The sequence below is a fragment of the Leopardus geoffroyi genome, chromosome C1 (genome assembly GCF_018350155.1).
Source record: "Leopardus geoffroyi isolate Oge1 chromosome C1, O.geoffroyi_Oge1_pat1.0, whole genome shotgun sequence".
In the NCBI taxonomy this organism is placed as follows: domain Eukaryota; kingdom Metazoa; phylum Chordata; class Mammalia; order Carnivora; family Felidae; genus Leopardus; species Leopardus geoffroyi.
The window spans coordinates 195,752,006-195,824,094 of record NC_059328.1 but is presented as its reverse complement, the minus strand read 5'-3'; the positions used below and the strand labels follow the sequence as shown (position 1 = coordinate 195,824,094).

The window sequence follows — 72,089 nt, the reverse complement described above, 5'->3', positions numbered from 1 at the left end:
TGCACAGAAGGAACAAAGAATGAGGCCTTTGGAACCAACAAGAATTAGTCAAGCTCTGAGGTTCTAGGTAACAGAAATCAACGGCATTTGTCAGAGTGCTGTCTTTGAGCTGAATTCACTCCAATAATTTTCAATCCTTTTGTTACCTAATCTGACAGAGTATCTGATTGGTACAGAATGGTCATGTGCCCACAAACTGGCTAAGGGAGATTGAAGTAATTAGAGCAACAGTCCCATTAAGATTCCAATCAATGGAGGATAGTTTCCCATAGAAATATTGGGGTGTAGCTACCCAGAAATAAGAAAATAGATAAATGGAATTTGGAACAGCAAAAATAACATACCCACTATTGATTCATATCCCTACTTTTCCCTATTTAGAATGTAAGCTCCATGGAGACAAGAACTTTTATTTGTGTTGTTCCACAGTATACCTTCATCACTAGAATATTACCTTGCATACAGTAAGCATTCAATAAACATGAGCTAAAATAATTTAATACTCTAAACTCTTTGGTTGTAGTTATCTAATAGGTCCTTACAAGTAAGTGAATGTTCAAAAAGCAAAAATTTGAAAAAGGATCAAAGCCTGAGGCATAATATAATGGAACCCTGGATGAACAGAGAACCATACGAAGTTTCCAGAGCCTTATAAAAGATAAATACCATAGTACATGTTGGAGGGCAAGGCATAGGGAGAATGAGGAAAGGGAAATAATACCCATTAAGTGTCTACTTTCTGACAGCTTTTATATATGCTCTCTCACTAAATATGGTGCACCAAAATTTCAGGGAATACATAAATTGTAACTAACGACTCCTGCAGAAATGCAATTTTATTTACTTCGTAATTGCGTGTGTGTTTGGCCCTTGACCTGAGGTACTAAGCACACATTTGTTTTGCACAATGGAGCCATTGGCTCTGATAAAGTGCAAAGGGTCAACAGAGAAACAGCAATCTTTCCAGCCCATCTCTGCCCCACTCTCAACCACACCCACTACAAGAAATCATGTCAACCACTTTATAAGTGCCAACATGAGCATTCTTTCTTTAAACATGTTTTCAGACAAGGCAATCAGGCATGATATTTTTAAGAGTTTCCTTCTCCCCAGCCACTAAAGTGGAAAGAATCTAGCTCACTCAGTCCTAAAATAAAGACTGTTAGCTTAAAGTAGAAAGGAAGGTGTTTCCAGATCATTATCTATACAGTTAGATCTAGAAAAGGCCAAAGGAACTTTGCAATATCTAGTCCATGCTTAATTTACAGATGACAAAACAGAGGCTCAGATAAGGAAAATAAGATGCTCAATATCTCAGAGCTGGTTAGTTTTAGGAAGACGACTTCATTCTGACACTCCCATCTCCAAATTCACCTGTCCTTTTATTTCATCAGTTTGTTTAGATATTGAGATTCCATGGTTGCTTTAAGTTGTTTACAATAAGAAATATTCCATTAACTATCTTAATTATTGATTAATTATATTTCCCCTTGATTTAGTTATTTGCCTCTTTCAGAATTGTTTTTCTCAATCCATATGATGCCCAATGAAACAGTGTACCAGCTTCTCATAATAAGCTTAGAACCCAAAGAAGAATCCCAAATCATGGGTTTGTGATAAGAGGTTTTAAATTTGAGTTGCCCTTTCTCTATCTGAAGCCACACCCACATAATGATATGCTTGTTCTTTCTATTTACTATGATTGTGTTGAGATCCAATGTCCATAATGATCTCTGGAGTGTTTTAGATCAAAATAACATCAACCATCCAGATGAGGAAGTCCCTTGATAGACAAGCCAAGAGCACCCTCTGGTTGACAGCTGTAAAGGCAAGCAACAAAAATTTTAACAATCCAAACATTATATCATAACTGTCCAAAATGAAGTTTTAGGATTCCAGAGTAGCTTGCTCCCATTTTGGATTCAAAAGTTCTGGAATGAAATACAGTTTTTTGGTCTCCTTTCTTAATTACCATGTCAGTTACATTTCTTAGTTCTAAATAACAAAATCCACTCTGGCTAGTATAAATAGAAAAAAAGAATTTATTAAAATGACAACACCTTTAGCTATACCAAAACATGATCCATAAAATTTAAGAATAATAAATTGGACTTCATCAAAATCAAACACATTCACACTTTCACTTACTTTTAAGAAAGTAAAAGGATAAGACATGCATGGACTGGAAGAAAATTTGTAAATAATATAATGAATAAAAGGCTTGTACCCAGAATTTATTAACAACTGTCATAGCTCAATAAGAAGACAAATAACGTGATTTAAAATGGATAACAATATTTGTATAGATATTTCACCAAAGAAGATATACGAATGACTAATATGCACAAGATGCTCAACATCAGTGGTCACTAGGGAAATGTAAAAACCACAGGGAGATACCCACTTGATACCTACTAGGTGAACTATAATCAAAAAGACAGATAATAGTAAGTGTTGATGAGGATGCAGAGAAACTGGAATCTTCATTCATTCCTGGTAGAAATGTAAAATAGTACAGCTGCGTGGAAATCAGCTTACCAATTTCTTTTTTTTTTTTTAATTTTTTTTTTTTAACATTTATTTATTTTTGAGACAGAGAGAGACAGAGCATGAACGGGGGAGGGGCAGAGAGAGAGGGAGACACAGAATCGGAAGCAGGCTCCAGGCTCTGAGCCATCAGCCCAGAGCCTGACGTGGGGCTTGAACTCACGGACCGCGAGATCGTGACCTGAGCCGAAGTCGGACGCTCAACCGACTGAGCCACCCAGGCGCCCCAGCTTACCAATTTCTTAAAAATGTAAGCATAAATTTAGTATAAGACCCAACAATTCCACTACTAGATATCTACTCAAAAGACATGAAATGAAAACATATGTCCAGGCATTCCTCGGTGGCTCAGTCAGTCGGTTGAGCGTTCGACTTTGGCTCAAGTCATGATCTCATGGTTCATGGGTTCGAGCCCCTCATTGGGCTCTGTGCTGACAGCTCCGAGCCTGGAGCCTGTTTCAGGTTCTGTGTCTTTTTCAGTCTCTCTGCCCCTCCCCCACTCATACTCTGTCTCTCTCAAAAATTAGCCTTAAAAAATCTAAAAAAAAAAAAAAAAGAAAACATATGTCCAAAGACTTATATGCAGATATTCATAGAGGCATTATTCATAACAGTCAAAAAATGTAAACAATCCAAATGTCCATCACTTGGCCAATGGATAAACAAAATGTGATATACCCATACAAAAAGCTACTATCGTGGTAAAAAGGAACAAACTCCTGATAAATGGCTACTGTGTAGATAAACCTCAAAAGCCTCATTGTAACTAAAAGAAGATGATGCAGAGAAACCTGGGTGACTCAGTCCCTGCAGCGTCTGACTTCAACTCACGTCATGATCTCACAGTTTGGTTCCTGAGTCCAAGCCCCACATTGGGCTCCACACTGACAGTGCAGAGCCTGCTTGGGATTCTGGCTCTCTCCTCTCTCTCTGCCCGTCCCTCGTTTATGGTTTCTCTCCCTCTCAAAATAAATAAATAAACTTTTTAAAAAAAAATAAAAGAAGCCGATGCAAATATTGTCTGATTGCATTTAGATAAAATGTCTAGAAAAGGCAATTCTATGAGACAGAACATAGTAGTTGTCTGGACGGGGGATGGGAACAAAGATAATTGATTGCAAATGAGTATGAGATCTTCCTGAATTGTTGGAAATGTTCCAAAATTAAAATGATGTGATGATAATTGTATAATTCTGAGAATTTATTGAAAATCATTGAAATGTACTCTTAAAATGGGTGAACTTTATGGTATATAAATTAGAACTTAAAAATTCTCTTTGAAGACTTTTCTTTTTAGCTAAGATGGAGTAAAAAGGACTGGATACACCCTCCCACATGAAGGAATGACAGCAATAACAACAACCAGTGTACAGAAACAACTGCTTTTCAAGACTAAGGCAGCAGGCAGTCAGGATGAGGGGTGCCTGACACACTGACTACAAATGAGGCGAGCCCTGTGATCGCCCCAGCTTACTGTCTTGACGACCTTTCAGGCTTTGGCTCAGGGGAAAGGAGACCAAGGCAGAGTCCATTGTGTCCCCTGACTTTAGGAACATGAGGCTGAGTCTGGGGAGACAACAGCAGCCAGAGTTCTCAGTATGGTGTACCAGCGAGGAGTGGAGATCTGCAAAGGGTCCCCCTCAAGTATTCAGCATTTACATCTGATGAAATTACCCAGGAGTCCACAGAGCCACATCAATGACAATTAAACTCTCATAGTGTAACCACCTGAGGTTACCAATCGCTAACCACTTTTTGGAGGAGCAAGTGAACAAATCCCAGTAATATGGATAAAGTGTATAATGTCCTGCATTCTGATACAGAATCGTGACAGGAAATTATTAAAAATGGCTTGTAGTTCTGAAAAGCACGAAACTCTCATTTTGGACAACCACTTGGCTGATTGGTTCACAATACAGCATAGTCAGAATGAGTTTCCAAAAATAAAATTCTTTAAGATATCCTTCTAAGAACCATAATCTGTTTTGTATCATATATTCCTCTAAGAACAACTCAAAAGCTTTATTAATCTATTAGTCAGAATCAAAAAAAAAAAAAAGAGGGAGAGAGAGAAAGAGAGAGAGTTGGAGGAAATAGCAATGAAAAAGAAAAGAGGCTAACCTGTGTAAATGGAATAACTGCCATCATTTTTCTTTGTCATTACCTTGACAATAAAAGGTTCTCGTATGGGAAGCTCCTGATTTATGGTCCTTTCCGGCAGTCACTGCTGAACAAAGCCACACTGCTTTCCCAGGATCCAAGGTGGGGCAGTTCAAGGCCACTAACAATTGCAACTTACACTTCTGTTAGTTGAATATCTATGAATTGGATCTGACCCAGACCAAATTTATGAATGGGGCTGCTCTTGGCCCACCACCTTATCGCTGACAAATAGAAACCTTTACCTTGCCATAAGTCACACGCATGAGTGCACCCTGGACTTCTGACCCATCCTGGTGCTAGCTCTCTCGTCGGGAGAACTTATGACTCTCTTTGAAGATTATGCACCAATAAAGCATATTAATCTTTGATACAGCCGAAACTTTACCCGCTGAGAACAGTATTTTTACAGCAAGAAGACTAACTTACAGAATTAGGTGGAAAAGTTCAATGCGTTTGTTCTTGGGTTTCCCTTAGGTGGTCATCATAGTACCATTAATAAAGTGGGATTAAAAATTCATTGATGAAATATTTCCTCCTTTAGAAACCATTATAGGGCAAATATGCAGAGAAATAAAGTAGGGACATAGAAAAGAATAGATCAAAACTTAGTATAATGGATGTAGATTAATCTATGCATAGAGGTAAAGAAGAGAGAGATTAATAAAAGAATGACAGAAAGAAACCTAGTATTTTAATAAATAACTATTAAAGAAGAAGAAACCCTGACACCAAAGAAATGGTAAATAAAGCCATTTGGAAAATATTGGATAAACAAAGAAAAGTCAAAGTCTGAACTATACAATTGAGTGTATCATTTAAAGGCTTTCTGGAGAAGATGGTGTGAGCTGAATTTTGAGGGCCAAGAAGCAGTTACGAGAGACAAAACAGCACGTGTGAAGATAGAAAGATGTGTTGAATCTAAAGAAGTCAGGGTGTGACTAATGGGGAAAGCTCCCAAACGCCATCTGTTAGTCCTACCTCTTTCCCCTTCTCAAGTAACACAAAAGTGAGTCAGAAAAAACAAACAAACAAACAAACAGACAAACAAACAACAGGGATCATCCTCTCAGTTGTCTCCTTCCTAAACTGAAGACTGTGTATACATCCACATGATGCCAATCACAATTAAGAAGTGTGCCTCCTCTTGATTGCCTAACCAATGAGAAATGGGTATATACCAGAATGCACTTGGGTCCTCCCGAATGGGGAAAAACTGGGTTTGGTGCATCTATTCAAGCCTATGCCAAAGGAAATACAGCTACACGAACAGGAAATACACACTTTCTTAATGACTGTCCAGTTGGAGAATCTATCCTTTTTTTATGTGGGACTCCAATACGCAACTTTTTACCACCTGAATGTAGGGGAAAGAGAGTATTGTCTCTGGTATCACATTGCCTCAGTTCAAAGCATGTCTCAGCTACTTATCAGCTTTGTGGCATCGAGCAATTGACTTACCCCTGCTTTTACCTAGTGTTCTCATATGTAAAATGGGGATAATGACAGAACCTGGGTCATGACCTTGATGTGGGGATTAAAGGATAGAAGAAGATGTCAAGTGTTTGAAACAGTATCTAACAAACAATAAGCCCTCAATAAATGTTAACTCTTAATTTAATGAAAGAACTTTTTCTTGTATTTTTCTTTGTTTTTGCGTTTTTTTTTTTTTTTTTTTTTTGGTTGGTTGGTTGGTTTTTTAATGAAGATTGGTATCCGATGCTGCCAGATGGGAAACCAGAGAAGAGTAAACAACAAGGGATCTTCATGGATGGACACACACCATGCTTTGCTCGGCTGTTCCAGGCAGTGACCCATCAGTGTATGTCACTCAGAGAAGAAGAGAGCACAGTAGTAAATCCTGGCACCAACAGCACAGCATCTCCCTGAACGACAAGCAGCTGGGCTGGAACAAAGCCAGGGAAGCAATGCAATCTCTTTGGGAAAAAAAAAAAAAAAAAAAAAAAAAAATCACAACGCGTCTTCGTATTTTGACAGCCCGGGGGAAAAGAGGCAGCTCTATAGAATAAAGCAGCAAGCATGCTCTGAGATCTTCCAATGAGAAGCAGTGGAGAAGCACACCCTATTTACTGTGCAAAACCCCTACTTACATGTACACCCAGAGCTTTGGCCCTCACCCGAACTGCGTCGTTAAAAGGAGAGGAGTTTGACTGTTTTTCCCTGATAGGCACATAAAATTCTTTCTTTCTTCCTGGGTTTGGCTGGTGCTGCTACAGTGGCTGCGGAAGAAATCCCCAGCATAAGAATTTCTCCCAGTAACCTGAGTGTGTTCACCTTGCTAAGAATACTGTGTCTGAATCATTTTTAGATTCATGAAATGTATCAGCCACAAAGGTAACAGGATAAAATATAATCCATTTTTAGCTATAACCAGATTATAAATAGTGGTTAGAGGCAGAAACCAAGAAAAGAGGAGAAAGAAGGGAACGGAGAGAACAATGACAGAGAAAAAGAAAGAAAACTGTGGAGAAGAGAGGAGCACACACCTGCTGGAAATAAGAAAAATGGGAGCTAATATTTATGCAGAGGTTCACATTCTCTCTCCCTTCAGACAATAGGACGTTTATTTAATGAGTCTCTCTCTATCAAATTGTCAAGCAAAGCAGCTGCACCTTCTGGGTCTCTAGCTCAGGGAAAGGGACTAAAGTGTCATGTCCCCAGAAAGCTTCCTAAGCTAGGCGTCTCTAAGTACATTGCCCAGGGAAAGCAAAAGTTCCAAATAACCAGAATCTCCTCCATCCCAAGAATTGTCTATGCCATCTAGTGGCAGCATGTAATATAACCTCCCAAAGGTACGGACGCAATCCTTAGAGCTTCTGACTTCATTATCTATAGAGTTAGAGACCAATGCTGAAGAGGAGGTGGCTGAGGGATGGGCTAGATGGGTGATGGGTACTAAGGGGGGGCACTTGTTGTAATGAGCACCGGGTATTGTATGTAAGTGATGAGTCACTAAATCCTGCTCCTGAAACCAATATTATGCTAGACGTTAATTAACTGGAATTTAAATAAAAACTTGAAGAAAAAAAGAAAAAGAAAAAGAAAGACTTAAATTACCACACAATCACAGGATGTCAGTGCTGGGAGAGAATGTAGTGAGACCAATGGTCCTGACTCTGACTGCACAAAGGAATCACATGAAGCATCCTTTAAAAATATATTAGTACATGGGTCTCGTGCTCAAATACTTATGACAATAAAAAATAATTTTTAATGAAACAATTGAATTTGCTCAAATAAAAGGAATTAGAAGTCCAGGGTTCCTGGAAATGGCAATTTTTAAAAGCTCTTCAGCCTCCTTAAGCTGAATCTACCCTTCAGAACCACCGAACTATCCCAACCCCCCACTTCTCGTTCTAAAGTGTGGAGAGGAAGAATGAATTACCGTGAGTCACGTCGCCAGAGGGGCGCGGATGGAAATGGAAGCGCTACCCCAGATCGCGAGGTCTTGATAGATCAAGGTCAAAGTCATGAGACTGTGAAAGTGCAGGGCAAGAGGGGTGCAAGAATCACCATCCGGACTAGAACTATATGACTTCCTTTATTTGTTAACTGTTATTTGTTTTTACGCTTACTAGTTTACTAAAGGATATGATAAGGGATATGAATCAGTAGGCAGACGAAGCAACATTGAAGATTCAGGTCTGGGGAAAGGGCAGGGAGCTTCCATGCCCTCTCAGGTTCACCTCTCTCCTTAATTCCCCAGTGACTTCCTCTTAGAATGGGCTTGTTTTGCTCTTTTCTTTTTTCTCTCCCTTCTCCTGAAATAGTTCCAAACACATCCAAACTAAATCAATATATGTTGACCTAAATCAACCTTGCATTCATTTGAAAAGTTGATTTTGACAAAAAAAAGTATAAATCTCCCCAAGTAAACAGAATGTAGATTTTTAAAAATATTTTTATTGCATTTATTAAAATTCTCTTTAACAAATTTTCCTGGTATTAGGAGGTATAAAGATAAATTCTTCTTTATCTATAATCTGCCTCAATTCCAAAAATATTAAGGATAAAAGTAGATAGAAAACAGTATTTTTTTAAATTTTAAATCAGGGGGAAAGGTAATGAAGACCAAATAGTAAGACAAAATCAGGAAGAGTTAGTACCCAGTTCCTTAATTAGATCTTACACAAATTCTGCTGTGTTTAGCAGGACTAATTTCTTTTAAAGGGAGATATGATCAGTTACAAGATTCCCATTCCTTATTTGATAAAAAATAGACCAGTTGTTCAGAATAAGAGTACTTCCCTTAGACAGAAAACAAATGAAATAAATCTCCACATAGTACTAGATGGTCTTAAGTGCTATAAAGAAAAAATAGAGCAGAGAAGGACAGGAGTTGAATATTGAATGGGGTGACCAAGAAAAATGGGAGGGGGAGGCACCGAGCCATGCAGCTCTCTGCATAGTAAGCTTATTTCTTACTCACATGAAGTCCAGTGCAGGTCAGCGTGATGATTCTAATCCATACAATAATTCAGGACCCCAGGACTTTGCCATCTTGTGTCCCTGCTTTCCCACAGGGCCTCAGGGTCTTTCTCTCCACTCAGCAGGGGAACATGGAAAGAGGAGTTTGGGGTGGGTGGCACTTCTCCACCTAAGGAGCCAGGCATCACCCTCTCTCATTCTAAAGGTGAGAACCGGTCCTACGGCTCCACATGGGTGCCGCAGCTCTGGGAAATGTAGGCAAGTGGTGTGCCCAAGAAGAAGGGAAGAATATGCATGTAGATGAGCATCCGCGGTTCCTACCCACAACCAGTTAGGAAGCTACTGCAGTTATCCAGAGGGAAGATCGTGTTGATTGGGACCAGGGTGATGACGGTGGAGCTAGTGAAAACTGAAAAGATTCGGGATTTATTCTGAGTCAGCTGACAAGGTTTACTTAGGAATCAGATGTTGAGTGTGAGAAAATGAGGGGAGACAAGCTGAAAGCCAAGAGAGAACTGTTGAAGTTCACATGGTCCTCACAGAGGCATCTTGAGAGGATTCCATTTGCCTGAGTTAATTCCTACATGGCTCCTATTTGTGGCCAGAGGAGGGAGTTTGTTTTGTTTTCGTTTTTTATGTTTACTAATTTATTTCGAGAGAGACGGTGCGGGGGAGGGGCAGAGAGAGGGAGAGACAGAGTCCCAAGCAGACTCTGCACTGTCAGCATAGAGCCTGACGTGGTGCTCCAACTCACGAACCTTGAGATCATGACCTGAGACAAGATAAATAATGGGACAGTTAACCCACTGAGCCACCTGAGCACACTAGAGGAGGAAGATTTTATTCTAGAACACCCAGGGAAGTGAAGCAGGAAATATTAATATGGTGGCTCTTCCTAGACCGTGAAGATCGTCTGAGAGATGGATAAAGAGCTTGTTTCCACAAATGGCTCTGGAGACAGAGACATACACAGTTTGTTTGTTTATCAATTCTTCAAATAGCAAAATGTGTAATGGGAAGCAGCAGATGCCATGGACACTTCTGGTGCATCAGAGCTGACCTGCTGTCTTGAACTTTCTGGTGCAAAACCTATATAAGACATATTCCAAGAAATACTTGGTATAGGGGACAAGGCATTTCAGTGACAACCAAGATCTGAATTTTTAAGAAATAATGAAATATTTTATATTCCCTACCAATTTGTCTTTATTTAGAAAAGAAAAAGGAAAGAAATAGAGGGAAGGAGGGAGAGGGGGAAAGAAGGGAACAAGGGAGAGAGAGAAAACCTATGGTACCTTCTTCCTCCATATACACACTCTCTCTCTCTCTCTCTCACACACACACACACGCGCGCGCGCGCGCGCACATACCTCAAGTAATAAATTCTGTGCTCAGTGACAAAAAAGAGAGATGTGGCAAAGTGGAAAAAAAAGGAAGTTGCTCACTAAAAACTTTTCTTCATATTTTTTGCTTCCAAAAGTCTAAGCCCATTTGGGGGACGAGGATAAGAGAAAATGGTCCTAAGAGATCAGATATGCAAGTAAAATATGAAAACATGAAGGCAAAAGGATTTTTCTTGGATTAAATGAGATTTTCCTCACCTGGAAGGGACAGGAAGGAAGAAAGTGTACTCTTGCTAGAGAGACTGTATTTCCCACAAGGAAAGAGGCTGCTGATGGAAGGTGTACAGATCTCGTCTTTCTTTAAAATTCTGCTCTATTCTTCAACAAGGATTTTTTTTTTTTTTTGCATTAATTCAAATTTTTTCTTTTTTTGCGTTGGAATGTGATTTGTGCTCTGCTGACTTTTGTGGCCCCCCCTTAGTCGTACCTAGTTCTGGTGTCTGAATGCAGCACATCACAGAAAGATGCCAAGGTTCCAAGCATGCCACACCGCTAGACCCAGAATATCATGCCAGTGTGATGACAGGCACCCAAAGGTAACCTCAGTGGACAGATGACCTACAAATAGAAGCTCCTCTGTTCCCTCCAATTTTGCACTCTGTAAGAACTTGGAACTGTGAGGTTACATAAACCTTAAGGGAAAAAGTGAGGTTAATAGCAAAATCAAGGTTAGGAATAAAAAATAATTTGAGTTATGTTTCTTGTCCATTGAATTCATAGGCTGATGTTCACACCCATTTTGTCAATAATTCTCAACACTGACTGCACATTAGAATCACCTAGAGTGCGTTTAATACGTACCAAAGATACAGCACCCTCCACCCCGAGATTCTGATTTAATTGGTATGTTTTAAAAGCTCTCCAAGTTATTCTAACATGAAGCCAGGACCAGAAGCCATTGACTTATGGTAACAAGCACCATGGTGCATGCCACGTACATTCTGACAGTTGAGCCTAGCAGAGGTCCAGCAAAACAGCACCCCCCCCCATCTTCCCTATCTTCCCTTCTTATATGGCTTCAAAACAAATTTCAGTGCATACTGCAGTGAAGCATGAAACAAAACCAAGCTCGCTACAAAAAGTAAGAGAGCTTGGAAACACAATTCAAACAACGAATTTAAAAGAATCCCGGGGCACCTGGGTGGCTGAGTCGGTTAAGCCTCTGATTTTGGCTCAGATCATGATCTTGCAGTTTGTGAGTTCGAGCCCCACATGGGGCTCTGTGCTGACAGCTCAGAGCCTGGAGCCTGCTTCAGATTCTGTCTCCCTTTCTCTCTGCTCCTTCCCTGATCACACACACTCTCTCTCTCTCTCTCTCTCTCTCAAAAATAAATAAATATTTAAAAAGAAAAAAGAATCCCTTCCCCTAAAGCTCATACAATATTGATTCTTTAAAAAGAATCAATGTAAATGTGTTTGCATTTACATGAGCATTTCTTTCAAGATGGCAAAGCCATTTTATAATAAGTGTTAGGAAGTAAAGAAAACACATGCAGAATAAAATAGCACAAAACTGATTTTAATTCTTTTTTATGAAACTAATTTATTTTAAATATTTTCCTCTATGATGCATGACAGCAACATACTCTACACCACCTTTATTTATTAAAGCCTAGAGGTAAAGCATACTTCTCTACTTTGTGTTAATATGGACTTGCTTTAGATGAGGTTTAACCCTGGTTTTCAAGGTGCTTATAATCTAATAGACTATTGGTAGTTCAGCATCCAGCATCATGACACCATGATGGATGTCCCTGAAATAGCTTGTGAACCAGATTACAACTTCAGACAGCTTTATTAACCCATCTGTTCACTCATATGAATGAAATCATTCCTCTACAAACTACAAATGACTATCACTTCAAATGACAGCACTGCAAATGAGATGTTCAACTTGAAAGACTATTTGCCTGCCCCTAGGGAAATGTTACTGCCAGGATAAATAGAACCAAGAGCAAACTGAAAAAAGAACTACTTCCCCTGTTTGCCCAATAAAACCTACAACTAGCTTATGAGTACGTGTGAAAGCAGCCAACCACAAGGTGAATGAAAGGTATCAGTAACTAACAAAAATATCCCTTTACCCATTATCCAAGTGCCCAAAAAGAACCCACAGATCCATGATTGGCAATAGATTCCTTTGGATTTAATAGTGCTGTCTCCCTGTAGACTCTATGTAAATGTACATACTTAATATCCAGGTAAAGTCTAAAGCATTGTCACTAACAATTAAATCTAATTTAATTGTTAATATCACTCAAAAGCACTTAGCACCTCACTTGGAGAAAGGTTATGGAGAAAAAAAATGATCAATGAGACAAAACAAACAAACAAACAAACAAAAAAACCCCACAACTTTATTACTTTATTATTTGATCTAGGATTCACCTGGCCTGTGTTCTTACTGCAATCATCTGTACTCCTCCAATGAAGTTCTCCTCCAATGAAGCCACCAGTTTGCCCCCTATTGGAAAACCTATTTGAACACCATCTCAGACAAGCATGTGATGGAAGATGATTTCATCTTCTATCAGAGAAGGAGTTCAGAGAAGGAATTCTTCACCTTGAACCCACAGACAGGGGTCTGGGAATAGAATTCAAAGGAATTTACTTATGTTTTTTTATTTCTTTTTTTTAATGTTTATTTATTTATTTTGAGAGAGAGAGAGAGAAGGAGAGCATGAGTGGGGGAGGGACAGAGAGAGAGGGAGAGAGAGAATCCCAAGCGGGTTCCATGCTCATGGCGGAGCCTAACACAGAGCTTAATCTCACAACTGTGAGATCATGACCTGAGCTGACATCAAGAGTTGGACGCTTAACCAACTGAGCTACCCAGGCACCCCTGATGTTTATTTCTTATTGCAGTTTTTCCACATATATTGAAATAAAGTATATACTGTTACTTTGAATTTGTGATGATTATTAGGCCAGCCACTAGATTGTGTTACTTAGGGGTGCCTGGGTGGCTTGGTTGGTTGAGTGTCCAAATCTTGGTTTCAGCTCAGGTCACAATCCCATGGTGCATGAGTTGGAGCCCCGAGGTGGGCTCCACACTGACAGCATGGAGCCTGCTTGGGATTCTCTCTCTCCCTCTCTCTGCCCCTCCCCCACTCATGCTTGCTCTCTCCCTCTCTCCCTCTCTTCTTCTCTCTCTCTCAAAATAAGTAAAACTTAAAAAAAAATTAATGTGTAAATAAGAAGCACATACATTACTGTATCACGATTTTTAGTTTATTTTGATAACTATATTTCAATGCGATTGTTTTCTTTGAATCCTTTATATTTTATTTAAAAATGTTTTCTTTTTTTGAGGAGGAGTAACAAGCCAAAGCAGTCAAAACACAAAATATTCAAGAACCTTGAAATAGAGAAATTTCTCTTTTCATTGTAATTATTGGAAATTAGATTTCCATATTCTCTTACTAGCTATCCTGAGTATGTAATCCTAAATTCATATCAAGGAAGGCAAGAAACAAAATACACTCTACTAGACTCTTTGCTACCAGTGGCCCTCTGGGCTTTATGGTGGGGGTGAAGAAAGCAGGTATCCTCTACACTTCATCCAAAGAACACATGAAAAGTTATTTTCTGCAGATGATCACTTCAATGCTATGAAAGGCTTTCGCCTGCATTTCTCAACGAAGAAAAGAAATTGTCCACTACCCATTCATGGTAGCTATCCTATTTCTGACTTCTATAGTGACTTGCGAGAGGATTATGGCAATGAACTTAACCTTTTGGAACTTCTACTTCTCTATGTGTAAAAAGCATAAAGGTGTGGGTCATTAAACTGTACAACTACACTTAAAGGTTTTCTAGTGAGCAAACGCTGCTATTGCTTACAATATATTTTGAGACTTCCGAGATGAATGTTATATAATCATAAAATGGTACAGCACAGAAGAATAATTCTGGAAGGATAGTGAAGCCTTGTCAACTCTTGTTGACCAACTCTTGTCAGTTGGTATATTGGGTTGGCCTCAACCTCAATTCATAACAGCCAACTGTGTTGGCTTTGGCTGTGCCACCAGGTTTTTGATTACCAGCAACTCCCCCATCATAGTGGCGGCGGCTGCCAGTGGATCAGCTGATTCTCACCAGCTTTGATGCCACCCATGCTTAAATCTCTACTGAGGCCCCTGCTAAGTTAAGGAGATAGAACTGAGACTCGGAGAGACTGAGATGTGACTATTCTTCAGGCTAACAGGAGGGAGGGAAAGCTTGGTCCTTTAACTGGAATAGGGCCCCCAGGAAAAGATTCCTCTAGGAGAGAGGCATCTTCCATCCCTAGTGCCAACAGATCTGCTGAAGGTGATCCTACGTATTTTTTTTTATGGGGTAACTGGTGGAGACTTGGTTCCCTAATGGTGATAGCAAGATGGTAACGCCCACTGTCACAGGACACACAGAGCACCAGGGAGAGCTAAACAAATCCACAGGCATCAGATGCACACTAGTACAACCAATGCAATTCAGATACATCATCCAACTTTTAAATCATTCCTGCAGGAACTGAGTACAGGCAGTAATTACATCAGCCAAAGAAACAAAGCACTCCCTTATAACCAATTAAACTCATTCAAGTCAATTATTCAAACAATTCCTGCCAATATACAATTCAAACCTTCGTGTCAAAGAATGTGTTTATAAACTGATTAATGGCTTTCAGAAATTAGCTCCCTGGAAATATTATAAAGTGTCCCAGTCCAGAGCATCACAGCTTTGGGGGATTTTCCAGCTTTGCCCCCACAACCTTCTGCATCTTATTATACATGAGGAATCCAGAGACCATGGAGCTTTGAGAGACTGAGATAAGAGACTTCTGAGATAAGAGACTTCTGAGGAAGAAACAGGACTAGACTCCCATGCTAGAGCTCTATAGACAATATTCTTATTTCACACACACAGGAAAAGTATAAACTAAGCTTTTCAAGAATTACATTAACAGGCCAACAAATACACTGTAAACACATGTGTTGCATGGCTCAAATTGTAGATGATACTTTGTGGGTCCAAAAATTAAACAATCCCACTTCAGTTTTCCAAGGAATTGACTTCGGTTAATTATGGTCATGGCCACCATGGGAAAAAGAGAGCCTCTCTTCTAACACTTGATACACACTATCACAATTTATTATGCCACTAAAGGTCCTTCCCCATATCCCCACTATCTCCTGCAAGTATCCCAAGTATCCCATAGCTGTCTGCAAATGCAATACAATACAAATGCAAAAGTCACCTCCACAAGTGGAACAGGAGTTCAAGTTGCAGTGGATACATTTAGATGTTAATATGCATCATTTTTAAATCTTCAATTCTGCATTTAAAATGCTATTGTAAAATCACTTAAGATTTTAAGATTTTTTTAAAGATTTTCTGTACTTACTTATAAAAGTCAATGCATGTATTAGATACAAAATTGTCTCATACAACCAATGCTGACATTGATCAACTAAAGTGACATAAACCCACATAGAGAAACTCACCCTGGCTGTGCAGGAGGGAAAAGAAGGAATTATGAACAATTACAATCTAGAGCGGGGACAGTTTGTGGGGTGAGTGGTAGGTCTATAAACGTACAAATACCTCCATAACCTTTGAGAGTATTAAGGTTAGCAACTGGGCTCCAGCTCTAAGAAATTTCCCAACTGGTGTGCTGAGAGGCAGAACAATGCTGGTAACTTAAATGCTAACATAACACAGAATGTTGTTCACAGTTGAATCGCCCTCCAACTGAAGCAAGACTATATATAAAGTGAAATTTCTTTTTCTCTTTCTCCCTCCTTCCTGCTTTCCTTTCTCTCTTCCCTCCTTCCTTCTTCTTTTCATTCTTATGATAGCATGGGGAAAGGCAAGTATAACTGAGATCCTGTGACTAGTTTATGGCTCCGTCTCCCCATTTTATGATTTTTGGCTTACACTACATTTCCATATCTTTGATTGCTCCTTACATAATATTTATTTACTTGCTCCTATGACCTCCAAATTGGAAATGTCAAAGTTCTAGCCAATAAATGCACCAGGGAACATTTTTCCCTCATGCACACATGAAAATAGCGTAGCCGTGTTTCTAGGTCGCTCCACTTTACTCCTGGTAGTCAACATGCAGAGAGGAAAGCATTCATTCCTGAGATTTGTCAGGGAGTGAACCAGTGCCAACACACCTCCACCCATATTGCACCAAGAGATTTCATCTGTCCTCTAAAAAGCTCTCTGGCCAGAAATTCAAGACAAAGTCAGCAGCAGTTGAATACCTCACTCTTCAAGTCAAATTAACCCTAGTGGCAAATAGTAACATCTGAGAGAGAAAGGGGAAAACCCCTTTCCTTTTATTCATTTTTTTTTTAATTTTTAAGTTTATTTATTATTTTGAGAAAGAGAGTGCAAGTAGGGGAGGGGCAGGGAGAGAGAGGAAGAGAGAGAGAGAATCCCAGGTAGTCTCTGCATCGTCTGCATGGATCCCGATATGGGGCTCGAACTCACAAACCATGAGATCGTGACCTGAGTCAAACTTGGGTGCTTACCCGACTGAGCCACCCAGGTGTCCCAAAACCCCTTTCCTTTTAAACTGTGGGATATATATTCTTCAGTCCTAAAAGGTAATCAAACTAAAGTCCTTCTTGAAGGCTGTTTGCCCTGATCCAAGCCTTAGAGATAAGCTTTCCCATCATCTATAAATCTGCAGTGGAGACAAAATAATTTTTCAAATATTAAAATAATAAGTAATTTTCTTACTAAGATCTCCAATGGACAAATTGCAATAATCCTTAATCATCTGCTGCAACTTTAATTTCCCAGATGTGTATGAAAGTAAAGTATTCACGAAAGGTATGAATCTGCAGTCCACTAAGACCTCTCTTAGATTTGCTAGAAAAATCTCAGTAAACTTGAGAAATAATTTTTACTTTTTATCTATAAATATAAAAGTAAACCTTTCTACCATTTTTCTGGTTATTGCATGCAATTACAAACTAAAAAGTAAAGGAGATATGGGAGTGGGAAAGGGGATATAGGTGCAGTGGTAAACACAAGTTTTTAACCCAGAATTCCCAAAGAGAAACATTACTTTCACAAGACAGATGTTTCCGTTACTGTTCAAAAGATGGGCGGAATTTATACCCTGATAAATCCATTGGTTTAGCCCTGCTCACAATGCGCCCTTAATCTCTCAAGGCAATGGTACCTATATACACAATCACTACCACAGCAGGTGCAGCAGGAGTAGATAGAGAGAACAGGCAGCATGCTAATAAGGAGACGGTTAGAAAACTGCAATCTGTCGAGCCCTGGAAAAGAAATGTGGTCATGAGCAAATTCAGCCTGCAATCAGAGACAGAGTTTTCTTGGTATGGGTCTGAATGATAATGATGAGCCCAGACATATGCTGCCCTCCTTCCTCACTTTTCAAATAGAAAGGATGTTTTTGCTCCTCCTATAGCGCTGGAAACATTATAATAATACTTTACACTGACAACTGGCTCATCTCCCCTCTAAATCAGAGGAGGTGTGTCCTTTCCTCTAACACAAAGGGGAAAGTTATACTCATGATCTAACAAACAGTATAATTCAGTCCTGATCTTTTTTCTTTTTCTTTCTTCTCTTTCAACCTTGGAGAATAGCCAACATGTGCAGCTAAAAAAGAATAATGCAAGCAAGCCAAAGAAAAAGGTTGTAAAGCAAATCAGATATTTAATAAAGAAAGGAAAAGGCCATTTCAATGCAGATTCAATTAGTTTCAAGTCCAAAGGTTTCCCACAGGTCCCCAGCAAAGACCTGTGAGTTATACTGAGTGAGGTTCAGATGCCCCTTTTTAAAAAGAACTAGGACATATCCCTGTGGTCCCTGACATAGGCAGGAAAACTGATTTAGTGGCCTAATTCCATTCTCAAAATTCGAAACTCCAGTATTGCATTGGTGCCTTCTGGGCATTTTCCTGACATTTCACTGATGCTAAACTGTTCTCCATTTGGCTTTTTACAAATTGATACATATAGCTGGGAGCACAAACATGTGTAAAGGTAAATTTACTATCCAAACTCTTGAATGAAGAAAGACAAACTGTGGAGGAAAGAAAACTAAAAAAGAGAAATCAGACTTAGCTTTAAAGGGGGCATGGGGGCATCATGATGTACTAACTAACACCTAAGATGATCTTAAACACAAAGACAGCAGGTCATTCAAAGAATGCAGCTGCCAGGAAGTGGCTTGGAGGAACATGGTGTAATTTCCATCCACTTCCTCATCCCTTGTAACTTAAATCTCACAGTTGATGCTCTTCTGTTTTATGTGAAGCACTTTGCACATGCGTATCCAAACAGTCCTGTTCTGTGTCCCGCCCCATGGGACAGCTGCCTCAGCCACTCCCATGTATAAATTATGGAGCTGCCACAAAATTCAGATGATTCAAATTCAATCTGTTATATACCAGGATCCACCTATGATTTGTAAGCTACTTGTAAGTCACCAGAGTGCAAACCCTCCTGCCGAATATCTAAATGGCTAAGGGCAGAGGGCAAGGGAGAGATGACCATAAACTCGAAGCAGCAAAGAGGTGGTGGTTTGGAGTATCGCTACAGCTAGGGCCACACGAAAGGCAAGCAGAGTGACATGTTATTCAGTAGATTCTTCTGAGAAAGCAATGTATAGACTCTTTGAGGACATGAGAGGGTAGAAGGTGAAGAATATACTTGAATTAGACTTCATGTCCAGAAGTTGTAAGTAGCGACAAAGATGTGTTTCAATGTACTTTGTGTGTGCGTGTGTTTGTATAGGGTAGGATTCATTTACAGAGTAAGGATTTAAAGCAAGCAAAGACAGTCATACGTCCTGCTTTAAGCTTGGTCGTTTGAAACTGACCCTGAGAGGGGCGCCTGGGTGGCGCAGTCGGTTAAGCGTCCGACTTCAGCCAGGTCACGATCTCGCGGTCCGTGAGTTCGAGCCCCGCATCAGGCTCTGGGCTGATGGCTCAGAGCCTGGAGCCTGTTTCCGATTCTGTGTCTCCCTCTCTCTCTGCCCCTCCCCCGTTCATGCTCTGTCTCTCTCTGTCCCAAAAATAAATAAACGTTGAAAAAAAAAAAAAATTTAAAAAAAAAAAAAAAAAAAAAAAAGAAACTGACCCTGAGAGAGGGGCTGCGTGTAGGAGGTTACTGCAAGGCCCCTCTGGAATGAGGGTGGTAAAGGAGAGTGGCAGACTGAGCAGTGGGAGAAGCTGATGGCAATGCAGTTGCACCAGAGGACCCAGCCAGTCCCATGGGCAGTTCTAGATTAAGTTGTCCCTTCAGATTGATCCCAGATTGAAGCAAGGGTTCTGGGCGCTTATACTTCCCCCAAAGGACCGGTCATTAGATGTTCTCCAGAGACAGAGTTAAGAAGATGAAAAAACAACCCTCAGCACTACTCTGCCTGGCCCCTGGGCTTCAGGACAAGGGCTTTACTAAAGAGCTTTGAGTTAGGCCCCATGATGAAAATGTGTACAATGGATCAATTCTGCCTGAAGAAAATCGAGTTAAAGTTTTGCAACTCGAAAAGACGTGTCCTGACGAGTTGCTCTCCACCTTGCTCAAAACATTTCTAAACTTCTGGTTGAGAGATATTTAGGCTACATCCAACAAAGAGCTCCTACAAGTATGAGGATATTAATATCCCTAATCAGCCGCCAAAAGGAGTATGGATGCTCCTTTTCCAGAAGGATCTCAGGTGAAATAGCTACCCATAAGTAGAGGTTGTGATAGGTTAAACAGACATTTCTCTTCCTTCTTTTTTTTCTTTTGTTTTTTAACAGTAGCCCAGGAAATACGTGAGGAACAATAATGTGTCAAATATAAACTGGATGTTATGATAATTCACAGAATTTACTTGTTACCATTTAGCACCATAGTTTTTGTATTCAAGATTTTCTCCCTCTCTCTCTCTCTCTCTCTTTCTCTCTCTGTGTGTGTCTTACCAGTTGTTTTTCAAAGTTTAGTTAGAAAGACAATCATATGGAGAAGTTGCATTTTAAAAATCCAGATTCAACCCAAACTTTCTAAATCAAAACCTCTGGCAGTGAAGTCTGAAAATCTGTATCTTTAATAAGCTCTCAAGGTGTCATAATATATCAGCAATACTGCTGTAGAACTTAAAGTTACCAGGGCAAAAAGTTTTGTATAACCCTTTGGACTCCAAGTCCCGTCCCCCAGGGGGCAGAAAGTTAAGCCTGAGCATTTGATCCCTGCTTTCTCTGCCAACTCCGAGAGCTGCTCTGGCCCCCAGCTTTAAGGCTCAACCCAGGTTTGGAGGACGATGGCAGAGAAGCCAGCTCCGCCTCGTGGCTACAGCCCCTCTTGTCTACACCACAGCCATAGGTCGACCAGTAGTGTGATCGGTTCCAGATGATCCTACATGGCAGCAGCTGAATTCCTCAAGTTTCCTTCCAGATCGAAGTTATACTCCTCAAGTCACGTTGCTCTACAGGTGCAGCTTCCCCCAACTCTTATCATAAGCTAATCTTCTCCTGTAGTTACTCACTGTCACATTTGAACTCTTGCCTCTCATGGCAAATAGGAAGGAGAAAAGAAGCACGGAAAACGTGGCTACCAAGCAAGTCAGAAAATTTTGAAGTTTCTCTTTTAAATAATCGAAAGGTACCTGCTGTGAGGCAATTCTGAAGCTTAAAAGAGAGACTGTCTGGGCCACAGTGTCTCTCTGTTGGTTACCTTACCCTGCCAGGAAACAGGACTGCCAGATATGCCAAAAAAATACCTCAAAATGGGGCACTGTTTTATGGGGCTTTGGCAATACATCATCTCCATTCCATAGGTGAGTTTTATATGGTTGACTGGGGATGGAAGAAAATGTAATCTTCCTGATTAATGACTCATTGCTGCAAGAAGTCTGCTCTGGTGAGGGATACTTTCCACTTCTACCTTCATTACGCATTTTAACCATAGAGAGAAACGGGGACCCGCATAATTTTAACAATGCAATGTAGGTAGATATTTTCAACAATAAAGGGGACAGCTCCTTTTTCATTTTGCTTGTAAAGACATGGGCTAACACGGTTGATCAAGATCCCTTCTCAAATATTAAGTGTCGAGAGGAAAAGACAGTTTAAATGTTTATACATTTTTTTACCGGCTTTCCGTACTCCAGTCTTTCATCTCCTAAGAAAACCCCAGCACACCTGTGTTTCACATGAGAGCGGCTCTCACCCAGCAGGTACATTTAGAGAAAAGAATCTGTCAGCACACTAATAACAGTCCTGACAAGGGAGGGAGGAAACGCTGCCAGCACCATAGGAAATACTATCTCTGGGAAATTAAAAGTATACTGCAGTGTGCATGGTGTATGTGTGTTTATGATCTTGTTTCCTTCACTGGCAATAGCTCCTGTCAATCCATGAATTCTCTATTATGAATGAAATAGGAAATTGTTTCAGTATTAAAAAGTCCCAGCTGGATGTTAAACCAACAGCATGGTGATTTTAAACTCAAGCTTAGATAACTCTTGCTTTATGCTTCTTTGAGCTGAAAAGGAAATAGGGTACTCTCCACAACAGATGCAATACTGAGGAGAAAAGTGTAAAAAGCAACAGCCATTTGCCAAATTTTGTGTCTGAGTTTTGTTTTGTGAAGGGGGAGAATTTTCTAGAAAAAAGAGAGACTATGGAGTCTTATGATCCACCTTCTACCAAAGGTCAATGACCTAGTTGCCAAGAAAGCTCTAGGGAAATTGGAGGAGGAAACAGAGAATGTGTGGTTCCTGGGAGGTCAGAAGCAGAGGAAATACCACAGAAATGTAAGCATGCTATGCCCTCGATCAGATACACGTAGTAGCAGTTACTAGAACTGCCATTATGCATTGGAGCCAGTAACTGGCCACCAAAAGCAGTCCTCTTGCATTGTGGCTGGACACTCAGCAGCTCAGCAGAAGACTATTTCACAGGCTGCTGGGAGGCTAGAGGTGGCTTAATCCTCCGTGGAATAACGTGTGAGAAGCAATGGATTCCTGGTCTTGAGCTGAAGGCATGTGCACCCCTGTGTTTCCCTGACCTTCCCACAGGCTGGAATACAGATATTCCTGTGACTGCTATGGATCTTACAGACAAGTGTGACACACTAAGATGGAATGAATCTGTGATCCTGAATGGCTACAAGGAGCAAAGCTAACCTAAAGTAAAGAAAAACCAATGTGTTTATTTCCCTGCCATGTTTTTGAGCCTCTTTGTAACTATAACTTACTTTCACCCTAACTAGTACACATTATAACATTTTGAAACTAAGGTCTTAGAACAGAAGGAAAGAGACCTCAGAAGACACTCATTTTCTCAGTTTACCATTGACATTACCAGATTTTTAGAGCATTCTGTTTTAAAGGCAATAATACAATGATTATTTCCTGAGAGTTTACACAAGGCACATTTACAAATTAGGAGAAGGAACACTATAATATGTTTTCAAAAAAAAAATTATTCTAGATTAATCAAAAATGAAATGGTCCTTGAAAAATTGTCAACAGTCAAAACTATATTAACCACAGATGTGTTCAGCCACCACAGCCATAGATGAAACAGTACTGTTATGGGCTAAATTGCCTCCCCCTTCCCCAAATACATATGTTGAAGCCCTAACTCCCAAGTACCTCAGCGTGTTGCCACACTTGGAGATACAGGTCCTTTAAGGATGCAAGTAAGGTAAAATAAGGTCATTAGAGTGGGTCCTACTGTATTAGGACTGGTTTCCTTATAAGAAGAGATTACCAAACAGACATACAGATATACCATATGGAAGACACAAGGAGAAGGCAGCCATGTGCAAGCTAAAGAGAGAGCCCTCAGAAGAAATCAACCCTGCCAACACCTTTATGTTGGATATCCAACCTCCAGAACTGTGAGACAATAAATTTCTGTTGTTTAAGCCACCCAATCTGATGGGCCTTTGTTATGACAGCTCCAGAAGACTAGCACAGGTATGTCAATGCCAAACGTTTTTTCTTTTCAGTCAGAACTAGGAAGAGATTCTTTGGGTTCTTCAAACTAACAAAGAGAGAACTTGTTCATACTTTGTATCTGAACTTTCAAAACAATTCTATACACTCCCCATAGTAAGTTTGGATCCACGCCTTATGCTATATTCAAAAGTAAACTCCAGATAGGTTAAAGATCTAAAATATAAGAAAATAAAATGCAGAAAGCCATCTTTGTAGCCTCGGAGTGGAGAAAGACTTTTTGGACATGAAGCTAAATCCTCAAATCCCAATGTCAAAGTTGGATGGGTTTAATTTCATTAAAATGAAGAATTAGAGTTCAATGAAAGATACCCTAGAAAAAGCTAACAGATTAGTGGAGATTCTAAAGCCAAAGGATACCTGCAATATCCTCCCCTCCAAAAACAAAAAGACAACTCCTGCAAATCAACAAGAAAACAGTGCAATACCTAAGAGGAAAATGGGTGAAGGATATGAATAAATAAATCTCAGAGAAAGGCCAGATGTCTGAAAGGTATATGAAGAAAAACTCAATCAACATCTTTAGCAACAAAAATACTGGAAGTTTAACCATAGATGACTTTTCCACATTGTCCATTAGAATTGCAAAATCTAGGGTCACCAGAGTGGCTGGCTCAGTCAGTTAAGCATCCAACTCTTGATTTCAGTTCAGGTCATGATCTCATGGTGGGGAAATCAAACCCCATGTCAGGATCTGAGCTTGGCATGGAGCTTGCTTAAGATTCTCTCTCTCTCTCTCTCTCTCTCTCTCTCTCTCTCTGTCTCTTTCTCTCTCTCTCCCTCTCCCCTTTTCCCTCACTCTCGTTATCTCTCTCTCAAAAACAAATTGCAAACACTAGAACACTAAATAATATCCAGTGTTGGAGAGGATATGGGAATGACAGAAACTATTAGATACTATTGAAGGGAATATAGACTTGTCCAGTATTCTGGAAAGCAATCTAAAGGGACTAGGGAAACTAAGTATAAGATGTCCTTTGATTCAGCAATGGATACAGTAGTCCCCCCTTATCTGTGGAAGCTATGATCCTCAGTGTGCCTGAAACCACAGATAGGACTGAATCCTACATATACTATGTTTTTCCCCCTAGGCATTCATATCTATTATAAAGTTCAATTTATAACTTAAGCATGGTAAGAGATAAACAACAATAATAATAGACAAATTATAAAAATATATTGTAATAAAAGTTATGTGCATGTGGTATCTTTTTCTAAAAATATCTTATTTTTTATTTTTTTTCTTTTTATATGTTTATTAATTTATTTTGAGAGAGAGGGATAGAGACCGAGCGAGAAGGGGTGGGCAGGCAGTGAGAGAGAGAGAGAGAGAGAGAGGGAGAGAGAGAATCCCAAGTAGGCTCCACATTGTCAGCCTAGAGCCCAATGTGGGTCTCGAAGTCACAAACCATGAGTTCACGACCTGAACCAAAATCAAGAGTTGGAGGCGTAAGTGACTGAGCCACCCAGGAGTCCCTAAAAATATCTTATTGTACTATATCGCACTATACTCACCCTTCTTCTTGTGATAATGTGAGATGATAAAATGCCTGCACAGTGAGATAGGTGAGGTGAACAATGTAGGCATCATGAGGTATCATTAGGCTATTATTGAGCTTCTGACAATTTGTCACAAGGAGGATCATCTGCTTCCAGCGAAAGGTCGACCATGGGGAACTGAAACTGCGGAAAAAGAAACCACCAATGAGGGCGGACTATGGTATATATCTCAAGAATACTCACATACAGATTGAGAAGATGTGCCTGGATTTACCTGGCTGTATTATCTATGATGTGGAAGTGAGAAACAATGCCCATCCTTTGGGGAAAGGATAAGTAAAACGAGGTGGAGACAACTATGAAGATATTATACATTATCTAATACAACCAACTGTATACAGAGCAACACAGATCTAAATCACAAGTTGTTGAGTATTTGCAGCACTATTCCATTTATTAAAACACATATGAGGGCGCCTGGATGGCTCAGTTGGTTAAGAAGTCGACTTTTGATTTCGGCTCCGGTTATGATCTCAGTGTTCCTGAGTTTGAACCATAAGCAGGGCTCTGCACTAACAGCAAGGGGCCTGCTTCAGATCCTTTGTCTCTCTCTCTCTCTCTCTGTCCCTTCCCCACTCGCACATACACGTTTTCTTTCTCAAAAATAAACAAATGTTAAAAAAAAAGTCTTTAAAGGACATTCCTACAAAACCCATATTTTCCAAAGGATATATAAATTAAACATATTGTGGTGTTTGCCTTGTAGAGGAGAAGAATGGGTGGGAACTGGGAACTAACAGAAAAATTAGAATAGGGTCTTGTATGCACCAATAATGTTATACTAAAAACCAAGGAGTATAATTAGCTCGTTTCTGCACCTGAGATTTAAATACACACACACACACACACACACACACACACACACACACACACATACAACAAAACCTCTCCCCAAGTTCCTCCTGTATTTTTCAGCACATTATTCCAGCAAGCTAAATCTTGAATGAGGACACTGGAATTAACCAGACAGTTGCCTAATCTTATTAAACACTTTTGGTTATACTATCTCTGTATTCACAATCCCTGGGGTAATTTGTCGCCTCCTCCCAGGGATAGTCAGCATTTGGCAATGTCTGTAAAAAAATTTTTGGTTGTCACCACTCAGGGATTGGGTGCTACTGGCACCTAGTGAGCAGGGGCCAGGGATGCTGCTAAACATACTGCAATGAACAAGACAGGCAACATAGAAGCATCCCTTTCCAAATATCAATAGTGCTGAGATTGGGAACCCCTATAGTCTCTACACAACCTCACTGCATTTTCCATTTACTTCTTCGGTCTTTGAGAGGCTGTCCTTCAAGCTGACCAAGATACTCCTTTCCCCTTTCCCATCCTACTCTCCTACTTACTCTCCTTCCATCGTTGCCCGCTTCTACTCTTCTTTTATTTCTGCTCAAGCACAATCAACAGTCTTAGTTTGCCTCTTTCCCCGTAGTAGTCATTAATGTATTAAATACCACACTGCTTTTAATTGCTCATATAAAGACTGTGAATGAGATAAAATGATAGTAAGCCATTAATAATTCAAGAAAAGTAATTGATAAAGTGCCTCTCACTCCGTTTCCTCTTCTTCCTTATGAGTTGCTCCCCCACACACCCATCTATTAAAATAGGAAGGCTATCCAATTTGAGATTCACTGAGGGCCTCTACTAAATCTTCATGAATTAGGTGAAGGAGCTAACAAATGTCTTAGAAGTAACAGTTAAAAAACAGACTGAGCCAGAGGGGGTCAGAAGCCAAGGTGACAGTGGGGTGGTGACTGAGCTTCAGTCATTGGGTGTTTGATGCTTGAGAGTCCTCCACTGAAACCAGAGGAAGGCAAAGAGCAGAGAGAGTGACTGTTTCTGACTTTTTAAACTGAACTCCAAAATTCTCTGAGCAACAGAACAGGCCCAATGTGTACCAGGTGGGATTTAAGTGTAAATGAAAGGACTGATTTTCAGATAATGGAGACAGTTAAAACATTGAATTTCAAAGTTATGGATGTCCTGCTTTGTTGGACTTCGTTAATTTTTTTAAGTACTCGGGTACACAGTGTTACAGTCCAATTTAGGCTAATGAGCAGATCAAAATTCTTAAGAGCTGTGATTTGTGTTTTCATGCATTTTCCTTGAAGTGTTAATTGCCATTTGACAGCTTGTCCCTTAGGCATTCACATCTCTTCTTCAGTACCTTGGAGGTTAAATTATCAATTATCCCCAAAAGACTCTTTTTACAGCTCTTCAACATAATCCTATTTTCTGTCCTTGATGAAGCTAATGGTGGCAGTGGGTTTTTTTGTTTTTGGGTTTTGTTTTGTTTTGTTTTGTTTTGTTTTTTGTCTCTTTGGGTTTTGGGGATTTGTTTGTTCGTTTTTTAGAAACAAAAGAAAAAGTTTGGAAGGTCTGTCTGGAGAGACATTATCCTCCCTGTTTTGTTCAGTCTGAGCAGTAGAAATACGAATATGTTCAGATCTCAAGGCAGTCTTTTTTCTTCTACACATACATTCCTAATTTTTATGAATCATGTGGACCTGAATTATTTTTTTAATAAGCAAATATTAAGAGAGAAGAAAGGCAGGAAATATGGGGCACAATTGCACGTTACCCTAAGGTACGTCCGCATCCGAAGTACCCAGGAATTAAATCACCCTTATAGCTTTTAGAAATCACACTCCTGTCTCTTTAACAAACTGTAAGCGAGAAGAGGGCGGGCCTCCAGAGTGCCGAAGGTTCTGATTGGTCCGACTGGCAGGAAGTGGGCGGTGAAAGCGTGGCTTCTGTTGGTGTCCGAGGCTGCTGGGTGAGAGGCCGAGGCCTGGCTGGGCTTCTGGACGCTGTGCCGTAGCTTCAAATCGCGGGAGTGGGAACGGAGGGTGCAAAACGGGGTCCCTTCATCGCTGTGGGCGCGGGGCCCTGACAGCCGTTTCGCGGAGGTGCAGCAATCTTGCAGCCGGGCCACGATCGGCGCGGGGTCCACTCAGACCACCAAGACCGCGGGGTGGCCCAGGAGCTGCAAGGAAGGTGTTGCCCGGCGGCTTGCCCCTGTCCTGGCAACTCGGCCGAGGCCCCTGTCTCAACCTAGGTTCTTTTTTTTCCCCTGTTCTGCAGGCTCGCTTCCGGCGTCATGGCTCAAAGGGCCTTCCCGAATCCTTATGCCGATTTTAACAAATCCCTGGCCGAAGGCTACTTTGATTCTGCCGGGAGGGTGAGTTTGGGATACATCTGCCTGCATCCCTACCTCCATCCAGGCCCTGGTGTTCAGAAAGGAGCTCAGTTTTGCCTGAAAGAAAGGGATGAACATCCCCTTTTAAAATATATATATAATTGGAAGATAAATATATCAAATACATGTCAAATTATGCAATTTGAGTTTTAACATTTGTAAAAGTCATTGTTACTAATAATTTATAATTGAAATAACCTCAGTCATTGATAATTTAAATTACAAAAATGACGAATATGGCGTTTTCCATGTAATTTTGCAGTTTTGTTCGATTTTGGTATGCATTTTTAAGAAGGGAGGAGTCCTGGTGGTATGTCACATGTGCCATGTTATTGCTTTATATTTGTACACATATACGGGCAGGGTAAATGATGAGCGTAAATTGGAGAGTGTGGTGAAGACATCTTTAAACCGAAAGTGCTAAGAGAAATTAGGGACATAGGCCTGAAATTCTTCCTACTGTTGCCACTCTGCAGAACACCCCCACAGATGGAAAGCAAAAACAAAACAAACAAACAAAAAAAAACCCAGTAAATTAATGGTTAGCACTTTATAAGCCACTGAGCAAAAGAGAAGCTGGATGTAAGATACCAGAGGCCTGTGTTTTCTCATGCCTCTTTGAGTGAATGTAATTGTTAAGAGGGAATACAGTTCTTTTTAAGAATACCTAGTTGAGAAATCATAGTGCATTAGGTTGGAAGAGTGATCTCTTTGAAGTGCACACACTTTTAATTCTACCAGTTTATTCCTTCTAAACTCATCATGCGCAAAGCATTTCACATGTATAAAGGCCTTAGAGATTTTGTGTCTGCCAAGTCAACTCTATGTGGCTCTTTTGGTTCTTTCCTTAAAACACTTGTCACTATGGATTAACTTAGTGATTATGATTAACATAATCATCAGTAATGCAAGTGGAAGGGATGAAATAGATGGAGAAGAGTTGCAGGATAGAAGAGTACCAAAGTATGTATGAATCTAGAGTCAGTTGATTTTTTTTAGACCAAAATTGAACTACCCAAGCAAAGCTTCTTAGAACAATCTTGACGTCATATGGCTTCCTTTTGGCCATTTGGACCTGTGTTCTGTCTAGCTTTGCCGATCCTGAAGCTCAAGTATTTTGTCTGGTCTTGTTGGAGAAAGACCTGCTGTTTCATGCTAACTTGGCAAAGAGAACGTTTGAGGATTTATCCAAATGACACAAGCCTTCAGTAAAATACAGCTTGCTATTCAGACTGTTTATAAATTAAATGCTTTTACCAATTTAACTGTTTCCACGGGAGAAAAAAAGGTATTCATAAATTTAAACTCTGGTCCAAAAATAAAGTGATTTATCACCTAACACATGGTTTTGGAGAGATTCCAGAAAGAAACGAGCATACCAGTTCTAAAATTGTTTAACGTCGAACATCAAGGTTCAGACCCTGGAGATCTGTCCTCCTTAATTTGTTAACACAGACCTTCCAATTAGGAATTGGTCTGTTTTCTCGCGTCTATAAAAAAAAAGGGGGGGGGGGCTTTTGGAGACTCTGCAAATTATTGCTAGAGTTTGAATAATTTTGTGGTCTGCCACAAACAATCAATTTTCTCAGTCAGGTTACCTTTATTAAATGCAGTTATATGACAAATAGGAAGTGACTTCCCTTCCTGAGATTGAGGTGTTCTCATTCTTGGGCTCAGAGTAAGGCCAGGCAAGACGATAAATTATCCGTGATCTATGAACAGAAAATGACATGTTCTCATGTAGATGCACTCTTCTATCTAGTTGAGATTTATAGACCTTTTATATTAATACTGAAGTATATTTTATCTTACTAAATGTATTTTCAAGACTTGTTGAAATCTTAAGCTCTTGGCAGAAATTGTTAAATAATGGGAGTGTGCCTGTCAAACAATGTGGTTTCTTCTTCAGAGTATAAAATAAGGGATCATAGTGGTGCTTCAGGATAAATAATCCAGATATGGTTGATAGTCTGGTTTGCCTTATCAGAGATGCTCTTCAGAAGTAAAATTTTATATCTTTTATAATAATTCTGATACTGTCTTCTTACTTTTTTCAGTGTTGAGATGCCCTTTTTAAAAAATGAAATTATGATGCTAACAGGTAGTAGTTAGGTTTGTTTATAATCCTTACATGGTGAAATGAAATGTTTGTAACCATGTGATATTCCCCAACCTTTTTGAAATTTTACTGCTTTGTAAAGTCCAAGTCTGGGAATCACAGCAGGTTCCTAAAATTTTTGAGGGATATATTAAAGTGACCTTTTAAGACACTCCATGATAGTGTATACAGAACTTTCAAAATGTTTTTCAGTTGCTTGTAGGATGAATAACATAATGATTATGTGGGCCTAACAGTTTGCCCAGCATCTATGGGCCTTCATGTGGATGTCACAAACCTACAGCCCCCACTTTAGTGTGCTTTTAATCCATATCCAACTAATTACTTGTTATAGACCCTTGGACTGCTTAAATTTTTTAAAAATATCAACATTTATATCCCTGAATGTGAAAGACCCAAGGCCCATGATTTCATTTGATCCTCAAAGTACTTTTTGAAATTGGTGGGGCAGGTATTATCATCCTGACTTTATAGAGGTAACTGAAGCATAAAGAAGTCATATGTAGAGTGAGATCACCCAGCCAATCACAGATAAAGATATAGGCAGCCTTATTCATCTGGGCAAAGCCCCTCCTTTGCCAGGCACTATGCTGGGCACGGGTTTTTTGATACTAGGTCTGATATTCTTTCTACTCTGCCTAAGCCTCCTGATATCCCTGAATTTATTTTGATTTTCTTATCCTACTTCTACAATTTGTAAAAATTGTTTATCCATTTTTTCACAGATGGACTTTAATAAATGTTTATCCTCATTTTTTAAATAACAAAAACAACTAGAGTGTTTCTTTTGGAAATTAATATTGCTGCTGCTTGAATGGCTAGAAAATAGCAAACATCTTATGATTTGTGCTTAGTTTATTAAAATGATTTTTATTATAACAAAAAATATTGGTTTAGGGGCGCCTGGGTGGCGCAGTCGGTTAAGCGTCTGACTTCAGCCAGGTCACGATCTTGCAGTCCGTGAGTTTGAGCCCCACGTCAGGCTCTGGGCTGATGGCTCAGAGCCTGGAGCCTGTTTCCGATTCTGTGTCTCCCTCTCTCTCTGCCCCTCCCCCGTTCATGCTCTGTCTCTCTCTGTCCCAAAAATAAATAAACGTTGAAAAAAAAATAAATAAATAAAAAATAAAAATAAATAAATAAATAAATAAATAAATATTGGTTTAAATAACAGATGTTCCCTAATAGGTGGAAATTACAGCAGTCTATTTTAGCATTTATTTACAAATTTTATGTAAAACATTTAAGTTGCAACAAAAGTATTTCCTGCCTTGAGTAGGAAAATATAGTAGCACTTTAAAGTTTTATTGATTTGTTGTTAAGAATAAAATAATTGTCCAGTTCTCCCAGGCAAAAAAAAAATGTGACCTAAGTGGAAATGAAGTACCCTCCTATTTTTGACAGCCTATAGTCTGGGAAGTTGAGTGGTCCATATTTTTTGATACTTGTTTTCCCTTTAATACCTACAGCTAACTCCCGAGTTCTCACAACGCTTGAACAATAAGATTCGAGAGCTTCTTCAGCAAATGGAGAGAGGCCTGAAGTCAGCAGACCCTCGGGATAGCACTGTTTACACTGGCTGGACAGGTATGAAGTGCTGACCGTGAGCTGGCATAAGCATTACAGAGGAGAGCCAAAGCATTACCTTTGGAGAGCTGTCTGACAGAATGGGATGCCCTTAAGTGCTTACTGCATCTGTATATGAGTAATTGCTTCCGGGAGAATGCGGTGCTCTCAGCCTAGCCTTGATATCTTTAGGTTTTTAACAGTGCTCTGAATTTAGGGCAGGGTAAGCATATTCATGGAATATGTCATACCTGACACAAATTTGGATAGCTGCTTGTGGAAAGAAAACATGATGCTTAGCATTACATAGTCAATTTGGAGATGGAATTTCAGTGGGAAGGGCTGGGAAGCATCTCAGAATACAACATGTGAAACAGAAATAAAAGCAGTTTATCCACAGGAAACAAACAGGGATCGTACATGAACACAGCGTGAACCATAGATTGCTTGAACTGATCCTTCCAGATAGTCATCGCGAGTTGGTTTGCATTCAGTGTTTTGCTGGTCATTGAGACGTGGACAAAGTTTGGGAAGAAAGAGTATATAGGTTTCAAGGAAGTGAGAGAGAGACAAACCAAAGAAGGAACGCTGAAGAACTTGAGTTAGTTTACTGATGTAGAGAGACAGAAAGACGGCTTCATAATCTTGAAGAAGCATGGTTTAGAGACTCCGTGTTTTCCAGTTACTCAGAAAAGAAGGCAAAAGGAGGAACAAGTTTTCAGCTCAAGGAATTAGATTTTAAGGCATTGTTGCTTGTCATGAAAATGCAGGTTCCTGGGCCTCACAGTGGAGATACCAGTTTAGCAGGTCTTGAGTGAGGCCCAGGAATATGCATTTTGCAAGCTTCAGTGGTCCTGATATATATAGTCCTCTGTGGACTGCACTTGGAGAGTTTTTCTATGGCAGGAATTTACTAATAGCAAACCTTTTAGTAATGACAAGTGATTCTGTCCTTATGAGGGCGAGGAGGCAGATAAAAATCAGAATAAAATTCTGTTAGGGATATTTAAGGTCATTATTTTCTAAAATAAAAGGAATGGACTAATTAATGTTCGGCCTGCCTTCTTAGCTTCGTTTTATAATTTCGGGGGATTTTAGAAGCTTAATACAAGGTTTATTGAAAATGAGAATAAATGTGAAAGTATTTTGCTTCAAGAAGAAAGTTGTAGGGGCGCCTGGGTGGCGCAGTCGGTTAAGCGTCCGACTTCAGCCAGGTCACGATCTCGCGGTCCGTGAGTTCGAGCCCCGCGTCGGGCTCTGGGCTGATGGCTCAGAGCCTGGAGCCTGTTTCCGATTCTGTGTCTCCCTCTCTCTCTGCCCCTCCCCCGTTCATGCTCTGTCTCTCTCTGTCCCAAAATAAATAAACGTTGAAAAAAAAAAAAATTAAAAAAAAAAAAAAAAAAAAAGAAAGTTGTAACAACATTTGTCATTTAAATGAACATTACTATTTTTTATTTAAAATTGTGAGAATTGGGGCTCCTGGGTGGCTCAGATGGTTAAGTGTCCAACCCTTGGTTTTGGCTCAGGTCATGATCTCACAGTTCGTGGGATCAGCCCCACGTTAGGCTCCACGCTGACTGAGGGGAGCCTGCTTGGGATTTTCTCTCCCTTTCTCTCTGCCCTTGCCTTGTTCATGCTCTCTCTCTCTCTCAAAATAAATAAACTTTAGAAAAATTAAAAAATTAAAAAAAATAAAATTACAAGTATTTGAGCAAAATAGAACAAGTACAATGCATGGTTATCTTTAGCTTTCCTCTTGATTTCCACATCTAAAGGCCACACTTACAGATCTTTTCCCAATATATTTGGAATTTCTATTATTTTGTTATTCCTGGGGAAAAAAAAAAAAAAAAAAGAATACTAAGACAGATGGCTAGATTTAATTCCCTGACTACAAAAAGAATGACTGAAATCTCTGTCCTACTCACTCATTCAGGTGAGCTATTATTATTACATATTATAAGGTACCTTGCTTTAGGGAGAAAAGAAGTGGGGATTGACTTCAGGTTTGAATTAGTATTTTGACAATGTTGAAAAACCATCAGTCAGGCCCTCTGCTGCTGGGGCTGAATGAGATACTAAAGGTTAAATAGAAGAGGAAATAGAAAAGGAATTCCACTCCAAGCAAAATGCAAGTGTGGCTAAATGTTTTGGCAGTATGAGTTTCCAGTGTCATCTCCTTTGAATGCCAATATCCTTCAACTATTTGTCTTTAAGTATTTATGATACTTACTGCTGGCTCCTGAAAGCAGCTTATATGGCAAGTGTCTTAGGCAAATTGGCATACTAAGCAGTTTGGGTTGTTTTATGATGTAGCATAAAATCTTCTAGATAAATTTGCTAATGGCTTTGGAGGGAAGGGATCCTGAAGTCTGCTAATTGAGCACTGTTAAAAAGCCATTATTCCCACATAAAATGGACTGTCTCCTCCAATGTTTTCGTAAGTAAAATGCTTTTGTTCCCTTGCCAGTGTTCAGATGGTCTGAATAGCATAAAACTCTGAGTTGCATAAGAAACTACGTAATGCTAATTTGACACAAGAAATCATGTCAGTACCTTCTCTTCCCATTGTTCTATCTTACCAAGTATCATCTCTTCATTATTGCTATTTTATTGCCATTAAGTGGATTCATAAACATTTTAAGGTAATAAACACACTTGGTGTTGTGTGTCAAACCAGTGTTTACATAATTATGTATTAATTTGTATGTTACTCTTTGTATTCCCCTTTCTGTCTTCCAAAGAGGGATACTTTTTAGAAAATAAGGATTCTGTTTTCTTTAATTTGTTCCCAAAATTTAGTGTCATATTTTTTGTAAATATTAATTGTTGTTTGTTCTTGTTGCTAACTTGTCCAAAATTATATTACTTTGGGAAACACTAATTTATTACAGAAAAGCTTTAAAACTTGATCACCTTCTTCAACATTGGTATTTATTGAGCATTTGGTGATCATTATGTAGTTTGTATGAGAGAACTTTATGATTATCATTAATTAGAACTTTAAGTTACCATCCTATTTTGTTAAGTTTCATTCCCCAGTGGAAGTATGATCTAATAGTTAATGCTCATTCAGATAGAATTAGGATTTAGAATAGGGTTAGGTTCTGCTGCACATATATGAAAAAACCAAAATGACAGTGATTTAAATAAGATAGAAGTTTATTTTTCTCTTATGTAAAAGAAGGCCAGTGCAGTTCAGGGTTGATATAATGGCCTCAGGATATCTTTCTGCTCTATCATCCCTCAGCCACTGGCGTCTACCTCTTGGCTAGATCACTGCTGAAGATTAATGCATTACATCAGCCTTTCAGGCTGCAGAAAGGAAAAAGAGGCAAAAAAAAAAAAAAAAAAAAAGAATGCATTCCTCTCCTTTATTTATTTTTTTAAGTTTATTTATTCATTTAAGAGAGAGAGTGCAAGCCGAGAGGGGCTGAGAGAGAGAATCCCAAGCAGGATCTGTGCGGTCAGCATGGAGTCCAATGCAGGGCTCTATCCCATGGCTGTGAAATCATGACCTGGGCCGAAACCAAGAGTCAGAAGCTTAACCAACTGAGCCCTCTCATCCAACAAGCTTCCCTCGTCCCCTTTTAAAGGACTTTCTAGAAGCCCCACTCAACATTTCAACTCTACCTACTTTTCATTGTCTGGAACATAGTCACATGGTCACTCCTGTCAGGAAGGATAGTAAACGTAGTCTGTTAGCTGGGGTTAAGTGGATTTGGGGTAAGATCCTAGTAATCTCTGCTATAAGTCCTATATAACAGGAAAAATGATTTTTTTTTATTGTTTGCACAAAGCATTTGGACAGTTGAGCCTTAATTTTTTTCCACCTACAGAAAGATCTCTAACGTCTGCCAATTTGGAGGGAATTTTTATCTTTAAAATATTTTGAAGTTTCCTAAACAATATTTTGCCTGCTCTGGGTGTCTAGGGAGACTCACATTTGGAGTTTGTTTCAAAACACTTTTATTTTAATTTTGTTTTCATTTCAATAAGTAATAGTCCTTTCATAAAACCTGCCATTGGAAGCAAGTAGGAATGCCAATTCATAAGTAATTTTTCTAGAGCTAAGTGTAACTTCTATCAAGAAAGGGGCTGCAACTGGTTCTAAAGACTGTGAGATGTTACCGTTTTCTCAGCGTGACTGAAACGTTACCTGCCTCTCCTTTCCACATCCTCTCAAACTCCTGCTTGCTTGTCACAGGGTTATAAAATTCTTAATTTGTTTGTACCCTGCATTAATCCATAGTAAACCCCATAGTCATATGTCTGTGTTTCTGCTTCGTGACTACAAAAAGCTACAAATGGAAACTGTCCAGCTTCATGATACCTCATTCATGCTATGACTGGATTTGCCTCAGTTGCTCACTTGATCTTGAAAATGAAAGTTTTAGTAAAGAAGCCCATGTGGTTTTGTTTTGTTCTTTTATTTTTTTAAGTTTATTTATCTATTTTGAGAGAGAAAGCATGTGCAGGGGAGCAGCAGAGAGAGAGGTGAAGAGAGAGAATTCCAAGCAGGCTCCTTGCTGCCAGCACAGAGCTCAATGCAAGGCTCGAAATCACAAACCGTGAGATCAAAACCTGAGCCAAAACCGTGAGATCATGACCTGAGTCGGATGCTTAACCGACTGAGCCACCTAGGTGCCGTGCCCATGTGTTTTTAATATCACATATGCACTTAAAACTGAAAAATTGGACTCCCATCATTTTTTCCCACTTTCTATTTTTTTAGGAAAAATTGAGACTAAGAGTGACAAGCTACTTATTAGAATTTCTGTACCTGTGTTATATATGCTTTAGAAAACACTGTGTGCATAATGCTTTATTGGTAAGGGTGATGTGTACAGGTTAAATAAAAATTTAAAAGTAGCAAGTCATTGCTTTAAAAAGTACATTGCCTTTACAAACCAGTTTACAACTGAAATTATCTTGGCTTTTATTACAAAATGGGAGCAGAGGATATAACACAGTGATGAGAACGGTCAGTGTAGGCTTTTAATAGGATTCAAGCATCATTTTCACTAAAGCCTACATATTTACATGCTGTGTGTGTCACAGTGCAGTTTTACAGTCTGTATTCCTGACTTTTACCTTTCTTTTTTTTTAATGTTTATTTTTGAGAGAGTGAGAGAGGCAGAGCCCAAGTGGGGGAGGGGGAGAGACAGAGAGAGAGAGAGAAAAAGAGAGAGACACAGAATCCAAAGCAGTCCAGGCTCTGAGCTGTCGGCACAGAGCCCGATGCGGGGCTTGAACTCACAAGCTGTGATACCATGACCTGAGCCCAAGTCAGAGGCTTAACTGACTTTTACCTTTTAATTATTATTATTCACAACAGAGAAATAAGATGCCTTTACCCTAGGAAAGAAAGGAGAGGAGAATTGTTCAAACCTGCAGCTGTCTCATATTGGCCATTGAGGCAGTTACGGTAATACATCGCTCTGGGGTTCATGCTTATCCAGGAATGAAGTATTGTGAATAATCAATTTTGTAGGCAGTAATTGAGAGTTAACAAATTATTACTGATGTTCAGAAACAAGAATTCAGTAATTTAATAATAAAATATATGGAGTAAATTTTGGTTCCCAAGGGAATGAGGATCATCAATATGCAGTTTCATGATCATTTGACTGATAAAGGACAGAAGTAAAGATTAAAAATGATGCCTATTAATAAAACGTTGCTGGGATTGACATTTGAATGACAGGATCCAGTGTGTGTGCACATATGCCAGTAACTAATGTTATATGCCAGGACACCATTCTAAGTGCTTGGCATTCGTTAACTAACCTAAATCTCAGAACAGCTCTGTGGTGTGGATACTCTTTGTATCCCCATTTCACAGATGAGAAAACTGAAGCAAAGCAAGGCTGAGTACCTATTCCAGGTTACATAGCCAGTAAATTAGAAAGTTAAGCTTCAGCTCAGCAAGCCTGGCTTTAGAGGCCCTGTCTTTACCCCATGAGAGTGTGTGCCTGTGTGTGTATTTACTCTCCACTTCTACATCTGGGTTCACTCCCTACATTTTAGGATGTATCACGTATGGAGAATGTGCGCACATGAGCTGTAGGGTGGGGTCGCTTGAGCAGTGGTAACATGATGATACTCGTGCTGTCCAAACATTTTAGAGGTGACTAATGACTAGTGAGTTTTAAGTGTTTAAAAAAAAAAATTAGGATAAAACATGAAAGGAATTTGGAAGGAAAGAGGGAAACATGAGCTAGACAGGCAAGAGTAATAACTATTTAAAAGTCTATAGGAAGAAGTTATTTGGGATCGGACAGAAAGCAAACCATGGAAAGATTTATGGGCATTTGCAGCCAGAAAAATGAAATCTCCAGCATTGTGCTATAGAAGTTGTTTCCATGCTTCCTAATCCTAAATTAATATATTCAGCATGGTTTCAGGGTAGAAAATTCACTGGGCCAGAACAGAAGCTTTTCCTCATAATTGCTTGTATTTGAAAACGCTTGTTGTGGATCTTCTCATATGAAGTATCTGTTAGTCTGAAAATAATCGGTAGCTGTTACAGCTGTTAATAACCAATATTTGAGATGAACAGGCCCAGTTCCTTTCACTGAACTTTATAGTTCTTTATAGAATTCCTTTATAGAATATCCTTTATAGAATTTAGTACATTGAAGTGTAATGCATCGTGATACTGATGTATGACATGTGCCAGCAATAAGCACTGAATTGTTCGCTCTTAGCCATAATCCTTTCCTGCAGGACTTACCAGGAGTTCTTTACAGAATGTGCTCCCAGCTTGTGAAGCAAGGAAAACATTTCTGTTCTTTAGGTGCTCCATCAAGAACTGCTCTTTATGCCTGTGCACATAGCAGCAGACAGTATGGAAAAATGACAAGCATGGAGTCCCCTTAAGATCATACCCAATGGCCAGCTATTCCAGGTGGTGTCCTGGAATCTGTTGGGACTCACTCGAGAGCCTGATGGCACCTATCTTTGGGCTGCTCTGGTTTTCATTCCAGGTAGCTTCCAGGGAGGAAGAGATTTTAAAGTACCTTAATAAAATAGAAATTATAAAGCACTGGTGAGGAATTGATATTACAGAGAATTAAATGAGCAGATGAGGTATTTTTGTGTTAGAAATAAGCATTTAGGAGAAAAGATTGCTTCCCTTGCAGATAGCATAGTAGAAAAGTTAAGTAAACCCAAGAGATAGCTGATCTCACTAGTGTCTTTAAGAAAGAATGAGGGAAAGTGCTAGCCCTCATTTAATTTCATTTTTTCCCAGTCTTAACTATGATGATTCCTAAGGGAAATGATGATCAGCTCACACTTAAACACACACACACACACACACACACACACACACACACACACACACAGGACTCTAGGGGCTTTAGTTCTAAAAGACATAACCCAATCTTCTATAACCAACTCACAAAGTTAATGAGGCTAAGATCAGCATATATTTCCCCTTTTCAAGTATTAGATAACATTTTAAATAAGAGGATATGCAGCATAATCCCTGGAGTAATATTAACTTGCGCTCTAAATGCAAGTCATTAAAGTGTTTCAAGATGCTGTTCCTCTGATCTGCCAAATGTATAGCCTTTGAGCTACAGCTTTAGCACGTGGGGCTTAGTTTCTGCTGATACCAGACTTATTTGAAAGGAATCACTCTGGCCAGGTATCTTTTCTTTGCAACTTCATCTTTTTATTACGTAACTTTTCAATGAGAGCCAGCATTTCAGTGTCTAATTTGAGCCCCAGCCAAGTGTCCTTCACCTTCATGAGAAGCGCCTGTGCCTCGCAGCCAGCGCTGCCAAGGCAAGTGGAAGGAAAAAAGGGCGTGGATCCACACTGGGTTTATTAGAGCCCTTCACAGTGAGCACTAGATAGAGAACTGCCAGAGTATCACCTACTTCCTTTCTGACTGCACTTTTCACTGTGTTGATTTCATTACACTGTAGGTTATCTTAAGTGGCTAAGATACGGGCTTGAAACAAGTATAGGGTTCAAATGCTACCAGTGTGCTTGGGCAAAACACTGAGAACAGGAAGAGAATGTTAATAGACCAGAAGAAATGGCAGGAGGGAAAGAAAGAAGACCTATCTAAGCAATTTGACTTTTCTAGACAACACCAAGGAGGCGGGGCTATGTTTTGTCATTTTGATTCTGAGCATCTTCAGCATTTAACACAATGCCAGGTCCATAGTTGGTGCTTAATAAATATTTGTTGAATGAATGAACGAATGAATGAATGGACAGTGTCCTGCTATTACTATTCTAGCTACCACCTATGCAAGCTAAAAACAGTCACTTAAACAAAACTAGATGGAATAGGAAGAGAGTAGAATTCAACTCATTTCGTTTCTGTTAGGATGTAGAAGAGTTAATCACATCTCTTTCCCCTTGACTTCTGATCCAGTTGAGAAATGAACTCGGAAATTAGGTAGGGCTCATGACATCTGCTTTATACTTGGTAAAGCTGGATAGAGAGCCTGTTGTTTAGACCTGGATGTCAAGTGGGTTTCTTCCTTCTTGCCACCTGATTTGAACTTACCTCCTTAGACTCAAACAGAGCATCTGGATAGCCCATGTATGGATTACCCCTTGGGAAACAGGAGAGAAAAGAGGGAGAGCCTGAAAACAGAGAAGACTCCCAGAAGCTCAAGAGAGGGGCCAGATGGCACCTGTATAGGGAACATTTTTCTAGTCAGAGGAGCCAGTAAGGGTGGAGAGAGGCAGGGACATGGGAAGAAGAGTATAGTTCCCTCTGTACTTCCTGTCCCTTTCAATCAGGCATCACAAATAAGATGGAGTCACTCTTTCAACACTCGGTGAAGTTCACAGTATAATGGAGTTGGGCATTTATTTAGTCACTGTGTGCTGGGGACTTGTACTGATCAGCATGATCCACAGTAGCTATAGAGTAGCTACTATTATTTCCATTTTATAGGTAAACATGCTTAGGCACAGAGAGGTTTAGTAAGTGAGGTAAAATCACACAGCTAGTGAGTGGTAGAGTGAGGCTTCAATCCCAGACATCAATTCCTGAGCCCGTGCTCTTAATGACCACTATGCTGAAAGATTTATCACCTATTAATGGCAGTCTGAATAAAAGACTAGGAGCACTTCCTAATTTGACAGTTATGAAGCAGGGTACTGAGGGAAGGAGGAGGAAAGTATGATGTGTCCTTTTTTGAAAATCTGTTTTCCTCTCAGACAGTCAGCTCTGTAAATGCATCAGAGAGAAAAGAAGACACATGTTCCAAGTGCTTTTTTGCCCTCTGCCTTTCCTACTTCTCTGTGCGGGGCGATACTACTTAATTAATGGTGCAGAGGCACACTGGTCTTCTCCCCATGCTACCTGTACTCCCGATGCGCAGCGGCTTGTCATGCTTGGCTTTCCTCTGACAGCTGAGCAGAGCTACTGGTCCGGGCAGTGTCCACTGCAGGCTCCGTGGAGAGCACTGTGCACAGAAACAGCAGTGACTAGGAATGGGAACTGTGCCCTAAAGACAACTGTGATTTTGTTGAAAAAATAAACAGCATATCAGAAAGTACCAACCTGATGTAGACAGATGATCATACTGTACGGGGTTAATTAGAGAAAACAGTCACACTTATGTTTTCATAAATCTGAAAGGAAAAAGGAAAAATGTGGTAATTGATGAACTTTCAAAGTTTTGACTAGGGAACAGTTTATTTGAAACTCAGTCATCCATCACCTTCCAGGGAGTCCCTGCTTCCGTACCGCTCAGAACCATTAAGACCATCCTTGGTGTTAGCATCTCTAGTGACTCCAGCAGTATTGCAATCTGAACACGGCTCTTCCCACCAGATTACACGAAGAGAATCTTGAAAAGACCCTGACCTGCAAGCAAATACTTCGTAAGAGGATGTGCAATGGCAGAGGTTTTCACATCAGTGCAGACTGGTCATAAAATAAATGAATAATGTTAAGGCATAATCTCTAAAATGCAGACTCACAGACAAGTGTTTTTGAGAGTTCATACATCTGTGGAGATTTTTATCCTCTCCATATACATTTGAGAGACACCAAGGTCTTGATTGGTCAAGATGAATAGGACTAATGATCCCTCAGAAATTCAAAGGCTTGGTATTAATTACTTCTCAACAGCTGGCTATATTTATAGTACTACTGGGGATAAGTAGCTGAGTAAGGAAATTGCAGATTTAGAAGTGTCCCTAAGCAGTTTATCCTCCCTTCCCCAAGTAGTAGCTACAGAAGGAAACCGAATAGAAAAATCTAGTTCAGAGCTTCCATACTAAAAATCAGGACAGATTCCTATTACAGCAAAGTTCTCTTCAGTCCTCACGGTATCATTTTTTCTTTAAATTAGTTACCAACATTCCAAAAACAGATTTCTAGGATGAACTGTGGGGGCAGTGCCAGGCTTCCTGAACTTCTTATGCAGAATGACATCTGTCTCTGGTGTTCAGAGCAGTGCTGTCCTTAGAACGTTCTGCAGTGATAGAGAAGTTATTTTGTTGTCCATTATGGCAGCTGCTAGCCACCTGTAGCTCTGGAGCATTTGAAATGTGGCTAGTGTGACTGAGACACTTTATTATAAATTGTTCACTTTTAATTAACTTAAATTTGTGTAGACACTTACGGTTAGAAGCTGTCATATTGGCCCCCCAGTTATAAGTAACCAGACAAGATTTAGGAGTTGTAAGCTCAAAGTAGTGTATGTCTGGACTGCTTCTGGCCTTTCAGACCACAAAGGAGGTTTTTGATTTTGGGGTTTTTTTTTTTAGTTAAAAGCAACCCCTGACTACATAGGATTGATGAATCTTGCAGCCCACTTGCTCCTGAAGTGCATCAGAGAATCATTGACTACTCTAGTAGTCACATGATTCCCCACACCTTTGGAGGACATTTGTCCAGCCTTTCTCCCCTGAATTCTGGACTCCTACATCCAACTGCCTATCTGACCTCTCTGCTTGGATGTCTAGTGAACATCCCAAACCTGAACTGTACAGGTTTGGCTCATTCTCTGCCTCTTCCCCACTGCCATGTCCTGTGTTAGACGTGCCTAGTGCCCACCCATATCTGGTGTCCCTCTCCTTCTGGACTCCTAGGAGGATTAAACGTCTCAACCTCAGTGTAGTTATGTGAGGCAACCTCTTCGAGTCCAGGGGGTGCAGGTGGAAGTGGCATGTGATTTCAAGCCAAAGCGTGTAATTGCTGATGTTTTCTTCATGTGGTAGGTGTCCAGGATGCAGTTCCCTAACAAAGTCCTGCATGTTCAGTCCCATCTTGGAGGGCCTGGACTAACCCATCGGGTTACCTTTGAAGAATGCCTTTTTATTTTTTTATTTTTTATTTATTTATTTATTTATTTATTTTTTTTTTTAATTTATTTTTTTTTCCGACGTTTATTTATTTTTGGGACAGAGAGAGACAGAGCATGAACGGGGGAGGGGCAGAGAGAGAGGGAGACACAGAATCGGAAACAGGCTCCAGGCTCTGAGCCATCAGCCCAGAGCCCGACGCGGGGCTCGAACTCACGGACCGCAAGATCGTGACCTGGCTGAAGTCGGACGCTTAACCGACTGCGCCACTCAGGCGCCCCAGAAGAATGCCTTTTTAAAAAAATACTACTCCTCGACATAAACCAATCCTAGATTAGCATCAAACCTAAATTTCTATGTCTGGTTTTAATTTGAACCCCCAAGGAAACTGTCCTTATTAACCATGTCATCTCCTAGCCTTCTCATCCACATGGATTTTCTCGGGTAATTAATTCCACTCTCCGGGAGTACCATGCACTGGCTCCAGTTCAGTCTTCCCCTTGTGGTCCACGCCCCATCATACCTCCTTCTTGATGGTATTGTTTTTCACCCTGGGATGGAGGGAATACTCTGCCCACTTCTGTCCATGCTTCTTCTACCAACCCAGCCTCCAAAGCTGTGAATAACTAAGGAATGCACTTGCCATATCTAAAGCATTTACTGACTTCACATGCTTGATTCTAAAAGGTACTTGAATGATTTTTTTCCTGATCTTCTATTTATCTGGATTTGCATGTAAAATAGAGGGGGTATCCCTATTACAACTTTCCTATACCCTATAGGAAATGAAGTACGACCAACCAGAGTAGCAATAATCTCTTGTTCCTGAAGGAGAATACTCATTTCTGAACAGGATTAGTTATCCCAAATGCTTTATTGGTCACCTTTAATGACTTTGGGATTAATGGGCAAATAATGGATTAGATTTTACTTTATTCATTTCTTAATGTATCTCTCTTCATATGGATTATTTTCCCATTTAGAATATGTCAATAAGTTTAAGTCATATATATGAGCAAATTTAACAAGACAATAAAATGCAGACCAAAAAAGCATTAGTTTTCATAGCCTAATAATGATAGTAGTTATCAGGGAGTGGACCAGCTAAGAAATAGGATATTTTAACATCAATTTTATGTCAATGAAGATGTCAAAATCCCTCCAGATTTAAGGGCAGGGGGCAGCTTTATTTTTTTTTTCTTTCTTTTTTTAAATGTGTATTTACTTATTTTTGAGAGAGAGAGTACACGCACAAGCAGGGGAGGGCAGAGAGACAGGGAGAGAGGGTATCGCAAGCAGGCTTCATACTGTCAGCACAGAGCCTGACACAGGGCTCAAACTCACAAAAAGTGAGATCATGACCTGAGCTGAAATCAAGAGTTGGATGCTTAACCGACTGAGCCATCCAGGCACCTTTTTTTTTCCTTTTTATGAAGTAATTCTAATATCGAAAACTATTTGAAGTATATTTTTACAACTAAATGCAATCAAAATTTATTTTTGAATGTTTATTTATTTTGAGAGAGTGAGTGTGTGAGGGGCAGAGAGAGAGGAGGAGAAACAGAATCCCAAGCAGGCTCTCCACTGTCCGCACAGAGCCCCACACAGGCCTCAATCCCACAAACTGTGAGATTATCACCTGAGCCAAAATCAAGTGGGACGCTTAATCAACTGAGCCAGGCACCCCAATGCAATCAAAATTTACATCTGACTTTAGTCTTTTCTGTTCTGGAAGAAAAGGTGAAAGGGTAGAAGAAGGAAGCAAATCTCCTTTATCCTGCCTTTCGCTTAGTGAGCAATATAGAATGAAATTTTATCTGCTGCTCAAATTTAAGCCCCAAATACTCTGATTAAGTGGCACATCCTGTGATAAAAAGAAAAATGAAACATTAAAAAGATTAAGCTCCATATATCATCCTGTGTTGAGTCTCATGACCAGTTTGGATGGTTGTTATCCTAGAAGCCAGTACGAATGTTCTTTCTCATTATATTAAATGTCATTTACAGGCTGAAATCATACTTGGTGATGAGTTTATGAATGGATACAACTACAGTCCTCCCTCCCAAACCTGGCCCTGCCCTAGAGGCATATTAATATCTTGGTGGATGAGAAGCATAGTAGCCTTGCAGTACCATTTGACTTTTTCCATGAATAACAAATTTATTTTTATAAAAATTAACATTTGAAAAGTTTTTTAAAGCATAGACTGAGGCCAGGGTTGCAGGTATATGTAAGGGGACTGGGGTGAGTTTTCCCTGACAAGCCTTCAAGGTTGTGTTTTTATTTCCCACCTTGTTAGTTATCTCTCAGCATTCAGTATTTATGCAAAGGTGATGTTATATGCATGAATATTGCTAAAGGTTGGGAGAGCATAACGATCGGGTTTAAGACATTTAGCCACACACAGTTCCCCCATTTTTTCTATCGGGTCATCTGGGGTACACAGAATTGATGAGTCATTAAATGTGTTCGACTTACACATTTTGTCTTACTTTCTGGACCTAGACTCATTTCTAGTAAGTTTATACAAGAAACTTCTGTGAATTGGCAGCAACACTCCTCACTTGAAACCCTTTCATCCATGGGTGTCTTGTGACAGGAGGCAGACACCGTAAACTGAGGCGCAGATCGCTGAACCAAAATACAGGGATGCTGAGGCCCAGAATGAGAAGGAGAGGAACAGAACCCAGGAAGAGAATTCTCTGCTAATCAAAAAGAAAAAAAGTTTTCCATCTAAATGAAATATGGTGGAATGGAGAAATGACTACCTGTTTTTCGTGAGAAATGCATCAAACCTTACCACTGCAAACTTCAGTGGGTTTTGTTTGTTAAACATTTAGGCCAAGAGGAATTGTTGATAATGAGAGACAAAGGTTTGAAAAGGAAAACAATCATTGGGCTTGTATGTAATCACTTTGTATTTTCTCAGACTTCAGTCATGTCATTATCTGGCTGCAGTGCTTACAGAACTCAATTAGGGGAGTTCAGGCAGCAATGGGAATAGGAGGCCAAAATGAAAGGGTAACAATTTAAATGGATCACCGGCAGATGCCTTGTGTGGATGGAGATGAAGCCATTTAAGGACCTAATTGCAGAAGAAGCTCTTGACATTGATCATTTGTGAAAAGGAGATTTTTTTTTCTTACATACATGGTTTTGTACACTTAACGTCTGCAGACCTTCAGCACTGGTACATCCGATCATCAGCTTGTGGAATTCCTAACACCAAGCCACTTTGAAAGAGCAGACAAGGTTATTAACTTAGGCAGGAAATGAAAATTTGGCCTTAATATACATGTGAAATTGAATTGTCTGTAGCACAAAGCTTTGGAGATTACCCATGCAAAATGAGAAAACTATCTAAATTTAAAATTGTCCTCAGTACAGTGAAAAGTAATTTTGCAGACTGCATTTTTACTGCACTGAAATCCATGAAGAGATTGGCTCTATTAATTTAGATTTAAACAGAGGCTCTGTATCTTCTAAAAATGGTAAATGAGATGGAAAATGTACTTTAAGGGGAGAAATGAGTTTCTGGAAATGCTGCAGGCAGGTAGGTTCTCTACTCCACATCTTTGAGTCTGCCCTGAGACCAAAGGCTTCAGAGGGAAGGCTCTATCTACTGTGACAGGCATTCAGACAACACCTCAATTATATATATATATATATATATATATATATATATATATATATGGCAGGCTTCTCTTGAAGGATAAGAAGCAAATCGAGGAAGGCCCAAAGCAAAAGTCATTGGCAGTTTTTACAGTATAATTTCTCAAGTAGCGGAGTCCTTGACAGAGAAAAGAAATTAAGGAGGAATTGAATTTATTTTCTCAGATCTCAAATAACTTAGTAGTTGTTGTATAATCCCTGCCTGGAACGATACTGGAGTAGGGAATTTGGTTACTGTCCCTACCTTCTCATTCACAAAATTACCTTCCCATAGAAAGAGAAATTGAATTTTTCGCTCCCTAGTCTTTGAATTTCTGTAGCTCGCAAGAACAAGTATTACTTGTTTACTTATTGATTAAGTAAATGATTATATGTTAAATAAAGAAGTGACTATTAGAAATATAGTTTTGATAACCTGTCATTTAACCATCAAGAAGAATACATTTACACACAGTAGAGTGCAACACGGGTTAATAATAAACTTAGGTTAGAGTTCAGAGATGGTCTCAGGGTTCCTATGATGTACAGTTTCAATGATGAAGAAGCAGAGCAAGTGCCTTTGTCTGGTTCTTAGAGCTGCTGAGTCTAGAACTAAGGTCATCTAAACTTCCGGAGAGTTTACTTATGTATGTGTTATGGCTTATCGACAATCAACACTGCTGAGTTGGCAGCAAACCAAAATAAAACAGTGGCCCATTCTTCATCGTTACATTATTCTCTTTTTGCTTTTCAGGTATCTCTGTGCTTTACTTACATCTCTATGATGTGTTCGGGGACCCTGCTTACCTACAGATGGCACATGGCTACGTAAAGCAAGGTCTGAACAGTTTGACCAAGCGTTCCATCACCTTCCTGTGCGGGGACGCGGGCCCCCTGGCGGTGGGCGCTGTGGTGTATCACAAGATGAACAATGAGAAGCAGGCAGAAGACTGCATCACCCGGTAATCATGTTTCTTTTTGAGGATTATGATCTAGATGTCATAATGGATTCTGTATGTGTTAGCACAAGAACATTTTAGTGAAGGTACTTTTCTTCCAGCAGTAAATCTTACTACTGTCATTTGATCACTTCACACATAATCCCGATTTAGTTAAGGAACAACCATTATAGTTCCTATTTTATTGTAAGATGTAATAACACTGACACACACCAGATCAAACATTAGTTTAATAACAAAAATGAGATCAAAAGTTTGATCATGTCATTACTAACATAAGGTGCTGTCCAAGATCAATAATCCAAAAAATGTGCTTCACTTCACTTCCTTTCGTGGGCTGGGGGAGGCCTCCTAACGGACGACAGACTGATTCAAAATTGTTTTTCTTAGGAGCAAATACCATGCAAATCCAGATTCTTAATTTTAATGTAGAGCAGGGCAGCTCACTAGAAGCTTGTGAATTATGAAGAATTACTAAACTGTGGTACTAATAAACTACAATTATTGTTTGACTAGAGCTTATTGAGCACAATTCTATCAAGAAGTCTGGCTCCATGCAATACTGCAAGCAGTGCTGTTAGGCTCTGCTGAGCATATTAACACACAGGAAGTTGCAATTCCAGCAAAGGTTTTTGGTTTTGTTTTGTTGTTTAATAGACTTTACTTTTCTTTTTTTTTTCTTTTTTTTTTTCATTTCATTTATTACTGGAGAGAGTGTAGTGGGAGAGAGGGACAGAGGAAGGGGGAGAAAGAGAATCCTAAGCAGGCTCCATGCTCAGCACAGAGCCCAACGCAGAGCTCAATCCCATGATCCTGGGATCTTGACCTGAACCGAAATCAAGTCACATGATCAACTGACTGAGCCACCCAAGCGTCCCTAGACTTTACTTTTTAGAGCAATTTTCCATTCACAGAAAACTTGAGAGGAAGGTACAGAGATTTCCCATATACACGCTATCCCCACACCTGCATAATCTCCCCGTTATCAACATTCCCCACCAGAGGGGCTCACTTGTTACAGTGGATGAACCTATGCTGACACACCATGATCACCCAAGCCCATAATTTACATTGATTACATTAGATACCTTTTGGTGTGGTGCAGTTGGTGGGTTGGGACAAATGTATAATGACGTGTATCCATCATCATACTATCATAGAGAGTAGTTTCACCGCCCTAAGAATCCTCTGTGCCCTGCTTATCAATCCCTCTTCTCTCCTCCCTAACCCCAGAAACTACTCATCATTTTACTGTCTTCTTGGTTTTGTCTTTTCCAGAATGTCGTAGTTGGAATCATACAGTATGTTGCCTTTTCCAGTTGGCTTCTTTCACTTAGTAATATGCATTTAACATTCTCTCATGTCTTTTCATGGCATGACAGCTCATTTCTTTTTAGTGCTAAATAACAGTCCATTGTCTGGATGTACCAGAGTTTATCCATTACCCTACTGGAGGACATCTTGGTTACTTTCAAGTTTTGGAAATTATGAATAAAGCTAATGTAAATGTCTATGTGCAATTTTTTGGGTGGATGTAACCTTATAGCTCCTTTGGGTAAATATCAAGGAGCGCAATTGCTGGGTCATATTATAAGGGTAGGTTTAATTTTGTAAGAATTTCCAAACTATCTTCCAAACTGGCTGTACCATTTTGCATTCCCATCAGCAATGAGTGAAAGTTCCTATTGCTGCGCATCCTGCCAGTGTTCCAGATTTTGGCCACTCTAATAGATGTGTCGTGGTATCTCCTTGCTTCTTGCTTGTTTTATTATTTATTCTTAATGTTTATTTACTTTTTGAGAGAGTGAGAGAGCACAAGCTGGGGAGGGGCACAGGGAGAGGGACAGAGGATCCGAAGCAGGCTCTGTGCTGACAGCAGTGAGCCTAATGTGGGGCTCAAAGTCACGAACTGTGAGATCATGACCTGAGCCGAAGTCAGACGCTTAACCGACGGAGCTACCCAGGCGCGCCCCGTCCTTGTTTTAATTTGCATTTTCCTGACATACAATATGGAGCATCTTTTTATATACTTATTTGCCATCTGTATTTCTTCTTTGGTGAAGTGTCTGTTAAGGTCTTCAGTGCATTTTTTAATTGGGTCCAGCAACATTTTAATCAGTGATTGCCCCCAGTTTGACCCTGGTTTTTGATGCCCACTACTCTTTCTTATAAATTACTGTTGGAATGGCATTACCATCACTGATTTTGTTTGTGGAGGATCTTTGGTTAACTTTACACTGTGCAGTGGTGTGTATTTCATTAACAGGCTTTGGCCTAAAATTCTAATAACTACAGGTTTTTCCCCCCTCAAAATTTTGTTATGAAAAATTTCAAACATACAGAAATGTTGAAAGAACAGTGAATACCTATATATCTACGCACATAAATTGTAGCATTCACATTCACATTTTACCATACTTGCTTTATCACAGATCTAATCCATCAATGTATTCCTCTATCCACTATTAATCCTTTTGTGGGGGGGGTGGGATGTATTTCAGAGTAAATTGCAGACATCGGTATCCTTCCTTCTAAATACTAAAGCATATATATCATTTACTTGGGTTCAATACCTGTTTAGTTTTCTTCTTTTGACATGAAGTTTACACACAGTGACCTGCCCAAGTTTGATTGATATTTGTTGAGTTTGGGCAAATGCATATACCATCTAGATTTGCAACACAGAAACTACCTTTCTGGGTTTTTTTAGCCACACATCTGCTTTATAGACTCCGAAGGGAGTCTCATTCAGTGAATCATTCTTAAGTATCATAAAAATAAGCTGTAGTGGTCCCAGTATTTTGTATGTAATGCCAGCCTTTCTCAAAATATGTACAACCAGATAGTAACTGTTTGTTATGTGAAACATGAAAACAAGATTTAAGTATTCAGACTGGGTACGTGCTAATTAAACAAAGTTAAATATGCACCTTTACTGGCTGCTCAGAGCCTTCAGTAGCTTTTATGCGCGGGGGAGACTCGTGACTGTAGGGAGTGGAATTTGCCAAACTTGTCAAGTAGACAGCCCCTTTTCTCAGGACATTTCAGGGCCTACTGTTCGAAGAAACACTCTTTGGGGGAATAGTACCATAGTTAATATTGGTTTATTATAAAATACTCTTAACGGTAAACTAAAATTTCTTTTTTTTGACACCTTGATAATAAAGGTGTTTTTGTTATTTACATCTTTTTAAAAACTTTATCAACATTTCGATAATAATTATAGCCAATAGATTTGTTAAGATGAAACATATAGAATGTGAATATACGGTAGGAAAATAGGCTACTCATGGCCACAGTTTTGATTTTTCATTTCTAGAGTTCATGGTACAACAGGGAAAAAAAAGGAATTATTTATAAATTGCTTTCACATTTCTTCCCTTTTAAGGGAAAAATCTGTGAGTCTTCTCAATTTAATTGAAATAATTTGATGTCATTAGATATTAAACCTACTGCTTTGTTTCATTTTTTACTGACCCTTCTTCCTCACATCACATAGCCCTTTGGAAATGGCAGAGTTCTGTGTGTGGCACCTCTTATGCTCCACCACCAACATCCCATTTCAGCTTACCTTTCCTGGTTTTTCTTAATATGATGGTCTTTCAGAATCATCATTTTGAGTTACAGAGACAAAGGAGTCAATGTTTCCCTAAGATAGGGATTCTTAACTTTGGGGCTCTGAGAATCTTAGGGCTTCCACAGGTCTGTAGAAAACCCCAAATTGTAGTCAGCATGGAGAGAACACTTAACACTTTTTTCAGACGGGTCTATAACTCCCTAAAAAGGAGTGTGTGTCTTTGTGTCTGTGTTCATGTTCAAATGTCCTGCTGTTAGTGGAGGCAGGTGGCAAGGAAAAGGATAAATAGCACAATTTTTTTCGTTCTGTTTGATTTGTACTGTGTTCGTTTTCACCCTTCCTTCCACACACAGTTGGTGCCACCGTGCAGAGAGAGCACTGCCTACTGACTGTTCCTACTGACTGTTCAGTGACTGATGTGATATACAAAGTGCTTTGGGGCCAAGACTTAGAATAATGAATTTGGGCTTTCTGGTCAGAAAGTATCCACTCTCTCTTTTGTAGTGTGATGAGTAAGAAAAGGACTCCTTTTTAAAAAGTTACAAACCTTTAGATGATATAAGGTAAAAACTCTCCCCAGTAACACCCTCGGGAAATAGGAGTGGAACAGAACTATCCTGGTTTTATATGTCCTTATTCTTCCTTCAGTGACATTTCGGTACCATGTCTCTTCTGAAGATCGGTTGCTATTAGTATCAACACAGCAAAACCAATGGAGCTGCAATGATGTGCTTCTGGTTTTGAGTTTTTGAAAACACACAAAATAAGCTTATGACTATAAATGCTATCATTTCTTCACTTTATCTTGAGAATGTAGCTTGTAAAACATGCAGTTAAAAATGCTACCTTTAGTAATCATCAGAACCAGCTAATGAGTTTTAAGGATTTGAATTCAAATCCAGAAAAAAAAACAGGAATACTTCCTTTCTTACCCTAAAGTCTGAAGTGTTATTTTAAGGAGATACTCTGAGCAATACTTCATCTTCAAACATTTGAAAGGATTTTGCTATCTACTTTAAACTTCCAAAATGCAAATGCGTTTGGCTGCAAAATAATTGGAATGCTGATTATGTATCGCCACCTAGTGGTAATATAATCCATAACATTGGCCTGTAAAGGAAACGTGGTTCAAACACATTTAGGTGAGAACATCATTGGAGTTAATGCAATAATTGTTCTGAGTAACTTCCATAGAGCAGTATTTGTTTAAAAAATTCACAGTAATTTTCTTTTTTTGAATAATTCAATTTCCTTTATAATAGCAGACCAAAAATGCTTTTTCATATCTAAATTCAATACAATTTAATATGCTTACATTAAAACTTGGTAATAAATTTTTAAATCAAACCTCTGAAGTATTCCTTCTGTTTACTACAACAGTTTTTATCCAGTAAAAAGATTTTATTTTGTTAAGATCTCAACATTACTGAGTTACCAGTTCTGGCATGAGAATAAAATAGAATTTTTCTTAATAAATGTTCTTAAGTTCTTTAAAAATATTAGGGGTGTGTCTGTGTATGATACTGAAGTAGAAAAAAAAATGGCCCATAATTCTACCAACCAGACAGGCCTGTTGACATTGGGGAAAATCTTAAGAAACAACAAGAAAATTGAAAGTGACCTTTGCCCACCATGTCCCTATTCCTAAGATAACCACTGTTCCACTGCGAGTTTAATGCCTATACATATAGAAGAAAAAACATACATGAGCCAGCATTTGCATGTTTAACCAATTTGATGAGATGCCTCCATTTGTTGAGGTATAATATAACCGACAAGGTATAATAGAACTGTCCGTAACTGTAACCCGCCGTGCTTTTTCACACCCCACTTTCCTGACCAGGAGTGAGTTCTCTTAAAGACACTTTTATAACTTTTACTCAGTCTATTTCATAATTGTTAGCCCCTCTCAGTCACTAAAAGCATCTCATTCTGGTTATTAAGACGTGGCTTTTTAATTTTAAATTGTGAGTGTTCCTCTCCCCCGACCACAGCCTTATGGAAGTGGAGTGGGGAGGGCTGGGCTAAAGGAATTGTCTGTTCTTCCACAAGTACCTTCCCTATGGAGCCAGGACACTCTTCATTATACCCTTTGGTTATAGACGTGGCAGCACTCATTAGGTTTTTGTTTGTTTGTTTTTGTTGTTTGTAGATATTGGTGGCCTCCAGAGATTAGCAGTAGGAGCTGTATCCCCCCTCAGCTGTAACCTTAACACTAAGTACGTTAAAATGAGAGCACGAGCAGTGAACCAAGTCCTACCAAATAAAGAAACCAAGTGTACAAACACTGATTAGGAAGTAAGACACACACACATACACACAGGTAGTCTCCTGCCCTGTTCTTGTGACTTAGAGAAAACCACGTTTGTCCCCAGACAATCTTATTAGGTCTTGCTGATCAAACAGTAGTAGAGCCAGTACCATCTTCCACACCTTCCACCTGTCTTCACCATTCATCCCACCAACAAAAAAACCGTCTTTAGCATTCTTTACTACACTTATCAGCAAATCCTCTGGTGTAGATTTTGATAAACTTATTTCAAGCGCCGAGTGCCTCTGAATGGTGATTCCTGATAAGAGTCGTTCAAGTATAGCCAGTCACCCCAGGGGTGTGATTCTGGATACTTCAAATGTTTATTATAGTGTTTACATTAAGTAGTGCTTGTATGCTTATAATTCCCAATATATAGTTAGATGAGATACTTGCACAGGCACTGTTTATACTTAACTACTTTGAAAGTAAATTTCTACACAGACAACAAGAGAATTTTACAAACAAATAATGGCTTTGTCCTCAGGCAGTGCGGTCAGTGTCATCTGCTACCTGAGGACAAAGCCATTATTATTTGGTAGGGCTGATGTCCTCTCATTACTGCTCTTTTCCTGAAATTCCCTGGCTCTTCCCTCTTACTTTTCCAGTAGACTGATATTTTGTCAAGTTTCACCAAAAATTACATTGTTTTAATAACTGAAAACACATTGACTATATAGGGTAATTTAGGGGTAATTGAGATGGACTTTCAAAATTTCATGTGATAAAAATCCAAAAGAGCAAAGACATTTTCCCTACTTATCCTATTTGCTTTCCACACCCTCCCCACCACCCCCCTACGAAAGGCAGAAAGGTTCATTCTCTGAGTTCAGACTACAAATATGGTTGCTTTCCTGAGCTCCTTTCCTTGCGAACCCCACCTAGTTCCTGGTTCCCTGGGGCTTCCCTTTTTGGTCCTCTGGAAAGAAATCCACTCTGCCAAGTATTCCCATGACTGCAGCTGAATCTGGGGCTAAATGCTGGCAATGTGAGAAAGGAGTGAAACAGTAGAGGCTTACCCCACCCTCCTGGGACCACAGCTCCTCCAGTCTGTGAGGAAGGGTCCCTCCCTCAGAGACCTGGCTTCCATGGGCTCCTGTTGCCTTCATTTCTGCCAACACTGTGAGACTGCTTGCGGCCCGGGGTGTGAGTAAACGGAGGGAAGAAGAGAGAAAATAAACTGAGAGGCTTTACTCACTGTCTCTGATGTCAGGCATGCATGCCCTTTCCCATTGTTTCTTGAGACAGAACTCAAGGGTTTCTTCCGGGACTCTCTTTCAGCCCTTGGGGCTCACTTCCAGGTTTGGGACTATTCTGAATTCAGGCCAGGGGAATACCGTAGATGAAAATATGGTAAGCTCACCACTGGTTTGGTGGTACTTCAAATTCTGGTCCTCCCCACTCTGCCTGCTGCTGTTTACTGTTTGGAGTCCTCAAAGAGCTGCTCTGAGCATTCTCTCCAGGTCTTGGAGCTGCGTTTACCAGGAGAGGCAGGCTGGAGTGTGCCTACTCCGTCTTACATGGAGCCAAAACCGGAAACAACTTTTTGTGGCAAGCCACGCTGAGTCTATCAGAAGGGAATCAATATCTTATAATATATCCCTTCAGTGGGATACTATACAGCTGCGATAAAGAACGAGACTACTCTGGATGTGCTGATGTAGAATGTTTGTCAAGATGTATTGATAAATAGCAAGCCACAGAACATTTGGGGAGATACAGATATGCATATTTATGCTTCTATGTGCATAAAATAATTCTAGGACTATCCAAGAATTTGGTAACCGTGGTTGTTTCTGAAAAGAAGGGTGGGACGGCTGGGAGATGGGAAGACAGGGAGGCTGACTGATGCCTCTGTGCTCTCACGTCTTATCGGCTGTGGTACATCAGGCCGTTGCACAGACACTTCACGGAGGCCTGATGACATGTTAAGAAATGAACTAAGGAAGGAGGTAAGTAACTGGGGTGTAGCAGGCTTTTCATTCAGTGCAAGTAGATTTCATCCTTTGAATTTGTTTCTCATTTCTATTGTGAACTGAAGAAAAATTTAGTCGAGGGATAATTTTTGAACCCGGACTACCCTTTGTGGTCTGGCTCAGCGCACTTAATGTGTAATAATATATAACAATTTATAATATAAACCTATGAAAATGTTTAGTTTATATATTAATTATATTTAAAATGTTTAAAATAACTGTAATAGTAAATTAATATATAATATTTCTATGCATATATTTATGTGTATGTATTTTTGAATGTCCCAGTTTAAGTATATACCATTATCTGATCCCTTTCAAGTTATCTTAGGCATGTATTTTTATTCCCAGGCTAATTCATCTAAATAAGATTGATCCCCATGCTCCAAATGAAATTCTCTATGGACGAATGGGCTACATTTACGCTCTTCTCTTTGTGAATAAGAACTTTGGAGTGGAAAAGATTCCTCAAAGCCATATTCAGCAGGTACCACATTTTTGTGCTTTTTGGAATCTTGTTAGGATCTCAGTTAGGATCCCCTTGTTAGGATGCCTCAACTGCTGGTTTTGTTTCTCCAGTTAGCACAGCCCAGGTGGACAATAGGTGTGTCGGCCTCTAAAGATCAGGCGGGATCAGAGAGCTGACACTGTCCTTCTGAGTGCTGTTGGAAACACAGAGAGTGGGAGTGAGAAGTACAGCCTGCTCCGTGTGAGAGTGTGGCCCTTCCAAAGATGAGGGCCGGATCTCACCTCCCACGTGCAGGTGTCTCCTTTCATGCCTGAAGGAATTCATGCTTTCCTCGGACAAGTGAATTCTTGTCAGCTCTAGTAAAGAGAGTTCAGGATTTCTGTATCTCTGTCCTTTAGGCAGAATACAGTCACCCCTACTTTCTGCGAGGAGAATTGATCTGTGCCCGTCCATGGCCAAAAGATCACGTCCCATTCACTGTGTTCTCCATACCTCTTAGCAGAAAGTTCCACTGGGAAGATTTTTATTCTGGTTCTCTCATTATTGCTATCGGTTTTCTCCCTGTAGGTTTGTGAAACAGTCTTAACCTCTGGAGAAAACCTAGCTAAAAAGAGAAACTTCACAGCAAAGACTCCACTGATGTATGAATGGTACCAAGAATATTATGTGGGGGCTGCTCATGGCCTGGCAGGAATTTATTACTACCTGCTGCAGGTAAGAGGAGAAGATGGTGTAACTTGCTAATGCGCCTGCCGATTGGACTGTCCGGGGTGAGGACACCAGCACTGCCCTCGGGTGTTGCACCTCGCCAACTGCTGCATCACTCTCCTTGCAGTTTCCTGGCCTAGACAAACAAGGGCAGTGTTTGCCAAGGTGCATGTGAAAGTGCATGCACATAAAAGGCACCGCGCTGTGAGATGACATTCAATTTGTAGGTGACCGTCCTTGCCCACCTAGTGCCACTCCTGCAGACTGAAGTGTTCTCCTGTCCTTCAGCACACAGTGCCTCGTGCTCTGCTCTGCTGTCTCAGCAGATGCCTTGGATTAATATTATTGCATATGATTAGACACAACCCATTGAAACAAATTCCAGAAGTAAGAACAAAATCAATAGAAAACAAATGACCATATGTTGCCTGAGGTTCACTTAGAGAGCAAAGCCACAGAGCCTTTTTGGCAGATTTTGTGTAACTTACCTGAAAAATAGCTGAATGCGCTGTGCCCAACAGCTCTTTGGATCTAATACTATAGAGGGACGTTAGCCAAAGTCGAAAAGACTAAGGCCAAATAAAATTTACTGCAGCAAGCGTATCCTGGCAGGGGAGGTCAGAAGAGGACTTCTCATGAAAGCATCCTTTCTGGGGGCTTATTTAGCTCTTTTTAAGGAGAAATTGGCACTCGGGAATAAAAATCCATAGCAAAAGAAAATTGATTTTTAATGGCAGCAAAGGTGCCCCCCTCACCTTCCCAAAGTACAATGCAGCATAAAGAAAAGTGTTTCATTAATATGTTCAACATGAGTGCTTGGATATACATACTATTAGCTGGTTGAGTAGCCGGCTGCAATAATGCAAAATCAATGTCAGACTTTCCCTCTCCCTATAGCTAAACAATGACAACGAAGCTGAAAAACTCAAGGTTATTATTGCCTTTGAATGCAAAGTCACACTTGGAGTGTTAGTGGCAGTAAGACACCAACTTTTGTATTCTGCACTTCTCAATTAAGAGTTTTAGAATGAGGGGTTTTGACAATTCAGACTTAGACTGTTTTTCTGGCGTAAGCCTCCACTGGCTGTGTATTTCCAGAAGTAAATATATATTCTTAAGTTTTCAGGAAAAGAGAGTTGTGTTCTGAAGTTTAAAGGTGAGGTAGAGTCCTACATGTCAGTGACTGGACAGCCTCATGACCTTTCATTGAAGCAGATCATCAGGAGTCATTTTACTGTCCATCTGCCTCCTTTTGGTGGCTATAGTGAGAAACCTGGAAACCTGTGTTCCAAATTTTCCATTGGCAGATTATTGTCTATTTGAAATGATTTAATTCTTAATCCAAAAAGTCCATTCCAGTAGGTGCTTATGTATCAACATAAAACAAACTATTATTTGTAGTTCATTTGAGATAAATTCTGCAAATTTAAGGAAAATTCTCCTCTAGCAGTTTAAACTGAGCTTGTACGATATTCCGCGGGTAAAGTGAAATCTGTACATGCCCTGAAGAACTTCGTGTACGGTCAGTACGTGTGCTTCATGCCCCTGCCTGTTCCCTCACCCCGCATGCCCACCCGCTGCCTGGCAAAGACACTTTGATTTTTTTCTTTGAAAAAGCGAGCAATGCAATGAATTAAGGACAGGACCAAAGGAGAAACTAAAAACTTAGATCAAAAATGAGGCTCATATGCCCTATGGCAGTGTGTCCCATCAATCCGTACATCGTTGTATCAGAATAATCCTGCATAAATATCAGTCCCAAATCCTCTGCAAAAAGGCTTTAATCTAGAACCTGGATCTAAATTCCAGGTCTTCCAACTTGTTAGCATCCTCCTCTATTGGAAACAGCTACCATTTCTCTAAATGTAATGGTGAAAGTTATGCTTGTGTTGTCTAATGCATCTCTTTGTGGCTTTCAGAGTTTGCTTAAGGTATTAAAACCTTAGGAAAGGTCTCTTGTGTTCCTGCATTGACTTAGGAAAATTATATGTATGTATACAACAATAAATATTGAAAAATAGTATGTACGTAAGATCTCAAGAGTTAACTGATAGCCTAATTTTAGTTTGTTCCAATAGGTTAAAATATATGGAATGGAATCCAAATCTAGTTCCTTGTGGTCATGTTTTCTTTCTGGTTTAAATCTCATCCCTGAGACTTCGGAAGGTCTGTTTGCTTCAGCAGAACTAATGATTCCTTTCCTCATTTTTAGCCCAGCCTTCAGGTGAGCCATATGAAGTTACATGGTTTGGTCAAGCCCAGTGTAGACTATGTCTGCCAGCTGAAATTTCCTTCTGGCAATTACCCTCCTTGTGTGGATGATAATCGAGATCTGCTAGTCCATTGGTGTCATGGTTCACCTGGAGTAATCTACATGCTCATCCAGGCCTATAAGGTACTGTGAGTTTTCTCCTTTTTGAAATAATTTGGAAAATGTGACATAAGATTCTATAACTTAAAATTATTTTTATGTATAATCTTTAAAGGAGCAGTAGATACATTACTTGTTGGACGTAAGATCATTTTGCTAAATGGACTCTAATCATTCTTACAGTATCCCTCTGTACCAAAGCAGATACTATTTTCCTAGATCGGGAGACTGCTTCACTGACAGGTAGAATAGTCAAGACGGTAGCAGCAGTAGTAGAGCCAAGAGAAGTATCCCAGAAGTTCGGTTGAAAACAGAACCTTTCTTGTGCATTGCTGGTAGGATTGTAAAACGGTGCAGCTGCCATAGCAGAGAGTTTGGTAGTTCCTCAAAAAATTAAACGTAGAATTAGTATATGATCCAGCAGTTCAACTCCTAGGTTTATATTCCCCAAAATTTAAACACAAGGATTCATGTAGATATTTATGCACATATGTTCCTCAGCAGCATCATTCACAATTGCCAAAATACAAAATGTGATATCCCGCCCCTACACACTCACTGGAATGTTATTCAGCCATACAAAAGAATAAACTTCTGATCCATACTACAACAGCAGGGACCTTGGAAACATTATGCCAAGTGAAATAAGCCAGATGCTCAAGGACAAATACTCTATGATTCCTTTTATATGATGTGATGGTTAATATGTAATATCTGAACAGGCAAATGCATACAGGAAGAGAATAGAACAGAAGCTAGCAGGGACTGGTGCCCGGTGGGAGGGATGGGGGACGAGGTGCAGGCTCACTTCATGGGCACCGAGTTTGTTTGGGATGATGAAAACGTTTTGGAAATAGTAGTGATGATTATACAACATTGTAAATGTAGTTAATGCCACTGAATTATACACTTCAAATGACAAAATTTACAACTTTTATATTTTCTCTTACTTTACCAAATAAAAGAAATGCAAATATCGTTTCTTAAAAAGCATGTGATGGCAGAGCCATAATCAAAGAACAGGGTTTTATTTGAAAGAAAAAGAAAAAAAAAAAAAAATAGAAGTAAACCAAGATATCTGTGTCTGTTGGTGCCCAATCTACAAATTACAAATCTGTGGACTATGAATAGGCATTGGTATCTCATACTCTAAGTAAGCATTTAGTACATCAAATTTTACTTTCAGAAAGTTGGATATAATGGAAGAACTTTCTAAACCACCTTATTCTACTTTTAAGAACATTTAGTTTGCAATGAGATATTAAAGCTGTCTACTGAGAATATTTCTTGAGCCTTTGATCAATATATAGGAGGCCACAAAAGATTGGAGAGATGTGTCTGTATTTTTCTGACATAGTATTTCAATGTTTATTTATTTTTGGGACAGAGAGAGACAGAGCATGAACGGGGGAGGGGCAGAGAGAGAGGGAGACACAGAATCGGAAACAGGCTCCAGGCTCTGAGCCATCAGCCCAGAGCCTGACGCGGGGCTCGAACTCACGGACCGCGAGATCGTGACCTGGCTGAAGTCGGACGCTTAACCGACTGCGCCACCCAGGCGCCCCCTGACATAGTATTTCAAAATCAAATCAGTTTTTATAATCAATTTTATATACAGTTTCTTCCCCATATATAAGGAAACTTCCTAACAGTGAAGGGCATTATTGTTAACCAAAGAAGATAGCATGCAGTTCTTTGGAAATTAACTGATGATAATAGCAAGTCACAAGTAAAATCAATGCTACTTCACCACTAACACCTATGTACATAAACACAGAGCGCACACAAAACGTGGATGGCACAGACAAGGTCATATGCAGTTATTTAAAAGCAAAAAAAAAAAAAAAAAAAAAGCAAAGCTAGTAAGCTTTTATAATTTGTCCCACCCACACGACACATCTCTCTGGCTCTAAATCCCTTACCCTTTCTTACCAAGCCACCTCTATCTCGCCCCTCTTGCCCTATCTCCCCCCCCTTTCCCATCAGGAAGGAATGTCAATAGACGTTTCTTTTTATATCCCTTGTAATAAAACTTTCCCTTGGCTCTGCAGGTGTTCAGAGAGGAACACTACCTCAATGATGCGTACCAGTGTGCTGACATGATCTGGCAGTATGGGTTGTTGAAGAAGGGGTACGGGCTGTGCCACGGCACCGCCGGGAACGCCTATGCCTTCCTGACACTGTACAACCTCACACAGGACGTGAAGTACCTGTATAGGGCCTGTAAGGTAGGCACCAGAACCACCGGCAAGAAAACACATTCCCCCAGGAGATTGTAGAGAGGGCTCCAGTCAATCTGATTTAATTCATTTACCTTTATAACCACGAGTCTGTAGAACAAATCCAGTTATTTAAGAAAAGCCTTCTAAACCCCTTCAGTTGAATTAGCTTTCTTGTATAAGGACACAGTTCTATTCAACATTTATGGGGGGAAAAAAAAGAAAGAAATTTTTCTCTGATAACCTTGGAGACAGTGGCTCAGATGGCTCATGACATTCCTCCCTCCCATCCTTCATACTCTTTCAGACCATCTGTTTCTCTGTACTAACCCCTTTTTTCTGCCCTGAAGATAGCTTTGGACTTTTCAGAGTAATTCTTACGGAATCCTTATCAACTTTTGGGGGTCTCTGGAAGAAATCACTACCATAATTAACATGGTCTCACTTTCAGTTTGCTGAGTGGTGCTTAGATTATGGAGAACACGGATGCAGAACACCGGACACCCCCTTCTCCCTCTTTGAAGGTATTTTTCACTCCTTACTTAGTTGCCTTATAATGTCAGCATCTACTTCTCTGCTTGGTAATTAATGTATTTGAATTTGAGCTTTATCAACAAGTTAATTTTATAGTCATTTCTTAAACTACCTCTTTACTTCCTAATATGACAACTCAATATTAAAAATCAAGTAGTACGTGGACCATCTCAGACCTAATACAAGTAGTCATAATGGTGACTACCCTTTATGGAGCCAAGCACAGGCCTGGCATTTTGCAGATGCCACCATAAATCATCTCAGCAAAAACATACAGACATTATTATCCTCATGTCACAAATGAGGACATGGAAGCTCAGACAGGAAGTGGCCCGTGGTGCCATGTGAAGGAGCTGACATGATAAATGACAGGGCTGTGCCTTGAACTTCTCTGGTTCAACTCTCCCTCCTGTCTTCCACTTGGATGAAGAGACTGAGCACCTCACTAGTGATCTCCTTGTGTGTTGACCTGCATCATATATTAAACAGATGCTTGGTTCCTTTAAGTCGTTGCCATTAGTATCATAATGTCGTTGATGCTAGAGAATGAAGCCACTCTATAAAACGGAGTCATGTGGTGTGATAACTTTTGCCTCTTTTTCTTCCTTCAGGAATGGCTGGAACAATATATTTCCTGGCTGACCTTCTAGTGCCCACAAAAGCCAGGTTCCCTGCGTTTGAATTGTAAAAGGAAAGCCTGCCCCTTGCAACTCACTGCATGAGCCTTTCTGTATATCAAACCTGGACAAAATGCTTTTATTGCTTTTCAAGGAGACATAGGGTCAAACCGTGTACTTGATTTAGTTGATTTTTTTTTTTTTTAATTTTGGAATTTGTCTTCAGTTCAGTTGCTTCTGTTTATCATTTACTTTTACTTAAAAGTATCCAAGGAAATCCTTTAACTTTAACTTCAGTTTCTTCCTAAAGGAAGGGTGAGTGATATGTGCAGTGTTTTGAGGGCATAGATATATATATTTCAGAACTTGGAGGAAACCTTACTCTTACTTAAGCTTATGAATATAACCATCCTTTGCTGTTCTAGAACTGTTTAAAAGAAACTAAAAATGTAGATAAAGAAAAATATATGGTTATTGCTGGATATTGCTATCCACCTCCTTAGTATTTTTCCTCCAACAGGGCGGACAGTTTTATCACTTTGTTTTTCTTTAGGTGGTTGATTATGAAGGGGGACAAAAATATTAACTATCTGCTTCTGAGACAAAAGTTGCAAGAGATGCAAACTGGTTTAAGGACCATAGTGCTTGTTTAACTAGATAACGATACTTTCAGATTTACTTCTTTTTGGTAGTAAAGCATCCAGGTTCTATTAGTCAACATTTTTATCAAAAATTTCTAAAACGCAATGGTGGTTTTGAAAATTCTGGTTTGAAGATTAGTTTAAGATAAGCTAACAAAAAAGTGTATTGTTTATCCTAAAATAAGTTATTGTATCTTTGAACTATTTATTTACATTTGTTTGTTCCTTGGATTTAGTATAAGATCAGGAAATGATTTTCTATATGTGAGTATGTGGTGACTTAGGATTTGAGTTCACCTTGTCCAATTGACCTTGTAAACTTAGATTTGTGTTTTACTTACTTGGCAATGACTATGCGTTACTGCTCGCAGTTTGGTACAAGCCATAAGATATTTTCCTTCCTTTCAATCTATCTGGATGTTTGTCTTTTCACTGAATAGTACAGTACTCTGCATCTCTCTAAAAGGGGAAAAGGGTGCTATATAGCCAATAACTTGAATGAAAACACTAAGCTTTCCATTGAAATGCTGTTTATTTGGGAGGTATTATCCAGTGCTAAGGATTAGAACGAACACATCCCATCTCTTTGCATATCCTAGGTTTAACACTCATCAGTTTCTGAGCCCTCAGGATCCTGTATTTAACCTGGTAGATGAAGGGTCCCTGGTGCTTCACATTCTCTACAAATGTTTTCACTCATCAGCTTCCCTTCCTCCTCCTTCCTTAGCTGCCTTTCCCAGGCTTGTTTCATCATTTCGTGCATGTTCTGACTGATTTTAGAACATTTTGCAGCTTTGAAAATCAGGGTCTAAGAATTGTAAATGTGCCTATTTCATGGCTTTCTTGGTCATAAAAACATGCTGTTTTTATTTTAAATTGGAACCAAATCCCAATGGGTATATGTTGGTTCCTCAGGATAGTAGTCCCCTATTATTTTACATTTAGTCCCAAAATAGCTTATATTATTGGAAATTGACCCTTTAAAGGCTTCTGATGGAAGGATCTAAAAACCAGCCCACTGCTCAGTTCCTAGGATTAGCTTATTCCTCAGTGACTCGCACTAGTTGGGAAAACCTTGTGCCTCTCAGATGTCTGAAGCCGCTGGTAAACTTTGCCTTTCTCCTGGGTGTTTCAGATGAGCACTGTTGGCATTCCTAGTAAAGCTAATTTGCCTTTGGCTGGGTATCCAACTTGAAAGAAGAAAACCCATTTGGTTTAGTTAAATGTCTTACAATACTGTGCCTGTACTTTTAGCTACTGTAATTACCAAGGGAAAGAGAGCAAAACACACTTTCTCTTAGCCAGAGGAAACTTGATCACAGTGCATCTCCAGCATCTTGATTAATTTAACCCCAGGAAGACTTCTAGGTGGGGAGAAGAACATTCTGAATAAGAGTCATTAATATTTAGGTTGCAATTTACTGTCATCCATTAACAAAGTCATCAATACAAACACAATTCAGGTTTTTTGTTTTTTTTTTTCTTAAGCTTTTTAGGACTTTAATTAAACTGGTGGATTTTCTATTCATGCCATTATTTCTTTTATTTATGCTTAAGAGGTAAGAAAATCGGATAGGATTTTAAACTCCAGCAAAAGCCATAAAACTAAGACCAATATCCTAAAGCCATGGAGGAAACTGAAACTTTTATAGTTTATTAGTTTTAGAAGGAAGAGGCATCATTGCAGTTCTATTTCTGTTACATCATTTTTCCCTCAGATATTTTCTTTTCTTTTGGTGAAAAAAAAAAAAAAAAAAAACCTTTCCAAAAGTTGCCTCCCAAAAAACTTCATAGTATCTCTTCCCTCCCCATACAAAAATGAGGTAGTAAAATCCTAAAAGCTTCTTGAGCAGTATTCATTTATCTTGCCATGCATTTCTGTTCCTGTGGTGATGAGAAATTACAGTAGTTAACTTTTCATCATGTAAAAATGTTAACATTCTCACAGCCATTTCCATCATCCCATTGGGTTTTGGTCTCCTTCGAGTTGTTGGTCTTTAATCCTTAGAGTCATTGATTTCCTTTTCATCTTTGATGTCAGTTCCAATTATTTGGCATCAAAAGCCTTCATGGTAGGAAGAGTTTTAGGTAAAAGTGGACCCAAGATGATCCCGCCTGCTACTGGCTGATTTGAAATACAAAATGTGAAGAGTGAACATTTATTCATCTACTCCTTTGGCTACTAGAACTTATCTGCAGTCCTTTATTACTCATACCAAATTCTAACTCCACCTTTGCTTCCCATCAATAGGTCAGAGCACCCCATTTCTCTAGTACTGAGCTGTAGAACTGTTTCTCCTGTAGATACAGAACAGAGTGGAATATTCAGGGAACCCACCCCAGTGTTATATTGCCATTTATTGGGAAGGGCTGGGGTCATAGGTATTTCTATGTTCTGTAAAGGATTTCACTTACTGATTCTCAATAAAATCTTATTAGGACGGTATATGTCATGTGCTTTCTGTTTGCTTTGGTTTAAACTTGAGAAGTCTTTTCTTTATATGGTAAATGAGGGCTTTTCCTCTATACTCTCATTCCCTAGGATTTGTTCCTGACTTTTCATCATTATTTTATCAAACAAGATAGATTCAGAGGGAAATATTTTTAAATCTGATTATTATAGAATTAGGAGGAATCTACTAGGATCCAAACAGAGCAGTGTATTAACCATCTCATACATATGAGAATCCACCCTGTGGTTAATAAGTAAAGGCCTAATTCTAGAAATTGATTTCCCTGCTGACCAATTCTGAAAGGAACTTTGAAGAGAGGAAGAGATTACATGAGGCATAATTATGAAGTGTATATTCAGAGGTAGGAAAGGAGCTCTGCTGTATCACCTGGCAGGACCTTGTGGCACTTAACTTTCATGCCACAGCTGTGTAGTGTGATGGCACAACAGAGATCTGCCAAATAATAAATCCTTATTTTCATCCCTGAATTAAGATTTCATCCTCTGGCACGTATCATTAAAATGCCCTTCATCCCTCTAGTGTTGTGTCTAAATGACTCATCATAGGAAGGATAAATGCACAGTTATTTTTATTACACTCCTTTGAATGAATGAGTGTATAGTTGGTGATAATCACATCTTTAGATGCAGGTGATGAGGAGTGAAGGGGACAGTGGCTCACAGAGGCCACCCAGCGACCCCAAATTGATGTCTGGAGCATTCCTGCTCCCTGTCGGCAAGATTACACTGCAGTGGGTAAGGCTGGCCAGCCCCGCTGTCTGGTTTACCACTCCCTGGCTCGTCCTTTGAACGGAGGAAAAATAATGACAGGCATATTAAATTGCACCACACTTGTCAGCTCATGAACAAACAAAACCTGAAGAACTAAGTCTCCTGCGATTTAACCCATAGTTGTTTTTTTTTTTCCCTAACTTTGCATTAGAAAAGACCTTTGCCTCCTCCCCCTACACTCTCTGAATAGAATAATAAGTTTTTTTGTGTCATTTCTTTTTCCCTAGATAGTTCCCACTGTGGATTCAGTGTCATTAAAAGTTTTGTGCATTCTCGATTCTTCTAAGCGTCATTGAAACTGAGAAAAACCTATAAGTCACTCCCCGATGATTTGCTTTCACATTCTGTTTCCCATCCAGACTTGCCCTTTTCCTTCTAAAGCTGAGGGTCAATTAACAAAGCAAGAGAACATTGGCTTTTTTACAATGGAGAACATATTGGCTTGATTGGTCCCATTATGTAAAGCATTGAAACAGTATTTTCCAGAAGCCCTGTGCTTGTGCATCCTCAGGGACTTCTTTGACAATTTTGTGAGTAATGGGAGAAAGTGCACACAATAAACCAAGAGGTGAAATAATGAGCATAGAGAAATGGATCTTAGCAGGACCACTGTTCATACTCAGCCAGTTCAATTTCACATTTCTACATTATGTTAACTTCCATGCACATGCAAATGACAACCATGGTGACATTAAATCTGCAGCTAATGTTCTGTCACTCTACAAATAAGTGTTCGAGAAAGCATTTCTGAGGCACTTAGTCATTACACAGGGAAAGGCAGGACTCTTGATAAATCAGTTTATAAAGTAATGTCATAGTTGCCTAATTTCTCTTCCCTGATGTAGCTGGGATAGTAAGAAAGGCATCTGTGACCCAAAAAACACTGCGGTGGCTCACTGTGAAAGTGGATGGTTAATATTGGTCTCTCAGGATTCAGCATTTAGGAATTAAGATGGGCACCCCCTTGCCGGTAAAATCCAAAGTGGTGGCACTGTTTATATGCTGCAAACATGCCATTTTATTTAAACATGCCGTGACAATGCTTTAAAACCATTTTATCCCCCAAACTCATTAAGCATGTATGTCTGTATGCAAGGTGCCTGGCAGGGGCATTCTGTGTGCACAGGATAGACATCCGTACTCTGGTGACTCAGCCTGGTGAGGAAGACGAGTGATGAGATAAGTTACAATGAAATGTATTTGAATATTCCTGTTCAGCCCCCACCTACTCTTCCTTGTTCCACAAATTTTAAGAATGCCCAGATCTTTCCTGTGATCCACAGTGTCTGGCTATAATTGGAGATTTGGAGTTTATAATCCTGCAGGGAAGAAGACACTTTAAAAGCCACTCGGCCAGTCGAGAAGCAGAGTTCTTTCATTTGGATCACCCTGATGATGGGTGAGATGGAGGGAAATTTGAGCACATAAAGTCACTTGCCCCCAAAATTACTTTCACTCAGTTGGCTAACTTCTCAAAACTCCCAGCATCAGCATTATTAATAATTTAGGTTAAATCCATTTCCTTCGGGAATCTGGTTAAAATGCAAAAATTTTTAAAAAGGTAGTTAATCAACCTGCTATTATTCATTAGCATTTTAGTACCTGGTTTCATGACCTACGCTTCAATCCCAACAATATTAAGTGTGCTACTAGCATATGCTAGGTACAGCATCTAGCTAGGATTCGGAAGATGATACCTGCTCACAAAAGACTGTTTAAATCTGGAGGTAAATATAAATAAATAATTTCGGTATGATACAGAGCCTCACCAGGACTCACTCTTTGTGAGTGGGGGAAAGGCAGGTGTAGGAGAGTCAAGGAAACTTGTTAAGAAAAATTTGAGGTCAGCGCTTCTTAACCATATATGCATACAAATCACCTGGGGATCTTGTTAAAATGATACCAAAATGCCATTTGATGGGGCCTGAGATGCTGCAGTTTTAACAAGCTCTCAGACAATACCTGTACTGCTGTCCACAGAGGCTACTTTCAGTATGATGGACCCAGATACTCCAGCATGGAATCCCGACTTAGTAGACAAGAAGGAAGTGAGGTCACGAGTTGGCTGATGAATTGATAGGACTGATACGTGTAAATCAAAGAGCACAAGCACTAGTACAAAGAGCATAAAAGCTGGAATGATTGGAGTCTGATTTTTTTTTTTTTTAATGTTTACTTACATACTTAGAGGGCATGAGCATGGGAAGGGCAGAGAGAAAGGGAGAGAGAGAGAGAATCCAAAGCAGCTCTGCTTCGTCAGTGCAGAGCCTGACACCAGGCTTAAGCCCACAAACTGAGAACATGACCTGAGCTAAAATCAAGAGTCGGACGCTCAACTGACTGAGCCACCCAGGCACCCCTGGACTCTGATTTCTGATGTGACTCAGTTGCACATAACATCAGGCAATAGGTCTTGGGGTGATTAATTTTCTGTAGTGGTGATGGTAGCAAGTGAAAGAAACAGATTTGGAACATATATTTGTTTATAATTTTAATGGAAAATTTGCCAAAATTTGATATCTTTTCAATCCAAAGAGAGTAATAAGCTTCTGGTAATTTAAGAATCATATGGAAGATATTTATATTAAAGAGTTAATTTGAGGGGAGGAGCCAAGATGGCGAAACTGCATGGAAGTCTTTTTTTTGTGTCTTGAGACCATGAAATACAGCAAGATCAACACTAAACCATCCTGCACCCCTAGAAAACTGATTTGAGGATCAACACAGCAATCTGCACAACCTGAACCACAGAACTCAGCAGGTATGCAGCACGTAGAGGTATACTGGGGGAGAGAGAAGCCACAGAGGGCAAGGAGCTGTTTTTGCTTTCAGAGCGAGGACGGAGATGGGGGGAGAGTACAGGAAAAGCACTCCCACCAAAAGCAGCTGGAGAGAAAGTGGAAAAGTGGAAACAGCTGCAGGGACTGAACTAAAAAGGGAGAAAGGAGAGGGTTTAAATTCCATTAAGATTCTATAAACAGGGGGAGCACAGAGCCTGAAACTCTGCAGCTCAATACCTGGTGGTTCTCTGGTGGGAAAGGTGAATCCCCAGGAGCAGAGTGAGGTCTGGGAGGACCTCGGGCCACATGGGGAGAAGCAGTTCCACTGCTGGAAGGACATTTGGTAGAGGCTTTGCAGCCACTCGGTCCCAGCAGACCCCAGAGAACAACCACATATGCTGGTGCTGGAACAAGGTTGCTAATGGTGAAGCCTGGCACCAAATGTGTGCTGTTTTTCCATAATCCCTGAAATGCTGCTGCTACACGATTGCATGAACTTTTTCTGGGGCAGGCTGACACCCAGCCGCTGCATCAGCAGCAGCAGTCCCACGAACGTTCCTGGGTGTGGCCAGCACCCAGCCATTGCTCGGTAAGACCCTCCCCAGAGGATCTGTACAGGTCAAAGCCACAGTCCCTCAGAAGTGATGGGTCAGGAAACCCAGCCACATATGAGATAAAACTCTGGAGGGAGGTGCCTCCTGGCAACCTGATGGCTTGGTCACAGACAGGATAAAAATGGGGAGTGGACAGAAGCTGGAGACAAAGGACCCATGCATGATTGCTGGTTTGGGAGAGCAGAATTCTGATACTAGAGACTGGGTAGCTGGGTGATGCCATTTTCACCCCTCCCACGTGTGCACACACACACCTACAAGCGCCACAACAATGCATCCCAGTAAGCTAAGCAGCGCCATCTAATGGAGAATGGAGCCGCTACACTAACCTGGGGCAACCTCACTCTTCAGGGACACCACAAATCTCTCTGCCTGCTTAGTTTACAGACTATAAAATACTTCATACTTTTATTTCTAGGGGAAAACGATGTAATTTCATCGAATTTCAGTCTGTTCACTGGTCCACCTATTCAATTTTTTTTGTTTCTTTTTCTTGAATACAGAAAGAAAAAATTTATTTTTTTCAATTTTTATTAAAAATATTTTTCTTCATTTTTTTCTACTATATTTTTTACTTATTTGTAAATTTTTAAAATTTTATTTTACTTCCATCATTTCAATTTATTCTATTTCATTGTATTCATTTTCTCAAATTTTAAAATGTTTTCCTTTTTTTCTTTTTTTCCCCTCTTTTTCTCCTTTTTTTTCCCTCTATCAAGCTCCTTTCAATAACCAGACCAAAACATACCTAGGATCTAGCATCACTTATGTGATTTGTATGTGTGTGTTGTTTTAATTTTTTTATTTTAATTTTTTTATTTTAATTCCTTTCCTTTTTCAAAATGATAAAACAAAGGAATTCACCCCAAAAGAAAGAGCAGGAAGAAATGACAGCCAGGGACTTAATCAACACAGATACAAGCAAGATGTCAGAACCAAAATTTAGAATCACGATGTTAAGAATAACTACCTGGGGTAGAAAATAGATTAGAATCCCTCTCTGTGGAGATAAAAGAACTAAAACCTAGTCAGGCTGAAATAAAAAATGCTATAACTGAGCCGCAATCTCAAATGGATGCTATGGGGGCAAGGATGGATGAGGCAGAGCAGCAAATCAGTGATATAGAGGACAAACTTATGTAGAATAATGAAGCAGAAAAAAAGAGAGGGACTAAGGTAAAAGAGCACAATTTAAGAATTAGAGAAATCAGTGACTTGTGAAAAAGAAACACATCAGAATGATAGGGGTCCCAGAAGATGAAGAGAGAGAAAAATGGGTAGAAGGATTATGTAAGCAAATCATAGGGGAAAACTTTCCTAACCTGGGGAAAGACAGATATCAAAATCCAGGAAGCACAGAGGACTCCCATAAGATTCAACAAAAACTGAGCATCAACAAGGCATATCCTAGTCAGATTCACAAAATACTCAGGCAAGGAAGGAATTATGAAAGCAGCAAGGGAAAAACAGTCCTTAACCTAAAAGGGAAGACAGATCAGGTTTGCGGCAGACCTATCCACAGAAACTTGGCACGCTAGAAAGGAATGGCAGGATATATTCAATATGCTGAACCAGAAAAATATGCAGCCAAGAATTCTTTATCCAGCAAGGCTGTCATTCAAAATAGAAGGAGAAATTAAGTTTCCCAGACAAACAAAAATTAAAGGAGTTCATGACCACTGAACCAGCCCTGCAAGAAATTTTGTCCCACTCTCTGAGGGGACAAAAGATGGAAAAAAAAAAAAGAAAGAAAGAAAAACGAAAAGACCGAAAGCAACAAAGACTAGAAAGGACCAGAGAATACCACCAGAAACTCCAACTCTACAAGAAATATAATGGCAAGAAACTCATATCTTTCAGTACTCACTCTAAACATCAATGGACTAAATGCTCCAATCAAAAGACACAGGGTAACAGAATGGATGAGAAAACAAGATCCATCTATATGCTGTTTACAAGAGACCCACTTTAAACCTAAAGACACCTTCAGACTGAAAGTAAGGGGATGGAGAACCACCTATCATGCTAATGGGTGACAAAAGAAAGCTGGAGTAGTCATACTTACATCAGACAATCTAGACTTTAAAATAAAGACTGTAACAAGAGATGAAGAAGGGCATTATATCATAATTAAGAGG

At 39.7% G+C, this 72,089-nt stretch overlaps 1 protein-coding gene across 5 annotated transcripts; it reads left to right on the top strand.

The window, feature by feature from the left end:
- The first annotated feature begins 27,814 nt into the window (after positions 1-27,814).
- On the top strand, positions 27,815-65,755 carry LANCL1 (LanC like 1). Of its 5 annotated transcripts, none has more exons than XM_045481097.1 (10): positions 27,815-27,885; positions 28,194-28,290; positions 31,894-32,011; positions 47,686-47,893; positions 56,106-56,241; positions 56,791-56,937; positions 59,144-59,326; positions 61,354-61,530; positions 61,973-62,045; positions 62,667-65,755. In XM_045481097.1, exons 2-10 carry the CDS (start codon positions 28,210-28,212, stop codon positions 62,741-62,743), a joined length of 1,200 nt encoding a protein of 399 aa, XP_045337053.1. In that variant the 5' UTR covers positions 27,815-27,885; positions 28,194-28,209; the 3' UTR covers positions 62,744-65,755. The 5 variants fall into 5 exon arrangements, with proteins under 5 accessions (XP_045337053.1, XP_045337056.1, XP_045337057.1 ...); XM_045481100.1 differs by having other exon boundaries at positions 27,858-28,106; XM_045481101.1 differs by having other exon boundaries at positions 27,874-28,018.
- The last annotated feature ends 6,334 nt before the right edge of the window (positions 65,756-72,089 follow it).

What these genes read in the sequence shown, in the direction of transcription:
- LANCL1 (XM_045481097.1), top strand. Translation starts at nt 28,210, where the DNA reads ATGGCTCAAAGGGCCTTCCCGAATCCTTATGCCGATTTTAACAAATCC. An exon ending in CTCAAAGCCATATTCAGCAG is followed by an intron (nt 56,242 to 56,790) that starts GTACCACATTTT and finishes TTCTCCCTGTAG; the next exon opens with GTTTGTGAAACAGTCTTAAC. An exon ending in CCCCTTCTCCCTCTTTGAAG is followed by an intron (nt 62,046 to 62,666) that starts GTATTTTTCACT and finishes TTCTTCCTTCAG; the next exon opens with GAATGGCTGGAACAATATAT.